Genomic DNA, 72,089 nt, shown 5'->3' with positions numbered 1-72,089 from the left:
TAAATTTTTGAAAGTTAATGTTTTGAAAAAGTGCAAGAAAAACAAGAAAAGACACAAAACAAGAAAAACTTGAGATCAAACAAGAAAAATAAACAGGAACAACTTGAAGATCAATGAAGAACAAAGAACACAAGTCGAAATTTTTTTTTAAAAAAAATATAAAATATGCAATTGACACCAAACTTAGAACAAGACACTAAACTCACGAAAATTAGCAGTTAATTAAGAAAAATAATAAATTTTGAAAAGAAATTTTTGAAAAGAAACTATCCTATCAGATTTTAATGACTCTATAACAATAAAAATAAATTATTCCTAATCTAAGAAATAAAATAAACCTTTAGTTGTTCAAACTCGAATAATCCCCGGCAACGGCGCCAAAAACTTGGTGCACGAAATCTTAATCTCAATATCAAAATCAAAATTTCTTATGATCTCGTACCACTAACCAGCAAGTGCACTGGGTCGTCCAAGTAATACCTTACGTGAGTAAGGGTCGATCCCACGGAGATTATTGGTTTGAAGCAAGCTATATTTATTTTATTAATCTTAGTCAGGATGCCAACAACAGTGTTTTTCAAGTTTAGTGAAGAAAGGGAAAAGGGCATAAAATAAATACTTGTTATGCAGTAATGAAGAATATGTTGGGGTTTTGGAGATGCTTTGTCCTTTGAACTTCAACTCTTCCTTGAAATCCTTCAACACACGCAAGGTTACTTCCCATCCTCTCAGTGAAAATGGTCCAAATGCTCTGTCACAGCATGGCTAATCATCTGTCGGTTCTCAATCAGGTTGGAATAGAATCCATTGATTCTTTTGCGTCTGCCACTAACGCCCAGCCTTCAGGAGTTTGAAGCTCGTCACGGTCATTCAATCCCAGAATCCTACTCGGAATACCACAGACAAGGTTTAGACTTTCCGGATTCTCATGAATGCCGCCATCAATCCGGCTTATACCACGAAGATTCTGATTAAGGAATCTAAGAGATACTCATTCAATCTGATGTAGAACGGAGGTGGTTGTCAGGCACACGTTCATGGATTGAGGAAGGTGATGAGTGTCACGAATCATCACCTTCTCCATAATTAAGCGCGAATGAACATCTTAGATGAGAACAAGCGTGTTTGAATGGAAAATAAAGGAATTATATTAATTCATCGAGACGCTGCAGAGCTCCTCACCCCCAACAATGGAGTTTAGAGACTCATGCCATCAAAAAGTATGTAATTCAGATCTGAAAATGTCATGAGGTACAAAATAATTCTCTAAAAGTTGTTTAAATAGTAAACTAGTAACCTAGGTTTGCAGAATATGAGTAAACTAAGATAATTGGTGCAGAAATCCACTTCTGGGGCCCACTTGGTGTGTGCTGGGGCTGAGACTAAAGCTATCCACGAACTGAGGCTTTTCTTGGAGTTGAACTCCAAGTTATAACGTGTTTTGGGCGTTCAACTCCGGATCATGACGTGTTTCTGGCGTTTAACTCCAGACAGCAGCATGTACTTGGCGTTCAACGCCAAGTTACGTCGTCTATCTTCGCGCAAAGTATGGACTATTATATATTCCTGGAAAGCCCTAGATGTCTACTTTCCAACGCCGTTGAGAGCGCGCCAATTGGACTTCTGTAGCTCCAGAAAATCCATTTAGAGTGCAGGGAGGTCAGGATCCAACAGCATCAGCAGTCCTTTTTCAGCCTAACTCAGATTTTTGCTCAGCTCCCTCAATTTCAGCCAGAAAATACCTGAAATCACAGAAAAACACAAAAACTCATAGTAAAGTCCAGAAATATGATTTTTGCCTAAAAACTAATAATATTCTACTAAAAACTAATTAAAACATACTAAAATCTACATGAAATTACTCCCAAAAAGCGTATAAAATATCCGCTCATCACTCGTCACAGTCATTCAATCCTTGAATCCTACTCAGAATACCACAGACAAGGTTTAGACCTTCCGAATTTTCTTGAATGCCGCCATCAATTCTAGCTTATACCACGAAGATTCTGATTAAGGAATCTAAGAGATAAACATTCAAGCCTTGTTTGCTTGTAGAACGGAAGTGGTTGTCAGGCACGCATTCATAAGTGAGAATGATGATGAGCGTCACATAATCATAACATTCATCATGTTCTTGGGTGCAAATGAATATCTTAGAACAAGAATAAGCTGAATTGAATAGAAGAACAATAGTAATTGCATTAATACTCGAGGTACAGCAGAGCTCCACACCTTAATCTATGGTGTGTAGAAACTCCACCGTTGAAAATACATAAGAACAAGGTCTAAACATGGCCAAATGGCCAGCCTCCCAAAGAGGGTTCAATCATAAAAACATGATCCAAAGACCTAAAATACAATAGCAAAAGGTCCTATTTGTAGAGAACTAGTAGCCTAGGGTTTACAGAAATGAATAAATGACATAAAAATCCACTTCCGGGCCCACTTAGTGTGTGCTTGGGCTGAGCATTGAAGCTTTCATGTGTAGAGACTTTTCTTGGAGTTAAACGCTAGCTTTTGTGCCAGTTTGGGCATTTAACTCCCATTCTTGTGCCAGTTCCGGCGTTTAACGCCGGGCAGTTTTGAGCTGATTTAGAACGCCGGTTTGAGCCATCAAATCTCGGGCAAAGTATAAACTATTATACATTGCTGGAAAGCCCAGGATGTCTACTTTCCAACGCAATTGAGAGCGCGCCAATTGGGCTTCTGTAGATCCAGGAAATTCACTTTGAGTACAGGGAGGTCAGAATCCAATAGCATCTGCAGTCCTTTCAGCCTCTGAATCAGATTTTTGCTCAGGTCCCTCAATTTCAGCCAGAAAATACCTGAAATCACAGAAAAACACACAAACTCATAGTAAAGTCCAGAAAAGTGAATTTTAACTAAAAACATAATAAAAACTAACTAAAACATACTAAAAACATACTAAAAACAATGCCAAAAAGCGTATAAATTATCCGCTCATCAGGTATTACTTGGACGACCCAGTGCACTTGCTGGTTAGTGGTATGAATTGTGAAAAGTGTGATTTACAATTTTGTGCACCACGTTTTTGGCGCCGTTGCCGGGGATTGTTTGAGTTTGAACAACTGATGGTGAATCTTGTTGCTTAGGTTAGGAAAATTTTGTCTTTTGTTTTCTTTTCAAAAATTTTTTTTTAAAATATTATTTTTTTAATTTTTAGTTTTTCTGTGAGTTTAGTGTCATGTTTTAAATTTGGTGTCAATTGCATGCTTTTCTTTGTCTTTCAATTTTCGAATTGCATGTTCTTTGTTCTTCCTTGATCTTCAAATTGTTCTTGTCAATTTTTCTTGTTTGATCTTTGGTTTGTCTTCTTTTTTGTCTCTTCTTGTTTTTCTTGTGTATTTTCAAATTTTTAGTTTTAAAAAAAATTTATTTATTAAATACCTTATTAAAACACGTTAAATTTATAGCTCAGTTGGCTAGAGCGTGGGCTTGTGTTCTTGGCAATTGGGTATCTTCCTTTTAAAACTTTTTCAAAAATAATTTTTCTTTGATTAAATCTTGTGCTAAACTTTAAGTTTGGTATTCTCTTGTTAATTTTCTTTAGTTTTCGAAAATTTTAATTTGGTTTTCTAAAAATTTTAAGTTTGGTGTTCTTTCTTTTGTTCTTAGTGTTCTTGTGAATTTTCAAGGTGTTCTTGAGTCTTCTTTGTGTTTTGATCTTAAAATTTTTAAGTTTGGTGTGCCTTGGTGTTTTCCCTCCAAAATTTTCGAAAACAAGGAGCATTGGATTTAAAAATTTTAAGTCTTGTGTCTTTTGGTGTTTTTCTCTTTCATAATAAAATTCAAAAATAAAAAAAATTATCTTTTCTAACTATTTTTAAGCAATTACTTCGAATTTGTTTCATAAAAATTCAAATTTCAATTTCAAAATTTTTCAAAATCTTATCCTTTTAAGATTTTTTAAAAAAAATCATATCTTTTTCAAAAAATATCCTAACCACTTTATCTCACCTCACTTTTTTGAAAATCTTCATAACATATTTTCAAAATTTTTTTATTTTTATTTTTTATTTTAGTTTTTATTTTATTTTATTTTATTATTTCAAAAATTATTTTTTTATTTCATTAAATAAATAAAATAAATTCACATCATCTCCCTTTCTCCATCATGGACCTAAGTGGAAATGAACAGTTCAGAAGGACTCTGGGATCATATGCTAACCCCACTACTTCTTTATATGGGAGTAGTATCTGTATACCCTCCATCGGAGTCAGTAGTTTTGAGTTGAATCCTCAGCTCATTATCATGGTGTAGCAAAGTTGCCAGTATTTCGGCCTTCCACAGGAAGAACCTACAGAGTTTCTGGCATAGTTTTTACAAATTGCTGACACAGTACATGATAAGGAAGTAGGTCAAGATGTCTACAAATTATTACTGTTTCCATTTGCTGTAAAAGACCAAGCTAAGAGGTGGTTAAATAACCAACCTAAGGCTAGCATAAGGACATGGAAACAGCTGTCAGAAAAATTCTTGAATTAATATTTCCCTCCAAAATAGATGACACAGCTAAGGCTGAACATCCAATGCTTCAAACAAGGAGATAATGAATCTCTTTATGATGCTTGGGAGAGATACATAGAGATGCTAAGAAAATGCCCCTCTGAAATGTTTTCAGAGTGGGTGCAGTTAGACATTTTCTATTATGGGCTTACAGAGAGAGCTCAGATGTCTTTGGACCACTCAGCTAGTGGATTTATAAATATGAGAAAGACAATTGAAGAAGCTCAAGAGCTCATTGATACAGTTGCCAGAAATCAGCATATGTACCTAAGTAGTGAACCTTCCATGAAAGAAGAGGCTTGATAAATCACTAATTTATAGTTTATATTGTGTTTAATTGTGCGGTTTTGTCGTGATCCTTACCCACTTATTCATCAATTTAGCATGCATTTAGATTTCCTTCCTGATTTTATTACATGTTTGAAAATTGCTTCCTAGAGACTTTAATTATTTAATTTCAATTCTCCTTTATTCCATTCGATGTCGTAATCTGTGTGTCGAGTGTTTCAGGCTTCATAGGGTATGAATGAGACGGAGATTGGAGAGGAAGCTAGCAAAAATGGAAGGAACACAAGAATTTGAGAAGATAACCAGCGAAAAGTGACGCGGTCGCATGGCTCACGCGACCGCGCGAAGGAGCGCAAATCGCAGTGACGCGGCCGCATAGCTCGCGCGGCCGCGCGGATTGAAAAGCATAAGCGACACGGTAGCGTGGACGACGCGAACGCGTGAAGAGGAAAAGCGCCAGCGACGCGTCCGCATGGACGACGTGATCGCGTGACATGCGCGATCTGCATAAACTGCAGAATCTGAAACCAGCGACTTTGGACCCTATTTCGGCCTAGTTTTCGGCCTGGAACAGCAGACTAGAGTCAGAGAATATGCAGAAACAAACAGGACACAATTCATTGAGCAGTTTTTAGATCTAGTTTTTCACTCTCTTAGGTTTTTCTCTTTAGTTTTTAGAATTTTAATTTTCAATTGGTCTTAGCATTGGAACATCAAGAAGAGTCATTTCCTTATCAAGACTTCATCATTCTAGTTTGTTCTCTTAACTTGGTTTTATTCTTCCATGTTCCTTGTTATGTTCAATTTTGTCATTCAGATATTTTTATGATTAATTAATGCAAGGATTATTTCTTTTTAATTTAATTTCCATTCCAATAATCATGTCTTCTTTTAATTCCCTTTCATATGCCATGAATTTTTTATTTACAATAAGTGAGTAGTTTCATTACTTGATGGGGAGTTGATTAAAAGGAACTCTTGAGTTGGAAGGATTGGAAGAAAAATTTGTAATTGGGTTGAATGTTGGATTGCTATCCTGTCACCGACGCCAATTGGTGGGCGAAATTGCAATCACACTTTTGTAATCCCGCACAACTAACCAGCAAGTGCACTGGGTCGTCCAAGTAATACCTTACGTGAGTAAGGGTCGATCCCACGGAGATTGTCGGCTTGAAGCAAGCTATGGTTATCTTGTAGATCTTAGTCAGGATATCAGAAATTATCAGGATTGATTGTGAAAAGCAAAAGAACATGAAATAAGTACTTGTTTTGCAGTAATGGAGAATAGGTTGAGGCTTTGGAGATGCTCGGCCTTCTGAATCTCTGCTTTCCTACTGTCTTCTTCCTCAAACACGCAAGACTCCTTCCATGGCAAGCTGTATGCAAGGGTTTCACCGTTGTCAGTGGCTACCTCCCATCCTCTCACTGGAAATGTTCAACGCACCCTGTCACGGCACGGCTATCCATCTGTCGGTTCTCAATCAGGCCGGAATAGAATCCAGTGATTCTTTTGCGTCTGTCACTAACGCCCCGCCCTCAGGAGTTTGAAGCTCGTCACAGTCATTCAATCATTGAATCCTACTCAGAATACCACAGACAAGGTTTAAACCTTCCGGATTCTCTTGAATGCCGCCATCAGTTCTAGCTTATACCACGAAGATTCTGATTAAGGAATCCAAGAGATATCTACTCAATCTAAAGTAGAACGGAGGTGGTTGTCAGGCACGCGTTCATAGTTGAGAATATGATGAGTGTCACGGGTCATCACGTTCATCCGGGTTAAGAACAAGTGATATCTTAGAACGGAAGCAAGCATGATTGAAATAGAAACAGTAGTAATTGCATTAATCCATCAAGACACAACAGAGCTCCTCACCCCCAACCATGGGGTTTAGAGACTCATGCTGTAAGAAGTACACAAAGAAACGTGTAAAGTGTCATCCGGTGCAGATACAATGTCAAAAGATCCTATTAATAGTGAACTAGTAACCTAGGGTATACAGAAATGAGTAAATGACGTAAAAATCCACTTTTGGGTCCACTTAGTGTGTGCTTGGGCTGAGCATTGAAGCTTTCATGTGTAGAGACCTTTTCTGGAGTTAAACGCCAGCTTTCCTGCCAGTTTGGGCGTTTAACTCCAATTTTTATGCCAGTTCCAGCGTTAAACGCTGGAAATTCTGAGGCTGATTTGCAACGCCGGTTTGGGCCATCAAATCTCGGGCAAAGTATAGACTATTATACATTGCTGGAAAGCCCAGGATGTCTACTTTCCAACGCCGTTAAGAGCGCGCCAATTGGGCTTCTGTAGCTCTAAAAAATCCACTTCGAGTGCAGGGAGGTCAGAATCCAGCAGCATCTGCAGTCCTTTTCAGCCTCTGAATCAGATTTCTGCTCAGATCCCTCAATTTCAGCCAGAAAATATCTGAAATCACAGAAAAACACACAAACTCATAGTAAAGTCCAGAAAGGTGAATTTTAACTAAAAATTAATAAAAATATACTAAAAACTAACTAGATCATACTAAAAACATACTAAAAACAATGCTAAAAAGCATATAAATTATCCGCTCATCACAACACCAAACTTAAATTGTTGCTTGTCCCCAAGCAACTGAAAATCAAAGTAGGATAAAAAGAAGAGAATATACTATAGACTCCAAAATATCAAGGAAACTTAGCTCCAATTAGATGAGCGGGACTAGTAGCTTTTTGCTTCCGAACAGTTTTGGCATCTCACTCTATCCTTTGAAGTTCAGAATGATTGGCATCTATAAGAACTCAGAACTCAGATAGTGTTATTGATTCTCCTAGTTAAGTATAATGATTCTTGAGCATAGCTATGTCATGAGTCTTGGCTGTGGCCCAAAGCACTTTGTCTTCCAGTATTACCACCGGATACATATATGCCACAGACACATAATTGGGTGAACCTTTTTAGATTGTGACTCAGCTTTGCTAGAGTCCCCAATTAGAGGTGTCCAGGGTTCTTAAGCACACTCTTTTTGCCTTGGATCACAACTTTATTTCTTTCTCTTTTTTTTTTTTTTGAATTCACTGCTTTTCCTTGCTTCAAGAATCAATTTGATGATTTTTCAGATCCTCAATAACAGTTCTCTTTTTCCCTCATTCTTTCAAGAGCCAACAATTTTAACATTCTCAAAACAACAAATTCAAAAGACATATGCACTGTTCAAGCATTCATTCGGAAAAACAAAAATTATTGTCACCACATCAAACTAATTCAACTAGTTTCAAGGATAAATTCGAAATCCTGTACTTCTTGTTCTTTTGTGATTAAAGCATTTTTCATTTAAGAGAGGTGATGGATTCATAGGACATTCATAGCTTTAAGACATGAATTTTAAATTTTATTAATTATGAATTAAGAACAAGACTCAAAAATAGATATAAGATGAGACTAGAGAAAAAATAGAAAACAAAAAATTTAAATAGGCTCCTAATGATAGAGGTTTTCACAGAGTTAGGACTCAACAACCTTGATTTTGAGAAGTGGATGCTCCCTCAAATTGAGGGGAGAACTTTTGGCGTTTCAATTCTTAAAGTTCACGCCCCTGCTTCTCTTGTTCCTTCAAAAATTTACAGAGCATGCAGTTCTGATTCTGCTGTTCTTCCTTAAGTTGCTCCATAGTCTCTTGCAACTTGGTGATAGATGCTTCTAGGCTGGCCCAGTAGCCAATTTCAGGAAATTCAGGGAGGAACTCCTGCGCCCTCCTTTTGATAGAGTTGTATTGCATTTGTCCTTCCATTGACTTCTTGGTGATTGGATGTTCAATGGGTATGAATTCATCTACTCCCATCTTTACCCCAGCCTCTTTACAGAGCAAGGAGATCAAGCTTGGGTAAGCCAGTTTGGCTTCAGTGGAATTCTTATTTGCAATTGTGTAGATCTCACAAGCAATCACATGAAGAACCTCCACTTCTTTTCCAAGCATAATGCAATGAATCATCACTGCTCTCTTGATAGTGACCTCAGAACGGTTACTAATGGGCAATATGGAACGCCCAATAAAGTCTAGCCAACCTCTTGCAATTGGTTTGAGGTCTCCCCTCTTGAGTTGGTTTGGGACACCCTTTGAATTGGTTATCCACTTAGTTCTAGGGAGGCATATGTCCTCTAGAACTTGATCCAACCCTTTATCTGCTCTCACCATTCTCCTATTAAAGGATTCAGGATCATCTTACAGTTGAGGTAATTTGAAGATCTCTCTTATTTTGTCCAGATGGAAGTACTTAACTTTCCCTCTGACCATGGTTCTGTAGGTATGGTAAGCAGTTCCAGTCATTCTCTGCTTATCTGTTAGCCACATATTTGAGTAGAATTCCTGAACCATATTTCTTCCAACCTTTATCTCAGGATTGGTTAGAACTTCCCATCCTCTGTTTCGAATTTGCTCTTGGATCCCCGGATATTCATCTTCTTTCAGATCGAATTTAACTTCCGGGATCACTGACCTCAGACCCATTATTTTGTGATAATGGTCTTCATGTTCTTTGGTTAAGAACTTCTCTTGATTCCAAAGATTCTTTGGATTATTCTCTTTCTTTCCTCTTAAATTGGTTTGTTTTCCCTTAGGAGCCATGATCTTGATGAATCTTGACTCAGTGATCATGGAAAAGCACACCAAACTTAGAGGTTTGCTTGTCCTCAAGCAAAAGAAAGGAAGGAGGAGAGAGAGGAGAAGAGCAAATTCGAATGGTGTGGGGGAGTGGTGAGGCCGAACGTGTTTTTATAAGGGGGGAAGGAGATTTCGAAAAAATTGAAAGGAGATTTGAGAAGATATGGGGAGAATTTGAGAGAAGGTGAATTTTTTGAATAAGATTTGGGATTGATTTGAGAGAGATTTGAAGAATGATTTTTGATTTTTGAAGATTTGAAAGTGAATGATGAAAGGTTGAGATGTGTTTATGTAGAAAAGTATGGGTAAGAAAAGGAAAGTTTGAAAAAAATTTGATTGGAAAACAAAATCTTGGTCCCCCACCTTTCTGGCGTTAAACGCCCAGAATGGTATCCATTCTGGCGTTTAACGCCCATTTGATGCCCATTGTGGGCGTTTAACGCCCAGCCAGGTGCCCTGGCTGGCGTTAAACGCCAGAATCTCCTTTGTCACTGGGCGTTTTGCTAAACGCCCAGGATGCTGCACACCTGGCGTTAAACGCCAAGAATGGTGCCCATTATGGCGTTTAACACCCAAAATGGCACCTTTACTGGCGTTAAACGCCCAGAATGGTGCCCATTCTGGCGTTTAACGCCCAAAATGCCCCTTACTGGCGTTTTTTCGCCAGTAAGCTCTTTTTCTCTGCTTTTTGCGCTGAATCCTTCTGTAACTCTGTGAATTCCTTCATTTTTGATACTTGCCTTTGTAAAAACAAAACATATAACCTGCTAATGACTGGGTTGCCTCCCAGTAAGCGCTTCTTTACTGTCTTTAGCTGGACCTTTACTGAGAATCACTCAAGTCTCAGTTTTGAGCATTTTTGCTCAAAATTGCCTTCAAGATAATGCTTGATTCTTTGTCCATTAACAATGAACTTTTTGTCAGAATCAATATCCTGAAGCTCAACATATCCATATGGTGACACTCCTGTAATCACATACGGACCCCTCCAGTGGGATTTAAGTTTTCCTGGAAACAATCTGAGCCTAGAGTTGAAGAGCAGAACTTTTTGTCCTGGCTCAAAGACTCTGGTTGACAACTTCTTGTCATGCCACTTCTTTGCCTTTTCTTTATAAATTTTTGCATTTTCAAAGGCATTGAGTCTGAACTCCTCTAGCTCATTTAGCTGGAGCAATCTTTTTTCACCAGCTAACTGAGCATCCATGTTTAGGAATCTGGTTGCCCAGTAGGCTTTATGTTCCAGTTCCACGGGCAGATGACAGGCCTTCCCATACACCAGTTGGTATGGAGAGGTTCCTATAGGAGTCTTGAATGCTGTTCTGTATGCCCACAGAGCATCATCCAAACTCTTTGCCCAATCCTTTCTTCGGGCTATCACAGTCCGTTCTAGGATTCTTTTTAGTTCTCTGTTAGAGACTTCAGTTTGCCCATTTATCTGTGGATGATACGGAGTTGCCACTTTGTGGCTAATTCCATATCTGACCATAGCAGAGTATAGCTGTCTATTGCAGAAATGAGTGCCCCCGTCACTGATTAGTACCCTGGAAACACCAAACCTGCTGAAGATGTGTTTCTGGAGGAATTTCAGCACGGTCTTGGTATCATTAGTGGGTGTAGCAATTGCTTCTACCCACTTAGATACATAGTCCACTGCCGCCAGAATGTAAGTGTTTGAGTATGATGGTGGGAATGGACCCATGAAGTCAATTCCCCATACATCAAATAATTCTATCTCTAATATCCCTTGTTGAGGCATGGCATATCCGTGAGGCAAGTTACCAGCTCTTTGGCAACTGTCACAGTTACGCAAAAACTCTCGGGAGTCTTTATAGAGAGTAGGCCAGTAGAAGCCACATTGGAGGACTTTAGTGGCTGTTCGCTCACTTCCAAAATGTCCTCCATACTGTGATCCATGGCAATGCCATAGGATCCTTTGTGCTTTTTCTCTGGGTACACATCTGCGGATCATTCCGTCTGCACATCTCTTAAAGAGATATGGCTCATCCCATAGGTAGTACTTGGCATCTGAAATTAATTTCTTTCTTTGCACTCTGCTGTACTCCTGGGGTATGAACCTCACAGCTTTATAGTTTGCAATATCTGCAAACCATGGAGCTTCCTGAATGGCAAAGAGTTGCTCATCTGGGAAAGTCTCAGAGATCTCAGTAGAAGGGAGGGACGTCCCAGCTACTGGTTCTATTCGGGACAGATGATCAGCTACTTGGTTTTCTGTCCCTTTTCCGTCTCTTATTTCTATATCAAACTCTTGCAGAAGCAGCACCCATCTTATAAGCCTGGGTTATGAATCCTGCTTTGTGAGTAAGTATTTAAGAGCAGCATGGTCAGTGTACACAATCACCTTTGATCCCACTAGATAAGATCTAAACTTGTCAATGGCATAGACCACTGCAAGTAATTCTTTTTCTGTGGTTGTGTAATTCTTCTGTGCATCATTTAGAACACGGCTGGCATAATAAATGACGTGCAGAAGCTTGTTATGCCTCTGTCCCAACACTGCACCAATGGCATGGTCACTGGCATCACACATTAATTCAAATGGCAATGTCCAATCTGGTGCAGAGATGACTGGTGCTGTGACCAGCTTAGCTTTCAGGGTCTCAAACGCCTGCTGACACTGTGTGTCAAACACAAATGGTGTGTCAGCAGCTAGCAGGTTACTCAAAGGTTTTGCAATTTTCGAAAAATCCTTTATGAACCTTCTGTAGAATCCTGCATGCCCCAGAAAGCTTCTAATTGCCTTAACATTGGCAGGTGGTGGTAATTTTTCAATTACCTCTACCTTTGCCTTATCCACCTCTATTCCCCTGCTTGAAATTTTGTGCCCAAGGACAATTCCTTCAGTCACCATAAAGTGACATTTCTCCCAGTTTAAAACCAGGTTAGTCTCTTGGCACCTTTTCAGGACAAGTTCTAGGTGATTAAGACAGGAGCTGAATGAGTCTCCACATACTGAGAAGTCATCCATGAAGACTTCCAGGAATTTCTCCACCATATCAGAGAAGATGGATAACATGCATCTCTGAAAGGTTGCAGGAGCATTACACAGACCAAAAGGCATCCTCCTGTAGGCAAACACGCCAGAAGGGCAAGTAAATGCTGTTTTCTCTTGGTCCTGAGGATCTACTGCAATTTGGTTGTAACCTGAATAGCCATCCAAAAAGCAGTAATAATCATGACCAGCTAGTCTTTCTAGCATTTGGTCTATGAATGGTAAAGGAAAATGATCCTTTCTGGTGGCTGTATTGAGCCTTCTGTAGTCAATACACATACGCCACCCTGTGACTGTTCTTGTAGGAACCAGTTCATTTTTTTCATTATGAACCACTGTCATGCCTCCCTTTTTGGGGACAACTTGTACAGGGCTCACCCAGGGGCTATCAGAAATAGGATAAATAATCCCAGCCTCTAGTAATTTAGTGACCTCTTTCTGCACCACCTCCTTCATGGCAGGATTTAGCCTCCTCTGTGGTTGGACCACTGGTTTGGCATTATCCTCCAACAGGATCTTGTGCATGCATCTAGCTGGGCTAATGCCCTTAAGATCACTTATGGACCACCCAAGAGCTGTCTTGTGTGTCCTCAGCACTTGAATCAGTGCTTCCTCTTCCTGTGGATTTAAAGCGGAGCTTATAATCACTGGAAAAGTGTCACCTTCTCCCAGAAATGCATACTTCAGGGATGGTGGTAGTGGTTTGAGTTCCGGTTTGGGAGGCTTATCCTCCTCCTGAGGAATTTTCGAAAATTCCTTTGTTTCAGGTTGAGCATCCTTGAAGATGTCCTCAAGCTCTGATTCTAGGCTTTCAGTCATATTGATCTCTTTTACCAGAGAGTCAATAATGTCAGCGCCCATGCAGTCATTTGGTGTGTCTGGATGCTGCATAGCTTTTACAGCATTCAACTTGAACTCATCCTCATTGACTCTCAGGGTTACTTACCCTTTTTGCACATCAATGAGAGTTCGTCCAGTTGCTAGGAAAGGTCTTCCTAGAATGAGAGTTGCACTCTTGTGCTCCTCCATTTCCAGCACCACAAAGTCAGTTGGAAAGGCGAATGGCCCAACCTTGACAATCATGTCCTCTATTATGCCTGATGGATATTTAATGGAGCCATCAGCAAGTTGGAGGCATATCCGGGTTGGTTTGACTTCTTCAGTCAACCCAAGCCTTCTGATAGTGGATGCAGGTATTAGATTGATGCTTGCTCCAAGATCACATAGGGCTGTCTTGGTGCAAGCACCTTCTAATGTGCATGGTATCATAAAGCTTCCTGGATCTTGAAGCTTTTCTGGTAAGCTTTTCAGGATGACTGCACTGCATTCTTCAGTGAGAAATATTTTTTCAGTTTCTCTCCAATCCTTCTTATGACTTAAGATCTCTTTCATGAACTTAGCATAAGAAGGTATTTGCTCAAGTGCCTCTGCAAACGGAATCTTTATTTCAAGAGTCCTTAGATAGTCTGCAAAGCGGGCAAATTGCTTATCCTGTTCCGCTTTGCGGAGTTTCTGAGGATAGGGCATCTTGGCTTGATATTCTTCAACCTTAGATGCTGCAGGTTTATTCCTTACAGAAGTGGTTGACGAAGTCTTTTTAGAGGGATTACTATCAGCACTCTCAGGTGTCTGATCCTCCCTTGGCGTCTGAACGCCAGGATTGGGTGGAAAATGGGCGTTTAACGCCAACTTTTCCCCCTTTTCTGGCGTTTGAACGCCAGAACTGGGCAGGGAATGGGCGTTTAACGCCAGCTTTCCCTCCTTTTCTGGCGTTTGAACGCCAATAGCATTCCTCTCTGGGCTCTTACTGTCCTCAGAGGGATTTTGAACAGTGGTTTGGTTATCCTCTGTCAATTGTTCCTTGTTTGGCTTTTTGCTACTTTGAGCAGTGTTATTCAATGTCTTCCCACTCCTCAGTTGAACTGCTTGACATTCTTCTGTTATCTGTTTAGATATCTACTGTTTTGCTTGATTCAACTGCAGTCCCAGGTTTTTGTTAGCAACTTTAGTTTCATGGAGCATCTCTTTAAATTCTGCTAACTGTTCTGTAATCAGGAGCAATTGTTGATTAAGCTCAATCATCTGTTCTTGAGGATTAGGGTCAGTGGCTACTGCCATGACTTCCTCTTTTGAAGAGAACTCATTGCTAGAGTACAAATATTGGTTTCTGGCAACAATGTCTATAAGTTCTTGAGCCTCTTCAATTGTCTTCCTCATTTGTATAGATCCACCAGCTGAGTGGTCTAAAGACATCTGAAAACATTTCAGAGGGGCATTTTCTTAGCATACCTCTATACCTCTCCCAGGCATTGTAAAGGGATTCATTATCCTCTTGTTTAAAGCCTTGGATGTCCAGCCTTAGCTGTGTCATCCTCTTTGGAGGGTAAAAGTGATTCAGGAATTTGTCTGATAACTGTTTCCATGTCTTTATGCTTGCTGTAGGTTGGTTATTCAACCACCTCTTAGCTTGATCTTTTACAGCAAATGGAAACAGTAATAGTCTGTAGACATCCTGATCCACCTCTTTATCATGTACTGTGTCAGCAATTTGTAAGAATTGTGCCAGAAACTCAGTAGGCTCTTCCTGAGGAAGACCGGAATACTGGCAATTTTGCTGCACTATGATAATGAGTTGAGGGTTTAGCTCAAAGCTGCTTGCTTTGATGGGAGGTGTACTGACAAACCCCAATTTGACGGTTTATCTTGTATTGAATTTAGGGGATTTTATCACCTTTTACCCACATTTATTCAATGAAATAGCATGGTTTTGTATATTCTCCTTTAATTGTGCTTAGGAGTGAAAACATGCTTTTTAGGACTCAAAATAGCTAAATTTAATTCACCTTGATTCTATTAGATGCCTTGATATGTTTGTTAAGTGATTTCAGATTTAGGAGGCAAAGATTGAATCAAGGGAATGAAGAAAAAAAGCATGTAAAGTTGGAGAACTCATGAAGAAATGATGGAACCAAAAAGCTGTCAAGCCTGACCTCTTCGCACTTAATTGACCATAACTTAAGCTACAGAGGTCCAAATGATGCGGTTCCAGTTGGGTTGGAAAGCTAACATCTGGGGCTTCGAAATGATATAAATTTTGCCATATGTTGCTTCGCGTTCAGGGGCGCGCACGCGCACTTTGCGCGCGCGCGCCGATTCTGTCCGTGGCCCACTTTAATGAAATCGTCCCCAGCGGTTTTAGGAGCCTTGTCGGCCCAATCCAACTCATTTCTGATGCTATTTAAGTCAAGTATTGAAGAGGAATCAACATACTTTTAGATACTTTAGATACTTTTGATCATTAGCTTAGTTTTAGGAGTTAGAGTTAGTTTTAGAGAGAGAAGCTCTCACTTCTCTCTAGGATTAGGAATTAGGGTTAGATTAGGATCTCATAGTTCTAGGTTTAATTCAAGTCTCCTTCTACTTCTACCTTCAAGTGGTGATTGCTACACTTTGGTTCTTCTTTCTATCCCTATCCTCTTGTTGTAATTTCTCTTATTTTGTTTCTAGGTTTTGTAATTGAGATACTCTTGTTCTTTTGTTTTCTTTTAATAATGCAATTTGAGATAATTCATGTGATTGTGGTGTTGTTGATTGTTGTTTTGTTAATTCTTTGTAATTGTTGGTTGTTGATTCCTTTTATTCTTACAAATAAAAATGCTTTCTTTCATTACCCTCCAAGTGTTTGATGAAATGCTTGAGAGGATGTTAGAGTAGGATTTTATGTTCTTGGCTTGAGAAGGTAACTCAGGATTTCTTGAGTCACTAGTGTCCAATTGATTGCTAGTTGATAGCCATTAACTCTAGCCTTCATTAATCCAATTAGTGGAAAGCTAGGACTTATGGACTAGGATTGATATAAGTCACTTGACTTTCCTTTGTTAATTGATTTAAGGATGACTAAGTGGGATTAATCCTTGCAACTACCATACTTGTGGCTAGTGATAATGATGAAGACCCTTGACAACCAAATCTTGCCAAGACCATTTTGTTAATAAAGTTTCCTTACCATTTACTATTCATGTTTCTCATCTAAAACCCCAAAATAACTCACAACCAATAACAAGACACTTTATTGTAAATCCTAGGGAGAACGACCCGAGGTTTAAATACTTCGGTTTATAGATTTTAGGGGTTTGTACTTGTGACAAACAAATTTTTGTATGAGAGGATTATTGTTGGTTTAGAGACTATACTTCGACGAGATTTCATTTGTAAAATTCTAAACCGTCAAAAATCCAATCATCAAAATGGCGCCGTTGCCGGGGATTTGCAATGGTGTTGTGTTATTGGTTATTGTACATATGTGAATATTGTGAATATGTTTGTCTTTTGCTTGTTTGTTAGTTTTTGTTAGGTTTAGGACTTCGTTGCTTATCTTTGTTAATTTTTGTTTTCTTTGCTATTATGAATTCTCATCCTCACCTTGGCTATGAGTTTGGCTCAGATTATGTTGTAAGAAATGGGAACTACAATGGTAATATGCATCAAGGATTTGGGCACAACCAAAGATGGGAAGAGCCTCAAGGGATTGATCAACCTTCTTGGCAACAACCTCCAACTCCTTATGGGTATAACTCTTATCCTAATGCATATTAATCTAATGGATGTGGTAACCCCTATTGTGATTGTCAACAACCACTACCACATGCCTATGAACTACCCACTCAACATGATTTTGAACCACCTTGCTCACAAGCCCCATATCACCAAAACCCTCCATATGACCCCAATCCTTATCCACCATACCCACCACCTTATGAGCCATATGAACCATACATGGAACCACCACCATTCCAACACAATTACTCTCAAGAACCACCTCAATGCACACCATCTCCATACCCTTACCAAGAAGAACCACCTTCCTACTATGAACCCTCTTTCCAAAATAATGAACCCTCTTATCCACCCCAAGTCCCAATAGATGACTCTCTCACATTACTACTTCAAGGACAAGCGGATATGCAAAGGAACACCCTAGAGTTTGTGACTAACTTGACCAAGGTAATGTCTACCTTAGCCTACAAATTTTTGAACACTCAAGGTGCTTCCGTGGCCACATGTGAAGAATCCATTGGAAATCATAGCATGAAGGAGAGATTGGAAAACCCGGTGGAAAATGAGGGAGGCTATTTTGTATTAGAGCAATTGGAGGAGCCTATGGTTATTGAAGAAAAGGAAGAAGTGGTTGAAGATTTAGGAGACGTTGAGAGTCCATGGGAATGTAGCATCATGGAAAACTCCTCCAAGAAGCTTGGTATTGATGTTGAGGAGGGTGTGCAACCTCCAAGGCATGTCATCGTTGGAGACTTGGAAGAAGCTTATCAAGAGATGGATTCAATCATGGATGAATTTCTCTCTACAATGGAATCCTCTCCCATTGGACATGAAGTTGATGTTATAGAAGAGTGTGCACAACCTTCCATACCCTTGGGGAGCAATGAGAAAGAGAGCTACCAAGAGGAAAATGTTGGCACGGTGTATGTTGAGATTGCAGAATATGAAGAGGTTGATCAAAAGATGGATTTATTCATCAATGAATTTCTATCCAAAATTGAGTCACCTCCCATTAGGCAAGAAATCAAAGTTCTTGAAGACAACACCAAGCCATGTGACAAAAGGGGAAAGGTTGAAATCGAGGAAGCTCGCAAAGAGGTGGAAATACACAAAGAAGAGCACAAGGAAGTGGACCTTGCATTGTCTAAGTGTGGGGAAGCCTCCCTTCCCAAGTTACCATCCAACACAACATTCAAGTGGGTAAAATTCTTATCCATAAGCCTTGTTTTCTCGCTTGAATATGGTTTGATTGAAACGGATGGACAACTTAGAGCTCTTTATGGAATTAAAAGCAAGAATGAGTTGTGTAGTGGTTGGAAGTTTGGAATTAAGCTCATTGAGGTCAAAGCTTCAAAATGTGGGAACTATGATTGGATGCATGCTACCTTGTGTCGGTCTAGGAGGAAGACTTGGTATACTCAAGAGAATTCTATGTCTCAACCACCCGGATGGAAGAATCATGATAATCAACTAGAAGATGGGTGTGAGAATAAGATATGGGATCCCGGATCGAAGCATGTCAACCAACTATGGGAGCTCATTTCTTGGGTAGAACTTTGCCCAAGGATGGTGAATTTGGTTGGAATTTCTGTCAACCATTTGAAGAACAATGATCCTTGGAGATTCAAGGATGAGTACAAACATAAGCCACCATGACAAAGAGCTTCTCAAAATGTCCAACTTAAGGACTTAAACTAAAAGTGCTAGGTGGGAGACACCCCACCATGGTAAACTCTTTCCATCCTCTTTTAGTTTTGTTTAATAAGTGATTTGAGTTGCCATTGTAGGTAGATTTTCATTTCATATTGATTTGTTTGTAAAGATTGGTTGTTAGTATGTTGTATTCATTAGTAGTAGATGAATAAATTCTAAAATCAAATTGCATTTTTGTGAATTGTTTGATATTTGATTGAATAAAGAAGAGTTTTGGACATTATAGGGAACTCTTGGGCATTTTTTCTGCTTTTTGGGAAAAAAAAAAAAACAGCCATGGGCGCGCAAGCACGCTGTGCGCGCGCGCGCACATTGCACTTCTGCAACTTCTGGTACAAAAACCAGAGAGTTGTGCGCGCGTTGTGCCAGCATTGTGCTGGGAGCACAAGCTCATCCACCCATAAGCGCGCTGTGCGCGCGCGCGCGGATCGTCCCTGCTGCATCCACGCGTGAGCGCGCTGTGCGCGCGCGCGCGGTTTGTCCCAACCTCATCCACGTTTAAGCGCGCTGTGCGCGCGCGCGCGGATTTGCTCCCTGCTTTTCCCCTTCCTCCTTTCTCCTTCTTTCCTCTTCTCTTCTTCTTTCTTTCTCATTTTTTTCTTCTTCCTCTCTTGAAATATTTTTTTTTCTTTTCTCTTTTAATAAAATAAAAAAAAAAATTTTTTAATAATACAAAAAAATATAATAATAAATAAATAAATAAAATACTAAAAAAATAAAAAAAAAATTTAAAATATAAAAAAAAAAATTTTTTTCTCTCTTCCATTTTCTTTTGTCTATTACATTTGCATACTTTTATTCTTTGCATTTTAATTTTGTTTCTATAATTTGTTCTCATTTCTCATTTTATTTTCTAAATTTCTCATTTTAATAATGGTGTTGAATTCTCTCACTCAATTGTTGAGAATTTCCTGCATTTGTTTTGCTGCTTCATGACTTGTGTTACATTAATTGTAATATTTGTCAACACACAAGATTAGTGCTTTAGTCCTTCCTAATTCATTACCCTTTGTTTTTTTTTTCTTGTACCGCTTCACCATTGAATTAGGATAGAATCAAATGCTTTCATGCGTATCACTAATCTTGTTTGTGTCAATCCTTATTTGATCTTGATGCTCAATATGTTTTTCATGCTTTAACTTTACTCTTGCATCAAGTATTAGTTGATATGCCCTTTGCTTAAATTGTTTTCTTACTCACATGTTGTAGCTACCATGTAGTAGAGAACCATACTCTTATTTGGCATTAGCCCCCGCCTATGTTCTAATTGCTTTGATGTCTTTGTTATAGGCTTAATTTTCTTTCTTTTTCTCTCTTTCTAGGTTGGCCACCAAGAAGGAAAGGAATGAGAAAGCTTCTAAATGGGGCAACAAACAAGTTCATCCGCACAACCCTTTGAAGAAACTCATCAATTGTAGCAACCCGTCCACATTGCTCTTCTTTGCATGCACCGAGGACGGTGCAATATTCAAGTGTGGAGAGGTCGTCCGACCGATCTCCATGGGTAACAATTTCCTTTTTCAACATCAATGTTAGCTAGCTATTGCATTGCATGATAGGTTGCATGTTAGTTAGAATTTATACATATTTTTACCACTTCTTTCTTATTAGGACTACTTGGTTAGGGTGATGATTTCCTTTCCAAGAAACTGTTTTAGGGCACCCTACCAATTTGAAAAAGAAAATTTGTGGAACTTGCTTGAAAGAATTTATTTTGGAACATGGTTTTTGAGCTAAGAACACAAGCAGGTGAGATTTAAGCCTAATAGTGTGGTTACATCTTATAACCACTTATTTTTTCCTTCTTGTGTGCATTATTCTCTTCCTATGATTGTGATCTTTGCTTTGTTTGAGTCTATATGTCCATTATTCTTCGTATTCATGCATTTATATGATTGAGGCCATCATTTCATTAGCTCACTTACCCAAATGGCCTTACCTTTTATCTTCCTTTGTTAGCCAACTTTGAGCCTACGCTTAACCCACTTATTCTTATTTTAGCACATTACAAGCCTTAAAGCGGAAAACAATGAATGTCCTTTATTTGGATCTTTGATTGGCTTAGGCTAGTGAGTGTGAGTGTCATCCAAGAGTGGGAACTTTGGGACATTGGTTGGGATAAAAGGGTGTTTGTGTTTTGTATTTTTATATTGGGGAATTGGGTACATGCTCATGTATTGATTAAATGTATAGACCTTATGCATTGATGTTCTTGTATATAGTTTGAAAAAAAAGAAAGAAATAAAAGTTAAAAAGAAAAAAAAGAAAAAAGAAAAGAAAAGAAAAAAAATATAGAAAAAAAAAGAAAGAAAAAAAGAAAAAAAAGAAAAGAAAAGTAATAAAGGGGACAAAATGCCCCAAAGTGAAGCTCAATAAGAATCAATGCATAAGTGTTGTGAAATGAAAAGAAAATGCATGAGTATGTGAAAAAGTGAGGAATGGGTAGTTAGGTTAGTACTTAATTGTATAGGTCATTATATAGGTTAGGTGGGAAATTTTAAGTTAATCAAAGATTCAAATCCTAAGTCCACTAGCCATATATGATCCTACCTTGACCTTAGCCCCATTACAACCTAAGAAAAAGACCTCATGATAATTGTATGTGTGCATTGAATAATTGTTGATTGTTAGATAAAAAACAAATCTTGGAAAGCATGATTAGGGGAGAATTGAGAGAATCAACCCCAAACACCGAGTGACTAGAGTGCAAACACTCCCGGTGAGGGTTCGATGCTCAATTCCTTGATTCCCGGCTTTCATGAGCGTTCTTCTCGCAAGTCTATTTGAACTTCATTTCCACACTTGAATTGGTAGGATTCATGAATCGTCATATGACCTTAGCCCTACCCGTTTATACATGCACTTGGAGGATTGATTTATTTTTAACCAAGTAGGTAAAACCATTTTGCATTTAGTTGCATATAGTTTAGGTTGCATATAGCTCATTTACATAGAATAAATGTTGATGCCCTTTGCTTTCTCTTGGCTTAAGCATGAGGACATGCTTGGTTTAAGTGTGGGGAGGTTGACAAACCCCAATTTGACGGTTTATCTTGTATTGAATTTAGGGGATTTTATCACCTTTTACCCACATTTATGCAATGAAATAGCATGGTTTTGTATATTCTCCTTTAATTGTGCTTAGGAGTGAAAACATGCTTTTTAGGACTCAAAATAGCTAAATTTAATTCACCTTGATTCTATTAGATGCCTTGATATGTTTGTTAAGTGATTTCAGATTTAGGAGGCAAAGATTGAATCAAGGGAATGAAGAAAAAAAGCATGTAAAGTTGGAGAACTCATGAAGAAATGATGGAACCAAAAAGCTGTCAAGCCTGACCTCTTCGCACTTAATTGACCATAACTTGAGCTACAGAGGTCCAAATGATACGGTTCCAGTTGGGTTGGAAAGCTAACATCTGGGGCTTCGAAATGATATAAATTTTGCCATATGTTGCTTCGCGTTCAGGGGCGCGCACGCGCACTTTGCGCGCGCGCGCCGATTCTGTCCGTGGCCCACTTTAATGAAATCGTCCCCAGCGGTTTTAGGAGCCTTGTCGGCCCAATCCAACTCATTTCTGATGCTATTTAAGTCAAGTATTGAAGAGGAATCAACATACTTTTAGATACTTTAGATACTTTTGATCATTAGCTTAGTTTTAGGAGTTAGAGTTAGTTTTAGAGAGAGAAGCTCTCACTTCTCTCTAGGATTAGGAATTAGGGTTAGATTAGGATCTCATAGTTCTAGGTTTAATTCAAGTCTCCTTCTACTTCTACCTTCAAGTGGTGATTGCTACACTTTGGTTCTTCTTTCTATCCCTATCCTCTTGTTGTAATTTCTCTTATTTTGTTTCTAGGTTTTGTAATTGAGATACTCTTGTTCTTTTGTTTTCTTTTAATAATGCAATTTGAGATAATTCATGTGATTGTGGTGTTGTTGATTGTTGTTTTGTTAATTCTTTGTAATTGTTGGTTGTTGATTCCTTTTATTCTTACAAATAAAAATGCTTTCTTTCATTACCCTCCAAGTGTTTGATGAAATGCTTGAGAGGATGTTAGAGTAGGATTTTATGTTCTTGGCTTGAGAAGGTAACTCAGGATTTCTTGAGTCACTAGTGTCCAATTGATTGCTAGTTGATAGCCATTAACTCTAGCCTTCATTAATCCAATTAGTGGAAAGCTAGGACTTATGGACTAGGATTGATATAAGTCACTTGACTTTCCTTTGTTAATTGATTTAAGGATGACTAAGTGGGATTAATCCTTGCAACTACCATACTTGTGGCTAGTGATAATGATGAAGACCCTTGACAACCAAATCTTGCCAAGACCATTTTGTTAATAAAGTTTCCTTACCATTTACTATTCATGTTTCTCATCTAAAACCCCAAAATAACTCACAACCAATAACAAGACACTTTATTGTAAATCCTAGGGAGAACGACCCGAGGTTTAAATACTTCGGTTTATAGATTTTAGGGGTTTGTACTTGTGACAAACAAATTTTGTATGAGAGGATTATTGTTGGTTTAGAGACTATACTTCGACGAGATTTCATTTGTAAAATTCTAAACCGTCAAAAATCCAATCATCAAAATGGCGCCGTTGCCGGGGATTTGCAATGGTGTTGTGTTATTGGTTATTGTACATATGTGAATATTGTGAATATGTTTGTCTTTTGCTTGTTTGTTAGTTTTTGTTAGGTTTAGGACTTCGTTGCTTATCTTTGTTAATTTTTGTTTTCTTTGCTATTATGAATTCTCATCCTCACCTTGGCTATGAGTTTGGCTCAGATTATGTTGTAAGAAATGGGAACTACAATAGTAATATGCATCAAGGATTTGGGCACAACCAAAGATGGGAAGAGCCTCAAAGGATTGATCAACCTTCTTGGCAACAACCTCCAACTCCTTATGGGTATAACTCTTATCCTAATGCATATTAATCTAATGGATGTGGTAACCCCTATTGTGATTGTCAACAACCACTACCACATGCCTATGAACTACCCACTCAACATGATTTTGAACCACCTTGCTCACAAGCCCCATATCACCAAAACCCTCCATATGACCCCAATCCTTATCCACCATACCCACCACCTTATGAGCCATATGAACCATACATGGAACCACCACCATTCCAACACAATTACTCTCAAGAACCACCTCAATGCACACCATCTCCATACCCTTACCAAGAAGAACCACCTTCCTACTATGAACCCTCTTTCCAAAATAATGAACCCTCTTATCCACCCCAAGTCCCAATAGATGACTCTCTCACATTACTACTTCAAGGACAAGCGGATATGCAAAGGAACACCCTAGAGTTTGTGACTAACTTGACCAAGGTAATGTCTACCTTAGCCTACAAATTTTTGAACACTCAAGGTGCTTCCGTGGCCACATGTGAAGAATCCATTGGAAATCATAGCATGAAGGAGAGATTGGAAAACCCGGTGGAAAATGAGGGAGGCTATTTTGTATTAGAGCAATTGGAGGAGCCTATGGTTATTGAAGAAAAGGAAGAAGTGGTCGAAGATTTAGGAGACGTTGAGAGTCCATGGGAATGTAGCATCATGGAAAACTCCTCCAAGAAGCTTGGTATTGATGTTGAGGAGGGTGTGCAACCTCCAAGGCATGTCATCGTTGGAGACTTGGAAGAAGCTTATCAAGAGATGGATTCAATCATGGATGAATTTCTCTCTACAATGGAATCCTCTCCCATTGGACATGAAGTTGATGTTATAGAAGAGTGTGCACAACCTTCCATACCCTTGGGGAGCAATGAGAAAGAGAGCTACCAAGAGGAAAATGTTGGCACAGTGTATGTTGAGATTGCAGAATATGAAGAGGTTGATCAAAAGATGGATTTATTCATCAATGAATTTCTATCCAAAATTGAGTCACCTCCCATTAGGCAAGAAATCAAAGTTCTTGAAGACAACACCAAGCCATGTGACAAAAGGGGAAAGGTTGAAATCGAGGAAGCTCGCAAAGAGGTGGAAATACACAAAGAAGAGCACAAGGAAGTGGACCTTGCATTGTCTAAGTGTGGGGAAGCCTCCCTTCCCAAGTTACCATCCAACACAACATTCAAGTGGGTAAAATTCTTATCCATAAGCTTTATTTTCTCGCTTGAATATGGTTTGATTGAAACGGATGGACAACTTAGAGCTCTTTATGGAATTAAAAGCAAGAATGAGTTGTGTAGTGGTTGGAAGTTTGGAATTAAGCTCATTGAGGTCAAAGCTTCAAAATGTGGGAACTATGATTGGATGCATGCTACCTTGTGTCGGTCTAGGAGGAAGACTTGGTATACTCAAGAGAATTCTATGTCTCAACCACCCGGATGGAAGAATCATGATAATCAACTAGAAGATGGGTGTGAGAATAAGATATGGGATCCCGGATCGAAGCATGTCAACCAACTATGGGAGCTCATTTCTTGGGTAGAACTTTGCCCAAGGATGGTGAATTTGGTTGGAATTTCTGTCAACCATTTGAAGAACAATGATCCTTGGAGATTCAAGGATGAGTACAAACATAAGCCACCATGACAAAGAGCTTCTCAAAATGTCCAACTTAAGGACTTAAACTAAAAGTGCTAGGTGGGAGACACCCCACCATGGTAAACTCTTTCCATCCTCTTTTAGTTTTGTTTAATAAGTGATTTGAGTTGCCATTGTAGGTAGATTTTCATTTCATATTGATTTGTTTGTAAAGATTGGTTGTTAGTATGTTGTATTCATTAGTAGTAGATGAATAAATTCTAAAATCAAATTGCATTTTTGTGAATTGTTTGATATTTGATTGAATAAAGAAGAGTTTTGGACATTATAGGGAACTCTTGGGCATTTTTTCTGCTTTTTGGGCAAAAAAAAAAAAACAGCCATGGGCGCGCAAGCACGCTGTGCGCGCGCGCGCACATTGCACTTCTGCAACTTCTGGTACAAAAACCAGAGAGTTGTGCGCGCGTTGTGCCAGCATTGTGCTGGGAGCACAAGCTCATCCACCCATAAGCGCGCTGTGCGCGCGCGCGCGGATCGTCCCTGCTGCATCCACGCGTGAGCGCGCTGTGCGCGCGCGCGCGGTTTGTCCCAACCTCATCCACGTTTAAGCGCGCTGTGCGCGCGCGCGCGGATTTGCTCCCTGCTTTTCCCCTTCCTCCTTTCTCCTTCTTTCCTCTTCTCTTCTTCTTTCTTTCTCATTTTTTTCTTCTTCCTCTCTTGAAATATTTTTTTTTCTTTTCTCTTTTAATAAAATAAAAAAAAATTTTTTTAATAATACAAAAAAATATAATAATAAATAAATAAATAAAATACTAAAAAAATAAAAAAAAAATATAAAATATAAAAAAAAAATTTTTTTTTCTCTCTTCCATTTTCTTTTGTCTATTACATTTGCATACTTTTATTCTTTGCATTTTAATTTTGTTTCTATAATTTGTTCTCATTTCTCATTTTATTTTCTAAATTTCTCATTTTAATAATGGTGTTGAATTCTCTCACTCAATTGTTGAGAATTTCCTGCATTTGTTTTGCTGCTTCATGACTTGTGTTACATTAATTGTAATATTTGTCAACACACAAGATTAGTGCTTTAGTCCTTCCTAATTCATTACCCTTTGTTTTTTTTTTCTTGTACCGCTTCACCATTGAATTAGGATAGAATCAAATGCTTTCATGCGTATCACTAATCTTGTTTGTGTCAATCCTTATTTGATCTTGATGCTCAATATGTTTTTCATGCTTTAACTTTACTCTTGCATCAAGTATTAGTTGATATGCCCTTTGCTTAAATTGTTTTCTTACTCACATGTTGTAGCTACCATGTAGTAGAGAACCATACTCTTATTTGGCATTAGCCCCCGCCTATGTTCTAATTGCTTTGATGTCTTTGTTATAGGCTTAATTTTCTTTCTTTTTCTCTCTTTCTAGGTTGGCCACCAAGAAGGAAAGGAATGAGAAAGCTTCTAAATGGGGCAACAAACAAGTTCATCCGCACAACCCTTTGAAGAAACTCATCAATTGTAGCAACCCGTCCACATTGCTCTTCTTTGCATGCACCGAGGACGGTGCAATATTCAAGTGTGGAGAGGTCGTCCGACCGATCTCCATGGGTAACAATTTCCTTTTTCAACATCAATGTTAGCTAGCTATTGCATTGCATGATAGGTTGCATGTTAGTTAGAATTTATACATATTTTTACCACTTCTTTCTTATTAGGACTACTTGGTTAGGGTGATGATTTCCTTTCCAAGAAACTGTTTTAGGGCACCCTACCAATTTGAAAAAGAAAATTTGTGGAACTTGCTTGAAAGAATTTATTTTGGAACATGGTTTTTGAGCTAAGAACACAAGCAGGTGAGATTTAAGCCTAATAGTGTGGTTACATCTTATAACCACTTATTTTTTCCTTCTTGTGTGCATTATTCTCTTCCTATGATTGTGATCTTTGCTTTGTTTGAGTCTATATGTCCATTATTCTTCGTATTCATGCATTTATATGATTGAGGCCATCATTCATTAGCTCACTTACCCAAATGGCCTTACCTTTTATCTTCCTTTGTTAGCCAACTTTGAGCCTACGCTTAACCCACTTATTCTTATTTTAGCACATTACAAGCCTTAAAGCGGAAAACAATGAATGTCCTTTATTTGGATCTTTGATTGGCTTAGGCTAGTGAGTGTGAGTGTCATCCAAGAGTGGGAACTTTGGGACATTGGTTGGGATAAAAGGGTGTTTGTGTTTTGTATTTTTATATTGGGGAATTGGGTACATGCTCATGTATTGATTAAATGTATAGACCTTATGCATTGATGTTCTTGTATATAGTTTGAAAAAAAAGAAAGAAATAAAAGTTAAAAAGAAAAAAAAGAAAAAAGAAAAGAAAAAAAAAAATATAGAAAAAAAAGAAAGAAAAAAAAGAAAAAAAAGAAAAGAAAAGTAATAAAGGGGACAAAATGCCCCAAAGTGAAGCTCAATAAGAATCAATGCATAAGTGTTGTGAAATGAAAAGAAAATGCATGAGTATGTGAAAAAGTGAGGAATGGGTAGTTAGGTTAGTACTTAATTGTATAGGTCATTATATAGGTTAGGTGGGAAATTTTAAGTTAATCAAAGATTCAAATCCTAAGTCCACTAGCCATATATGATCCTACCTTGACCTTAGCCCCATTACAACCTAAGGAAAAGACCTCATGATAATTGTATGCGTGCATTGAATAATTGTTGATTGTTAGATGAAAAACAAATCTTGGAAAGCATGATTAGGGGAGAATTGAGAGAATCAACCCCAAACACCGAGTGACTAGAGTGCAAACACTCCCGGTGAGGGTTCGATGCTCAATTCCTTGATTCCCGGCTTTCATGAGCGTTCTTCTCGCAAGTCTATTTGAACTTCATTTCCACACTTGAATTGGTAGGATTCATGAATCGTCATATGACCTTAGCCCTACCCGTTTATACATGCACTTGGAGGATTGATTTATTTTTAACCAAGTAGGTAAAACCATTTTGCATTTAGTTGCATATAGTTTAGGTTGCATATAGCTCATTTACATAGAATAAATGTTGATGCCCTTTGCTTTCTCTTGGCTTAAGCATGAGGACATGCTTGGTTTAAGTGTGGGGAGGTTGACAAACCCCAATTTGACGGTTTATCTTATATTGAATTTAGGGGATTTTATCACCTTTTACCCACATTTATGCAATGAAATAGCATGGTTTTGTATATTCTCCTTTAATTGTGCTTAGGAGTGAAAACATGCTTTTTAGGACTCAAAATAGCTAAATTTAATTCACCTTGATTCTATTAGATGCCTTGATATGTTTGTTAAGTGATTTCAGATTTAGGAGGCAAAGATTGAATCAAGGGAATGAAGAAAAAAAGCATGTAAAGTTGGAGAACTCATGAAGAAATGATGGAACCAAAAAGCTGTCAAGCCTGACCTCTTCGCACTTAATTGACCATAACATGAGCTACAGAGGTCCAAATGATGCGGTTCCAGTTGGGTTGGAAAGCTAACATCCGGGGCTTCGAAATGATATAAATTTTGCCATATGTTGCTTCGCGTTAAGGGGCGCGCACGCGCACTTTGCGCGCGCGCGCCGATTCTGTCCGTGGCCCACTTTAATGAAATCGTCCCCAGCGGTTTTAGGAGCCTTGTGGGCCCAATCCAACTCATTTCTGATGCTATTTAAGTCAAGTATTGAAGAGGAATCAACATACTTTTAGATACTTTAGATACTTTTGATCATTAGCTTAGTTTTAGGAGTTAGAGTTAGTTTTAGAGAGAGAAGCTCTCACTTCTCTCTAGGATTAGGAATTAGGGTTAGATTAGGATCTCATAGTTCTAGGTTTAATTCAAGTCTCCTTCTACTTCTACCTTCAAGTGGTGATTGCTACACTTTGGTTCTTCTTTCTATCCCTATCCTCTTGTTGTAATTTCTCTTATTTTGTTTCTAGGTTTTGTAATTGAGATACTCTTGTTCTTTTGTTTTCTTTTAATAATGCAATTTGAGATAATTCATGTGATTGTGGTGTTGTTGATTGTTGTTTTGTTAATTCTTTGTAATTGTTGGTTGTTGATTCCTTTTATTCTTACAAATAAAAATGCTTTCTTTCATTACCCTCCAAGTGTTTGATGAAATGCTTGAGAGGATGTTAGAGTAGGATTTTATGTTCTTGGCTTGAGAAGGTAACTTAGGATTTCTTGAGTCACTAGTGTCCAATTGATTGCTAGTTGATAGCCATTAACTCTAGCCTTCATTAATCCAATTAGTGGAAAGCTAGGACTTATGGACTAGGATTGATATAACTCACTTGACTTTCCTTTGTTAATTGATTTAAGGATGACTAAGTGGGATTAATCCTTGCAACTACCATACTTGTGGCTAGTGATAATGATGAAGACCCTTGACAACCAAATCTTGCCAAGACCATTTTGTTAATAAAGTTTCCTTACCATTTACTATTCATGTTTCTCATCTAAAACCCCAAAATAACTCACAACCAATAACAAGACACTTTATTGTAAATCCTAGGGAGAACGACCCGAGGTTTAAATACTTCGGTTTATAGATTTTAGGGGTTTGTACTTGTGACAAACAAATTTTTGTATGAGAGGATTATTGTTGGTTTAGAGACTATACTTCGACGAGATTTCATTTGTAAAATTCTAAACCGTCAAAAATCCAATCATCATGTACAGATGCTACTCCCATATGCAGCTGTAATGGGGTTAGCATATGACCCCAGAGTCCTTCTGGACTGATCAATCTCACTTAGGTCCATGATGGATAAAGGGAATGATATGGATTGCAAGTAGATAAATTTTTTTTTTTGACCGAAAATAATAAAATAAAATAAATGGAAAATAAAATCAAATTTCGAAAACTAAAAGAAAATAAGATCAAAGCAAATTGAAAACTGAATCAATTAGTCAATTAAAAAGATTTTCAAAAAGATTTGATTTTTGAAATGAAGAGAGAGAAAAACAACAAAATGACACCAAACTTAAAATTTTTAGAAAATCAAACACTAATTTTCGAAAATTTTTAAGGGAAAAACAGAAAGAGGACACCAAACTTAGAGTTTTTAAAGATCAAAAAGGGACTAGGGACATGCAAATTCAAAAATTAAAAGAAAAGCATGCAATTGACACCAAACTTAAAATATGAAACTAGACTCAACTAAAAGACTCTAAACTAACAAAAATAAAACAGTCCTAATCTAAGCAACAAGATAAGCCGTCAGTTGTCCAAACTCGAACAATCCCCGGCAACGGCGCCAAAAACTTGGTGGGCGAAATTGCAATCACACTTTTGCAATCCCGCACAACTAACCAGCAAGTGCACTGGGTCGTCCAAGTAATACCTTACGTGAGTAAGGGTCGATCCCACGGAGATTGTCGGCTTGAAGCAAGCTATGCTTATCTTGTAGATCTTAGTCAGGATATCAGAAATTATCAGGATTGATTGTGAAAAGCAAAAGAACATGAAATAAGTACTTGTTTTGCAGTAATGGAGAATAGGTTGAGGCTTTGGAGATGCTCGGCCTTCTGAATCTCTGCTTTCCTATTGTCTTCTTCCTCAAACACGCAAGACTACTTCCATGGCAAGCTGTATGCAAGGGTTTCACCGTTGTCAGTGGCTACCTCCCATCCTCTCAGTGGAAATGTTCAACGCACCCTGTCACGGCACGGCTATCCATCTGTCGGTTCTCAATCAGGCCGGAATAGAATCCAGTGATTCTTTTGCGTCTGTCACTAACGCCCCGCCCTCAGGAGTTTGAAGCTCGTCACAGTCATTCAATCATTGAATCCTACTCAGAATACCACAGACAAGGTTTAGACCTTCCGGATTCTCTTGAATGCCGCCATCAGTTCTAGCTTATACCACGAAGATTCTGATTAAGGAATCCAAGAGATATCTACTCAATCTAAAGTAGAACGGAGGTGGTTGTCAGGCACGCGTTCATAGTTGAGAATATGATGAGTGTCACGGGTCATCACATTCATCCGGGTTAAGAACAAGTGATATCTTAGAACGGAAGCAAGCATGATTGAAATAGAAACAGTAGTAATTGCATTAATCCATCAAGACACAGCAGAGCTCCTCACCCCCAACCATGGGGTTTAGAGACTCATGCTGTAACAAGTACACAAAGAAACGTGTAAAGTGTCATCCGGTGCAGATACAATGTCAAAAGATCCTATTAATAGTGAACTAGTAACCTAGGGTATACAGAAATGAGTAAATGACGTAAAAATCCACTTCTGGGTCCACTTAGTGTGTGCTTGGGCTGAGTATTGAAGCTTTCATGTGTAGAGACCTTTTCTGGAGTTAAACGCCAGCTTTCCTGCCAGTTTGGGCGTTTAACTCCAATTTTTATGCCAGTTCCAGCGTTAAACGCTGGAAATTCTGAGGCTGATTTGCAACGCCGATTTGGGCCATCAAATCTCGGGCAAAGTATAGACTATTATACATTGCTGGAAAGCCCAGGATGTCTACTTTCCAACGCCGTTGAGAGCGCGCCAATTAGGCTTCTGTAGCTCCAAAAAATCCACTTCGAGTGCAGGGAGGTCAGAATCCAGCAGCATCTGCAGTCCTTTTCAGCCTCTGAATCAGATTTCTGCTCAGATCCCTCAATTTCAGCCAGAAAATACCTGAAATCACAGAAAAACACACAAACTCATAGTAAAGTCCAGAAAGGTGAATTTTAACTAAAAACTAATAAAAATATACTAAAAACTAACTAGATCATACTAAAAACAATGCCAAAAAGCGTATAAATTATCCGCTCATCACCAATCCTTTTGAACTAAGTGGATTGCAACTTGTGAACAGATCTGGCATTTCCACTTGTTTGACTTTCTCTTACCTAGTAAGGGATAACCAAACGGAACAACTATTAATTATAAATTAATCTTACAATCACACCATCAATGATAGAGATTCTAACCAATCAATTCCCAGTCAAGGCCTTTTATTTTTATTATTTAAAATTCCTCAATTTAATTCCCAATTTACTTAGCTCAACTCTTTTTGGAATATCTGATTAATAAAACAGCACACTTTTCTGCAACTCGTTGGGAGACGACCTGGGACTTAAAACTCCCAGTAATTTTAATTTAAACTTTCAGTGACATATTTCTAAATTGATAGGCAGATTTTCGGTGAGTTAAGAACTATACTTGCAACGTAAACATTTTAATAAATTTTTAATTCACCAGCTTCTGCACCCCATCAATTTTTGGCGCCGTTGCCGGGGAGTTGCAATAGAGTGCTTATTTTATTAATTAGAATTTATTTATTTGCATTTTATTTAATTTTGCTACTATGAGCTGCGTATTTCTTCCGTCAAATGACACGTTCACCTCCTAATCCGTGCTTGCTAATATTCGATCCTGAAATTGAAAGAAAAATTTCACGAATAAGGCGAGAACATCGTAGGTTAGTCCGCTCTGAGGGCGGATCTGAAAGTGAATCTGAGGAAGAAACCAGCCCTCGTTCTACTGATTCGGTTGTTTTAGGTGCAGAAAACATGGCAGCTAGAAGAATCACCATTCAGGAGGAAGGAGCTCCTGATTTTACACTGCAACCGTTTCAAGCGCATCATCCAGCGGTAGCTACGGATTTTGAAATAAAGACCGCACTGCTAAATTTGATGCCGAAGTTTCATGGCCTACCTGCTCAAGAGCCTATCAAGCACTTGAGGGATTTCCAGGCAGCCTGTTCTACTGTCAGGCGTGATGGCGCTGATGAAACTTCAATTCTGCTGAAAGCTTTTCCGTTCTCTCTTGAGGGAAAAGCAAGAGAGTGGTACTACACTCAACCTCTAGCAAACGTATCCAACTGGGATACACTCAGAAAGGAGTTCCTGGAGAAATTCTTCCCATCTGAAGTTACTGATAAACTGAGGAAGGATATCTCTACAATTGTTCAGGATGACAATGAGACTCTCTTTGAATACTGGGAACGCTTCAATAATCTTCTGGAAGCATGCCCCCACCACATGATTGACAAGATCGTGCTACTCAGCTATGTCACACAAGGTATGAGGCCCCAAGATAAGACCACATTGGAAAGTGCCAGCAATGGGTCCATGAAGAAGTACAAGACCACTGATGAAGCTTGGCAATTGATCAGTGATTTAGCTGAATCTACTCGGAACCACAGACAGAAGCAAGGCCGTTCAAGGGCCGTTGCAGAAGTATCTTCTGGCATAGAGACTGCTACTCTAAATCGAAGCATATGTGAAATGACCAACCTGCTTAAGCAAATGCAGTTAAATCAACAAGCTCAGCAAACTCAACCGCAGCAAAACCAACAACTAGTCCCACAAAGAATTTGCGGAATTTGTGCTGATTACAGCCATTACACTGATGAATGCCCGCAGCTCCAACAAGAAGACAACATGGTGGCATCCACTCACAATTTCTATGACCGCCCTAACCACGGGTACAATCAAAGTGGAAATAATAACCATGGATGGCAGGACAATTCAAACAAGAATTGGAGGGACAATAATAATAGGGGAGGCAGAGATAATCAGGGAAATCAGAGGTGGAATAATTACAACAACAGGCAGCAAAATCAACCTTACCGAGCACCTCATCTGAGGCAAAACCAAGGACCACCGAACAATCAGCAGCAAACCTCTCAAATTACTCACTCTTCTGTATCTTCTAATGAAGAATTATTACAAGCTTTTGAGAAAAGACAACTGGCCATAGAAAATACCATCGTGAACAGTATTAACGCCAGTCTGAATGGTTTCACCTCTACTCTGCAAGCTTTTATGACACAACTTGGTTTAGCATAAAATTCCAGTAACCAACCTCAAGCACCACTGGAATCCCCTCTTAACCATTACCCAATCCAAAGGGAGGCATTAATGCCATCACCCTGAGGTCCGGAACCACACTGCAGGAGAGGAATCAAGAGGAACCAAGCTCACCAGAATACGCCTCAGCTGAAGAGGTGGTAGAAATCGAAGATGTTGAAGAGGAAGAGGATATACAGGACACAATTAAAGAAGAAATAGCTCAACCACAGGAAGAAGCACAAAAAGGTGCAGGCACCACAGAAAACACTACTCCCATTCCATTCCCACAACTTGCAAGTAAGCCTAGGAAGCAATTGGAACCTGATCCTAAAATGGTAGAAATATTCAAAAAGGTTGAGGTAACTGTTTCCCTTTTTGATGTTATTCAGCAAGTACCTAAATATGCAAAGTTTCTAAAAGACTTATGTATCCATAAAGATAAAATTAATGAATTAGAAACTATTCTTTTAGGTAGTTCTATATCTGCTTTAATGGGAGGATTACCTGAGAAATGTAGTGATCCAGGTCCTTGCATAGTTAGTTGTACTATTGGTGGTGTAGTAATTTATATTTGCATGTGTGATTTAGGAGCATGTATCAGTATAATGCCTTTGTCTATATATGATGTTTTAAGGCTCCCTCCTTTAAAAAGGTCGGCAGCTCGTTTTGTGTTAGCAGATAAAAGCATTATTACAGTGGCTGGAGTTGCTGAAGATGTTTTGGTGAACATTAAAGGGCTCACATTTTCCACTGATTTTTATATCTTGGAGATGCCCCATAATGATTCAGATAAGCCATCATCAATCCTACTTGGAAGACCATTCCTGAAGACATCAAAATTCAAATTAGATGCTTTTTCAGGAACATACTCCTTTGAAATAGATGGCCGCATAGTAATCTTCAATCTGAATGGAATCATTGACAACCCCCCAGAAGATCATTCCATCTTCCAGTGTGATGTCATAGACGAAAGTGTGGCTGAAGTTCAAAAGGAAGAGTTTGAAGGGAGGCATACGGGACAAGATCCAAGTGTGGGGACCCTCTTAACTGACAATGAGGACACTTCGCCATTTTCACAAGCCCCAGATAACCCAGAGCCTACCCATGATCAAAAGTTAGAATTGAAACCTCTCCCTCCACATCTCAAATATGCTTACCTTGAGGATGAGGGGAAGTTTCCGGTTATTACTGCAAGAGGACTGACTTCTCAACAAGAAGAACAGCTACTTGATGTGTTGAGGAAGCATAAGAAGGCAATAGGGTGGAGTTTGGCAGACATAGTGAGAATCAACCCTCAAATATGCGAGCACAGAATATTTTTATAAGAGGGAGCAAGACCTGTCCGTCAACCACAAAGAAGATTGAATCCTACCATCTTGGAAGTTGTCAAAAAGGAAGTGACCAGACTATTGGAGGCCGGTATCATATATCCCATTTCAGACAGTGAATGGGTGAGCCCAGTGCAAGTGGTGCCCAAGAAGTCCGGAGTCACTACAGTGAAAAATGAGCATGGAGAGCTTATAGCAACTAGAGTTCAGAATGCTTGGAGAGTCTGCATTGATTACAGACGTCTCAACCAAGCTACTCGTAAGGATCACTATCCACTTCCATTCATTGATCAAATGCTGGATCGCCTGTCAGGTAAATCGCATTATTGCTTTTTAGATGGTTATACAGGTTATTTCCAGATTCATATAGCTCCTGAGGATCAAGAAAAGACTACTTTTACATGTCCTTTTGGGACCTATGCTTATAAGAGAATGCCCTTTGGCTTGTGCAATGCACCAGCTACTTTTCAAAGGTGCATGATGAGTCTTTTCTCTGATCTTATTGAGGACTGTATGGAAGTTTTTATGGACGATTTTAGCGTTTATGGTGATTCTTTTAACCTTTGCTTAGATGGATTATCTAGAGTATTAGATAGATGTATTAATACAAATCTTGTATTGAATTTCGAAAAATGCCACTTTATGGTAAAGCAAGGGATTGTATTGGGACATGTGGTATCTAATAATGGCATTTCTGTAGACCCAGCAAAGGTGAATGTTATTTCTAGTTTACCTTACCCCTCTTCTATGAGGGAAGTCCGTTCGTTCCTTGGCCATGCAGGTTTCTACAGGAGATTTATTAAGGACTTTAGTAAGGTGGCACTTCCCTTATCCAGATTACTACAAAAGAATATTGAGTTCGAGTTCAGTGAGGATTGCAAACAAGCATTTGATAAGCTAAAGACTGCTCCAACTCAAGCTCCAATTGTGAGAGGACCCGATTGGAACCAGCCATTTGAAATCATGTGCGATGCTTCCAACCATGCAGTAGGAGCAGCACTGGCTCAGCGTGAAGGTAAGGATCCTTTTGTTATTGCCTATGCGTCTAAGACTTTAGACACTGCCCAGTCCAATTATACTACTATTGAGAAAGAGCTACTTGCTATTGTTTTTGCTCTGGATAAATTCTGAGCTTATTTACTTGGTATTAGAGTAGTAGTGTATTCGGACCATGCAGCTCTAAAGTATCTATTGGCTAAAAAGGAATCCAAACCAAGATTTATACGTTGGATACTGTTGTTACAAGAATTTGATTTAGAAATCAAGGATAGGAGTGGTAATCAAAATTTAGTTGCAAACCACTTGAGTCGCCTTGAACATATTAAGGATGATTCTACTCCTATAGATGATAATTTTCCTTTTGACAACCTGCAAGCAGTATCTGAGGTAGTCCCTTGGTATGCACCTGTTGCTAATTATTTAGTTAGCCGCACATTTCCTCCATATTTTTCTAAACATCAAAGAGACAAGCTGAAAAGCGAGTCTAAATATTATATATGGGATGACCCATATTTATGGAGATGTGGCGCAGACCAGATAATTAGACGTTGTGTACCTCAATCAGAATTCCAGTCCATTTTAGAGGCCTGCCACTCATCTGAGAGTGGAGGACATTTTGGTCCTCAATGAACAGCTAGAAAGATCCTAGACTGTGGATTCTGGTGGCCTACTCTTTTTAGAAATTCTGCTGAGTTTTGTAAATCTTGTCACCCATACCAGAAATTTGGTAACATATCCAAGAGGGATGAGATGCCTCAACAATATATGCTTTTCTGTGAAATTTTTTATGTTTGGGGCATTGACTTCATGGGTCCATTTCCAAATTCTAGTGGATATTTTTATATATTGTTAGCTGTATATTATGTTTCCAAATGGGTGGAAGCAATTCCTACCCGCACTGATGATGCTAACACTGTTGTTTCCTTTGTGAGAAACCATATTATATGCCGCTTTGGATCACCACGAGCGATCGTGAGCGATCAAGGCACCCATTTTTGTAACAGGAGACTAACAGGATTGATGAAGAAGCATGGGATAATCCATAAAGTTGCAACAGCTTACCATCCCCAAACTAATGGGCAAGCCGAGGTGTCAAACAGAGAAATTAAATGTATCTTTCAAAAGATAGTAAAGCCTCACAGAAAAGACTGGAGCACCAGACTACAAGATATACTGTGGGCATATAGAACAGCATACAAGACACCCATTGGGATGAGCCCCTTCCGCTTAGTTTATGGAAAAGCTTGTCATCTCCCAGTTGAAATCGAACACAGAGCCTTCTGGGCAGTTAAAGAGTGCAACATGGGAATTGAGGATGCTGGAGCTGAAAGAAAGTTGCAACTGCAGGAACTGGAGAACCTTCGCCTAGAAGCTTATGAGAACTCCAGAATATACAAGGAAAAGATGAAAGCTGTGCATGATCAAAACATCAAGAAGAGAGAGTTCCAACCTGGAGATTTTGTTCTCCTTTACAAATCTCGACTGAGGCTCATGCCCGGTAAGTTGAGATCCAAATGGGAAGGTCCATACAGAATAGAGAAGGCTGAACCGTACGGAGTTTATCACCTAAGCCATCCTTCCAGTTCTGAACTTATTAAGGTTAATGGACACCGCCTGAAGCTATACCATGGTGAGAAGGTGCAGAAAAGCAAGGAGCTTGAGATCTTCCGCCTGGAAGATCCCTACATAGCAACAGATTGAGCTAGTGGAGCGTCCAACTTACGGACGTTAAAGCAAAGTGCTTGGTGGGAGACAACCCACCGTGGTATGATCGTTCTTTTCTTCACTTTTAGTTTTCCTTCTTTAAATAACTCTTCTCTTTATTAATGCTTTCGTGTTCTTTCAATTACATGTCTTTGTCTTTCTTAAAAAATATATATATATATTTTTCGCCGCGTGACGCGATCGCATAAGCGACACGTCTGCATGGCAGGTGGAGTGAAGAAAAATAAAATGAACAGAAAGTTACGCAGGAGCAGTGCTGGAATCGTGCCAAAGGCACAATTTACTCCACGCGGCCGCATCAACGTCGCTTGGAAATCGTGGCCTCCCACGCGACCGCGTGCTCCACGCGGCCGCGTGCCCTGCATTTTCGACGTAAAAGGGTGCACAATGCTATATTGTGCGAGAATGGTGCTGGATTGGTGCTCGAAGCACAATCCTTGTCACGCAACCGCGTCGCCAACGCGGCCGCGTCACATACTTTCTGATGCACAATCACGCGATCGCTTGACCGACGCGATCGCGTCACCTTAATTTGGCAATTGAATTATATTGAATAGAGAGTTGTGCTGGAGCGAGGCTGCACTCGCGCCAGCAGCACACCGTAGGTCACACGACCGCGTGACCGACGCGATCGCATCCCCCTTCCTGGCGCGCATCTACGCGAACGCGTGCCGTCCGCGGCCGCGTCGTATGCGCCGCACAGCTCAACCCAGTAAGCCACATTATCTTATCTTTTTCTCCTCCAAACCCTACTTTTTCTTTTCCCCCCTTCTTCCTTCTTTCTCCCTTTCCCCTTCTACCTCACCTTTCACTCTCTTTCTCTCTCACCACCATTAACAAGGTTTTACCTTCTTCTTCCTTTTTCTCTTTTCTATCATTCTTATTATATTATTTATATATATTATTATTTTCTTTTTCTTTTCTTTTTCTTTTCAAATCTTTATTTTTTTCCTTCTTCTTCTTTTACATGGTGTTAGAAACCTTTTGAATCATCATTCCTCATTATATGCTTGTGGATTATTGCAAATTGTTTGACAATTATTTTTTCTCCTATTTAAGGGATTGCTTGCATGTTTAATTTCATACTTTTTATATCTTGTTTACCATGCATGCCATGTGTTTGTGAAAAAGCCCATATAGCACTAAGCACTTTTCTACATTACTTTACTCTACTCTGCAATGCTTGCTTTTCACAAATTCCCTTTCATATTTTATTAATTAAATTTCATTGTCAATACAAACGTGATAGTTAGTTTGTTACGAATGGTAACCTAACTTGGACATTGAATGTTTGATACATGCTACTCATGCCTTTGCCTGCATGCAAATAAACCTCTTGCATTCCATTGTCCTACATGCACTTGCTATATTTCCATTGATGAGCTTTCTACATGTAATCCGGACCATGTGTTAATGCCATTTATCTTTATTGTGCATTGACTATCACTTACACTACCCTCTTCCTTGCTCTCTCTCTTTGAATTTAATTTTCTTTCTCTTCCCCTCTTTCAGAATGGCCACCAAGAAAGGAAAAGAGAAAGCTACTTCCAAACCACCAGCAAGAAGAGGAACTAAAAGAGCATTAGTGGTAGAGCTTTCTTCAACCGCAGTCAAGCCCTCAACAAAAAGAATTAAGAGGATAATAAAGGTCGACGACAAAGAGAAAGCCTTTCCAGCAAAGGACACTGCGCGATTTCCCAATCGCTATTGTGAGCAGATGTTCACTATCCTAGCAGAAAGGAACTATAACAATGAATACCTTCTCATCCTCCCGCCCAATATTTCCACCTTTGTTGAGCCACAAATTGAGCGAAGACAATGGGGTTTTCTACGGAGACAGCCAAGGCAGGTCAATCTTTCTTGGGTAGTTGAGTTCTACTCCAACTTCTACATACCAACCTTGCAGTCTGTTTATGTCCGGCAGAAGCAAGTCCCCATTACAGAAGAGGCCATTCAGCAAGTTCTGAGTCTTCCCCCTATTCCAGCAGGAATGGACGCTTTTCAAGAAGCCACCCTTCAGCGCCAGCGATACCAATTTGACTGGGACTCCGTTCTCAGAGTCATTGCTTTACCTGGCAGCCGTTGGATCTACGGATACCACCGCAACCGCCCTAAGGGAATCTTGGCTTCCGCACTTACTTTGGAGGCTCGCATATGGGCACAGATCATGTCCCATTACGTCTTCCCGAGCACTCATGAGTCCTCCTTCACTGCGGACATGGCTGTTCTACTATGGTGCATCCTTACAGACCAACCTCTGGATCTTTCAAGACACATCCGGCATGCTATGGAGCATGTACAAATCGCGGGCAACTTACCTTTCCCCGCCTTGGTCTCAAATCTTGTCTCAGCAGCTGGAGTCTCCTGCAGAGCTGGGGACACCAAAGCCATGCTTCCACGGGATGATCAATATGTCCCTAACGGGAAATACCTCAGACTTTCAGCAGCCACTACAAGCCAGCCTCCTGCGCCGGTTGAAGATATTCCTTCTTCAACACCACAAGCATCTACCACTGAGAAATTGCTCCAGCAGATACTTGAAAAGTTGGATCGGCATGAATAGAAAGCAAAGATGAGAGAGCGCCGTAACGAGCGCCGATTCAAACACCTCAAGGAGCTACTCAAGGGACGCTACAGAGACTCAGATACCCTGGACTCCATTTCTTTTACCAGCACCGGGAGCCATGATGATCCCGACTGTGGAGATACTACTACCAGCCCACCCCTGTTCCTGACAAACGGCACCGAGGACAGTGCAAAGCCTTAAGTGTGGGGAGGTCGGTCAGTACCTGACTTCCGGAGGTAAATTCTCTTCTCTGACACCAATAATTAGGATATTTTAGTTAGATTTTTCTTTCTTTTATAGAATAGAATAAATTGCATAGGTTAGGATAGTTGCATGCATGTTCTACTTGATTGAAAAGACAATAAGTTTCTTTTAAAAATCTATCTTTGGAACAAAATTTCACTAATTTTTCAAAATTTTCATGATAAATCTGCTTGAGTTGTATTTGGAACATGATGTTTGAGCTAAAGAACACACAACCTGTGAAAGATTTGAGCCTTTATGTATGGTTATATTATTTAACCATAATTATTTTATTCTTGTGTGTTTACTTCTCTATGATTGTAATCTATATTTTGTTTTATCTTATATGTCCAATATTTATTATATTTACATGCTTGAACATGATTGAGGCCATTATTTGTTTAAACTCACTTATCCAAATCAAGCCTACCCTTTTCAATTACCCTTCTTAACCACTTTGAGCTTTTAAAACCCCATTTGTTCTATATTGTACCACATTACTAACCTTAAGCTGAAAAACAATTGCAAATCCCAAATTGAATCTTTGGTTAGCTTAAGATAGAATTGTGTGTGCTAGTTAAGTATGGGAAATTGTGGGAACAAAAGTTGTTAAGGGAATGTGTCATGAACCCGCTCATGTGAAAATATAAGAATGAAAAATCTATGTGCATTGATAAGCTTTATTTATATATATAAAAAAAATCAATAAATAAAGGGACAAAATTACCCCAATGCTAAATTCAGAATTCAAAGATCAATGCACATATGATAGAATTAAAATACAAGGTTGAACATGAGTATGGGTTGGAAAAGGGAATTATGGGTAGCTAGGCATGAATTTAAAAGTATATAGAATATATGTATATTAGGTGAGAGCTTAGGTTAATTAAAGATTCAATTTATAAAGCTCACTTAGCCATACATATATCCTTACCTGCACCTTGGCCCCATTACAACCCTGAAAAGACCTCATGATGTTTGCATTGGTATATTAACTGTTGTTGATTGGTTAAGAGAAAAACAAAAGTTAGAAAGCATGACTAGAGAAGGATAGAGTGATTACCCTATACACTAGAGATTAGAGCATACATACTTTATCAGTGAGGGTTCAATGCTTGAATTTTCATGTTTCCGGCCTTCATAAGCTATCTTCTTGCACTTTTATCGGTTTTATTATATGATGATAGAATTAGTGGAATTTGATTTGTAATTGTTTTGAAGGGCTTATTTACTTTTGATCAAGTGGATAATAATCATATAGTTGCATTTATTTATATATGTAGGATTGCATTGTATTTCATGAGTTTCTGCATGTTCATACTTATTTCCTTGTCTCCTTCAATTTAGCATGAGGACATGCTAATGTTTAAGTGTGGGGAGGTTGATAAATCACTAATTTATAGTTTATATTGTGTTTAATTGTGTGGTTTTGTCGTGATCCTTACCCACTTATTCATCAATTTAGCATGCATTTAGATTTCCTTCCTAATTTTATTACATGTTTGAAAATTGTTTCCTAGAGACTTTAATTATTTAATTTCAATTCTCCTTTATTCCATTCGATGCCGTAATCTGTGTGTCGAGTGTTTCAGGCTTCATAGGGTATGAATGAGACGGAGATTGGAGAGGAAGCTAGCAAAAATGGAAGGAACACAAGAATTTGAGGAGATAACCAGCGAAAAGTGACGCGGTCGCATGGCTCACGCGACCGCGCGAAGGAGCGCAAATCGCAGTGACGCGGCCGCATGGCTCGCGCGGCCTGATGAGCGGATAATTTGTATACTTTTTGGCATTGTTTTTAGTATATTTTTAGTATGATCTAGTTAGTTTTTAGTATATTTTTATTAGTTTTTAGTTAAAATTCACTTTTCTGGACTTTACTATTAGTTTGTGTGTTTTTCTGTGATTTCAGGTATTTTCTGGCTGAAATTGAGGGACCTGAGCAAAAATCTGATCCAGAGACTCAAAAGGACTGCAGATGCTGTTGGATTCTGACCTCCCTGCACTCGAAGTGGATTTTCTGGAGCTACAGAAGCCCAATTGGCGCGCTCTCAACGGCGTTGGAAAGTAGACATCCTGGGCTTTCCAGCAATATATAATAGTCCATACTTTGCCCAAGATTTGATGGCCCAAACCGGCGTTCAAAGTCACCTCAAGAAATTCCAGCGTTAAACGCCGGAACTGGCACCTGATTGGGAGTTAAACGCCCAAACTGGCACTAAAGCTGGCGTTTAACTCCAAGGAGAGTCTCTACACGAAAAAGCTTCATTGCTCAGCCCAAGCACACACCAAGTGGGCCCGGAAGTGGATTTTTATGTCATTTACTCATCTATGTACTAGTTTTCTATAAGTAGGACCTTTTACTATTGTAATAGGAGACTTTGGTAGCTATCTTTGTTTTATGCTATCTTAGACCTTTGGGAGGCTGGCCATTCGGCCATGCCTAGACCTTGTTCTTATGTATTTTCAACGGTGGAGTTTCTACACACCATAGATTAAGGTGTGGAGCTCTGCTGTACCTCGAGTATTAATGCAATTACTATTGTTCTTCCATTCAATTCCGCTTGTTCTTTATCCAAGATATCACTTGTTCTTCAACATGATGAAGGTGATGATTGACGCCCATCACCATTCTCACTCATGAACAAGGTGACTGACAACCATTCTTGTTCTACAAGCATTCGAGGCTTGGTGAATATCTCTTGGATTTCTGATTGCATGATGCATGGTTGATCGCCTGACAACCGAGTGCTCGCCTGACAAACGAGCCAGCCATTCCGTGAGATCAGAGTCTTCGTGGTATAGGCAGGACCTGATGGCAGCATTCAAGAGAATCCGGAAGGTCTAACCTTGTCTGTGGTATTCTGAGTAGGATTCAATGATTGAATGACTGTGACGTGCTTCAAACCTGTAACCTACTGGGCGTTAGTGACAGACGCAAAAGAGTGATTCTATTCCGGTAGGGGAGGGAACCAAACCGGTGATTGGCAGCACTGTGACAGAGTGCGTGCATTAGCTTTCACTGCGCGGATGGGAGGTAGCTGCTGACAACAGTGAAACCCTACACGAGCTTGCCATGGAAAGGAGTAAGAAAGGATTGGATGAAGGCAGTAGGAAAGCAGAGAGACGGAAGGGAAGGCATCTTCATACGCTTGTCTGAAGCTCTTACACCAATGATATACATAAGTATCACTATCTTTATCTTCTATGTTATTTTCGTTCATCATCATATACATTTGAGTTTGCCTGACTAAGATTTACAAGATGACCATAGCTTGCTTCAATGCTAACAATCTCCGTGGGATCGACCCTTACTCACGTAAGGTATTACTTGGACGACCCAGTGCACTTGCTGGTTAGTTGTGCGAAGTTGTGTAATGCCATGGAATTGAACCACCAAGTTTTTGGAGTTCATGACCAGGGATTATGAGAGTTGTGAAAAGTATTGTTCACAATTTTGCGCACCAAGTTTTTGGCGCCGTTGCCGGGGATTGTTCTAGTTTGGACAACTGACGGTTCATCTTGTTGCTTAGATTAGGTATTTATTTTTTTTCGAAATTCTTGAAGATGAATTCTAGAGTTTCATGATGATTTGTTGAAATCTGGCTGGCTGAGAAGCCATGTCTAATCTGATTGGACCGAGGTTTCAACTTATCACCACAAGAGCTTGTTGATTCTCATCAATTTTGCTCTTGGAGCAGTGATCTGCTAAGATTTGGCTGACCTTTGCTCATGTCTAGTGTTTTGGACCGAAGCTTTCCTTGAAGGCTTGGCTGGCTGTGAAGCCATGTCTAATTCCTGGACCGGAGTCTTAGACTAGCATTGCACTGATTCCTGGAATTCTCATCAAGGATTTTGATACCTTTTCCCACTTAATTTTCGAAAAACACAAAAAAAAAATTTACAAAATCATAAAAACCAAAAATATTTGATGTTTCATGCTTAAGTCTAGTGTCTCATCTTAAGTTTAGTGTCAATTGCATGCATTCATTCATGTGTCTTAAGGATCCTCAAGTAATTCTTGATGATTTTTGTGTTCTAATCTTTGAATTTTATTGACTTGAAGCATTTTGTGTGTCTCATATGCATTCTCATATTGTTAGTGTCAATAGTATACAAACTGCTAAGTTTGGTGTCTTGCATGCATTGTTAATTGATTCCTTTTGCATTTTGATTATTAAAAATCCAAAAATATTTTTAATTTGTGTCTTTTCAAGTCAATGATACAAAGAATTGAAGATTCAGAACATACTGCAGAGGAATTATACAGAAAAAGCTGAGCATTCAAAAATGCCCAGTGAAGAAGGCAGACTGGCGTTTAAACGCCAGCCAGGGTACCTGGTTGGGCGTTTAACGCCCAAAGAGGTAGCATTTTGGGCGTTAAACGCCAGAATGTATACCATTCTGGGCGTTTAACGCCAGGATGGTGCTAGGGGGAAGATTTTGTTTTCAAATCAATTTTTTTTCAAGTTTTCAAAGTTTTTTTCAAAATCAAATCTTTTTCAAATCATATCTTTTCAATCAAATGTTTTCAAAATCAATTTCTTTCCTTTTTCAAAGATACTTACTAACAATTAATGATTTGATTGAACATCTCAAATTTGTTGCCTTTTCTGTTGAGAAAGGTTTAATGTTTTGAATCATATCTTTTCTTGTTAGGCAAGTCATTAATTTTTAAAATCAAATCTTTTTAAATTGTTTTCAAATCATATCTTCTCAATCACATCTTTTTAAAACCATAACTTTTCAATCAAATCTTTTTTATCACATCTTTTTCAAATAGTCTTCAATCAAATCTTTTTAAACTTCTAATTTCAAAATCTTTTTCAAAAATCACTTGATTTCTTTTGCACTTTGAATTTTCGAAAATTATCAATCAAATTTTCAAAATGTTTTCAAAATCTTTTAATTGAATTTTCGAAAATTCTCTTCCCTCCTTCCCACATCCTTCTATTTATGGAGTACCACTCCTTCTTAATGCACAATTCGAACTCTAAACTAATCAAGTTCGAATTCTTCTACCTTCTTTTCTTCTATTTTTCTTTTCCTCTGACATTTCAAGGAATCTCTATACTGTGACATAGAGGATTCCACACTTTCTTCTTCTCTTCTCTTTCATATGAGCAGGAGCAGAGACAAAGGCATTCTTGTTGAAGCTGACCCTGAACCCGAGAGAACCTTGAAGAGAAAGCTAAAGAGAAGCCAAGGCACAACTCTCTTTAGAGGACCTGACCGAATTCTTCAAGGAAGAAGAACACATGGCAGCCGAAAACAACAACAATGCCAACAATGCAAGGAAGGTGCTTGGTGACTTCACTGCACCTACTCCTGATTTCTATGGGAGAAGCATCTCTATCCCTGCCATTGGAGCAAACAACTTTGAGCTCAAGCCTCAATTAGTTTCTCTAATGCAACAGAATTGCAAGTTCCATGGACTTCCAATGGAAGATCCTCATCAGTTCTTAGCTGAATTCTTGCAAATCTGTGACACAGTCAAGACTAATGGGGTTAACCCTGAGGTCTATAGACTGATGCTATTCCCTTTTGCTGTAAGAGACAGAGCTAGAATATGGTTGGATTCTCAACCTAAAGAAAGCCTGGACTCTTGGGAAAAGCTAGTCAATGCCTTCTTGGCAAAGTTCTTTCCACCACAAAGATGGAGTAAGCTTAGAGTGGAAGTCCAAACCTTCAGACAGAAGGATGGAGAATCCCTCTATGAAGCTTGGGAAAGATACAAACACTTAATCAGAAGATGTCCTTCAGACATGCTTTCTGAATGGAGCATCATAGGTATTTTCTATGATGGTCTCTCTGAACTATCCAAGATGTCTTTGGATAGCTCTGCTGGAGGATCTCTTCATCTGAAGAAGACGCCTACAGAGGCTTAAGAGCTAATTGAAATGGTTGCAAATAACCAATTCATGTACACTTCTGAAAGGAATCCTGTGAACAATGGGACTAGTCAGAAGAAAGGAGTTCTTGAGATTGACACTCTGAATGCCATATTGGCTCAGAACAAGATATTGACTCAACAAGTCAATTTGATTTCTCAAAGTCTGTCTGGAATGCAAAATGCACCAAGCAGTACTAAGGAAGCTTCATCAGAGGAAGAAGCCTATGATCCTGAGAACCCTTCAATGGAAGAGGTGAATTACCTAGGAGAACCCTATGGAAACACCTACAATTCTTCATGGAGAAATCACCCCAATTTCTCGTGGAAGAATCAAGAGAGACCTCAACAAGGTTTCAATAACAATAATGGTGGAAGAAACAGGTTTAGCAATGGCAAGCCTTTTCCATCATCTTCTCAGCAACAGACAGAGAGTTCTAAGCAGAATACTTCTGACTTAGCAACAATGGTCTCTGATCTAATAAAGACCACTCAAAGTTTCATGAATGAAACAAGGTCCTCCATCAGAAATTTGGAAGGACAAGTGGGTCAGCTGAGCAAGAAAGTTACTGAACTCCCTCCTAGCACTCTCCCAAGTAATACAGAAGAAAATCCAAAAGGAGAGTGCAAAGCCATAGACATGGCCGAATATGGAGAAGAAAGAGAGGAGGAGGACGCCACTGAGGAAGACCTCAGTGGGCGTGCACCAATCTCCTCTGAGTTCCTCAATGAGGAACAATGGGAATCTGAGGCTCAAAATGAGACCATAGAGATTCCATTGGACTTACTTCTGCCATTCATGAGCTCTGATGAGTATTCTTCCTCTGAAGAGGATGAGTATGTCACTGAAGAGCAAGTTGCTAAATACCTTGGAGCAATCATGAAACTGAATGACAAGTTATTTGGAAATGAGACTTGGGAGGAAGAACCACCTTTGCTCACCAAAGAACTGGATGACTTGTCTAGGCAGAAACTGCCCCAAAAGAGGCAGGATCCTGGGAAGTTTTCTATACCTTGTACCATAGGCACCATGACCTTCAAGAAGGCCTTGTGTGACTTAGGGTCAAGTGTAAACCTCATACCCCTCTCTGTAATGGAGAAATTAGGGATCTTTGAGGTGCAAGCTGCAAGAATCTCATTAGAGATGGCAGACAATTCAAGAAAACAAGCTCATGGACTTGTAGAGAATGTTTTGGTGAAGATTAAAGACCATTACATCCCTACTGACTTCATAGTCCTAGAGACTGGGAAGTGCATGGATGAATCCATCATCCTTGGCAGACCCTTCCTAGTCACAGCAAAGGCTGTGATTGATGTTGATAGAGGAGAGTTGATCATTCAAGTGAATGAAGAATCCTTGGTGTTTAAGGCCCAAGGACATCCTTCTATCATCATGGAGAGGAAGCATGAAGAGCTTCTCTCAAAATAGAGCCAATCAGAGCCCCCACAGTCAAACTCTAAGTTTGGTGTTGGGAGGCCACAACCAAACTCTAAGTTTGGTGTTGAACCCCCACATTCAAACTCTAAGTTTGGTGTTGGGAGGTTCCAACACGGTTCTGAGTATCTATGAGGCTCCATGAGAGCCCTCTGTCAAGCTACTGACATTAAAGAAGCGCTTGTTGGGAGGCAACCCAATGTTTTATAGTTAACTATTTTCTTTTGTTATTTTATTTTTTTTGTAGGTTGATGATCATAAGAAGTCACAAAAACAATGAAAAAAGCAAAAACAGAATGAAAAACAGGAAGAAAAACAGCACACCCTGGAGAAGAAGAAGCTGGCGTTCAAACGCCAGTAATGCTAGCTGTTGGGCGTTTAACGCCCAGTCTGGCACCATTCTGGGCGTTTAACGCCAGAAAGGGGCACCAGACTGGCGTTAAACGCCAGTAAAGGGCAACAACCTGGCGTTAAACGCCAGGAATGGGCACCAGCCCGGCGTTTAACGCCAGAAATAGCTCAAAACGTGATTTTGAGCAACATTTGGTGCAGGGATGACTTTTCCTTGACACCACAGGATCTGTGGACCCCACAGGACCCCACCATCACTCTCTCTCTTCTTCCCCCATTCACCAATCACCTCAATACCTCTTCCCCAAAAAAACCATTCACCTATCAAATCCCATCTTCCTCTTCACCACTCACATCCATCCTTCATAAATCCCCACCAACCTCACCCTTCAAATTCAAACCACTTTCCCTCCCAAACCCACCCTCCATGGCCGAACCATTACCCCCTCTCTCCTATAAATACCCTTCTCCAACCCTTCATTTTCACACAACCTAAACACCCTTTCTTACCCTTCTTGGCCGAACACACCACCTTCCCCCTCTTCCTCATTTCTTCTTCTTCTACTCTCTTCTTTCTTCTTTTGCTCGAGGACGAGCAAACATTTTAAGTTTGGTGTGGTAAAAGCGTTGCTTTTTCATAACCATTTATGGCATCCAAGGCCGGAGAAACCTCTAAAAAGAGGAAAGGGAAGGCAAAAGCTTCCACCTCCGAGTCATGGGAGATGGATAGATTCCTCTCAAGGGTGCATCAAGTCCACTTCTATGAAGTTGTGGCCTTGAAGAAGGTGATCCCTGAAGTCCCCTTTTCACTCAAAAAGGGCGAATATCCGGAGATCCGCCATGAGATCCGAAGAAGAGGTTGGGAAGTTCTTACCAACCCCATTCAACAAGTCGGAATCTTGATGGTTCAAGAGTTCTATGCCAATGCATGGATCACCAAGAACCATGACCAAAGTGTGAACCCGAATCCAAGGAATTATCTCACTATGGTTCGGGGGAAATACTTGGATTTTAGTCCGGAGAGTGTGAGGGTGGCGTTCAACTTGCCTATGATGCAAGGAGATGAGCATCCTTACACTAGAAGGGTCAACTTTGATCAAAGGTTGGACCAAGTCCTCACAACCATATGTGAAGAGGGCGCACAATGGAAGCAAGATTCAAGAGGAAAGCCGGTTCAATTGAGAAGGCATGACCTCAAGCCCGTGGCTAGAGGATGGTTAGAGTTCATACAACGCTCAATCATTCCCACTAGCAACCGGTCCGAAGTTACCATAGACCGGGCCATCATGATCTATAGCATCATGATTGGAGAAGAAATAGAAGTTCATGAGGTTATAGCCCAAGAACTCTACAAGGTGGCGGACAAGACCTCCACTTTGGCAAGGTTAGCCTTTCCTCACCTCATTTGTCACCTCTGTTATTCAGTTGGAGTTGACATAGAGGGAGACATCACCATTGATGAGGATAAGCCCATTACCAAGAAAAGGATGGAGCACACAAGAGACCCCTCTCATCATGAGATCCCTGAGATGCCTCAAGGGATGCACTTTCCTCCACAAAACTATTGGGAGCAACTAAACACCTCCCTAGGAGAATTGAGTTCCAACATGGGACAACTAAGGGTGGAGCATCAAGAACACTCCATTCTCCTCCATGAAATTAGAGAAGACCAAAGAATCATGAGGGAGGAGCAACAAAGACAAGGAAGAGACATTGAGGAGCTCAAGCACTCCATAGGATCTTCAAGAGCAAGAAAGAGCCGCCATCACTAAGGTGGACCCGTTCCTTGATTTCCTTGTTCTTTATTCTTCTGTTTTTCGATTTTTTATGCTTTATGTTATCCATGTTTGTGTCTTGTGATCATTAGTGTCTTAGTGTCTATGCCTTAAAGTTATGAATGTCCTATGAATCCATCACCTTTCTTGAATAAAAACGTGCTTAATTGAAAAGGAAAGAATTGCATGAATTCTGAATTTTATAATAGTTTAATTATTTTGATGTGGTGGCAACACTTTTGTTCTCTGAATGTATGCTTGAATAGTGCATATGTCTTTTGAATTTGTGGTTCATGAATGTTGGCTCTTGAAAGAATGATGAAAAAGGAGACATGTTACTGAGGATCTGAAAAATCATTAAAAATGATTCTTGAAGCAAGAAAAAGCAAAAAAAAAAAATTTCGAAAAAAAAAAAAGAGAAAAAGAAAGAAATAAAGTTGTGATCCAAGGCAAATAAGAGTGTGCTTAAGAACCCTGGACACCTCTAATTGGGGACTTTAGCAAAGCTGAGTCACAATCTGAAAAGGTTCACCCAATTATGTGTCTGTGGCATGTATGTATCCGGTGGTAATACTGGAAGACAGAGTGCTTTGGGCCACAGCCAAGACTCAATAAATAGCTATGTTCAAGAATCATCATACTTTACTAGGAGAATCATTAACACTATCTGGATTCTAAGTTCCTAAGGAAGCCAATCATTCTGAATTACAAGGGATAGAGTGAGATGCCAAAACTATTCAGAAGCAAAAAGATAAAAGCCCCGCTCATCTAATTAATACTGATCTTCATAGATGTTTTTGGAGTTCATTGCATATTCTCTTCTTTTTATCTTATTTGATCTTCAGTTGCTTGGGGACAAGCAACAATTTAAGTTTGGTGTTGTGATGAGCGGATAATTTGTATACTTTTTGGCATTGTTTTTAGTATATTTTTAGTATGATCTAGTTAGTTTTTAGTATATTTTTATTAGTTTTTAGTTAAAATTCACTTTTCTGGACTTTACTATTAGTTTGTGTGTTTTTCTGTGATTTCAGGTATTTTCTGGCTGAAATTGAGGGACCTGAGCAAAAATCTGATCCAGAGACTCAAAAGGACTGCAGATGCTGTTGGATTCTGACCTCCCTGCACTCGAAGTGGATTTTCTAGAGCTACAGAAGCCCAATTGGCGCGCTCTCAACGGCGTTGGAAAGTAGACATCCTGGGCTTTCCATCAATATATAATAGTCCATACTTTGTCCAAGATTTGATGGCCCAAACCGGCGTTCAAAGTCACCTCAAGAAATTCCAGCGTTAAACGCCGGAACTGGCACCTGATTGGGAGTTAAACGCCCAAACTGGCACTAAAGCTGGCGTTTAACTCCAAGGAGAGTCTCTACACGAAAAAGCTTCATTGCTCAGCCCAAGCACACACCAAGTGGGCCCGGAAGTGGATTTTTATGTCATTTACTCATCTATGTACTAGTTTTCTATAAGTAGGACCTTTTACTATTGTAATAGGAGACTTTGGTAGCTATCTTTGTTTTATGCTATCTTAGACCTTTGGGAGGCAGGCCATTCGGCCATGCCTAGACCTTGTTCTTATGTATTTTCAACGGTGGAGTTTCTACACACCATAGATTAAGGTGTGGAGCTCTGCTGTACCTCGAGTATTAATGCAATTACTATTGTTCTTCCATTCAATTCCGCTTGTTCTTTATCCAAGATATCACTTGTTCTTCAACATGATGAAGGTGATGATTGACGCCCATCACCATTCTCACTCATGAACAAGGTGACTGACAACCATTCTTGTTCTACAAGCATTCGAGGCTTGGTGAATATCTCTTGGATTTCTGATTGCATGATGCATGGTTGATCGCCTGACAACCGAGTGCTCGCCTGACAAACGAGCCAGCCATTCCGTGAGATCAGAGTCTTCGTGGTATAGGCAGGACCTGATGGCAGCATTCAAGAGAATCCGGAAGGTCTAACCTTGTCTGTGGTATTCTGAGTAGGATTCAATGATTGAATGACTGTGACGTGCTTCAAACCTGTAACCTACTGGGCATTAGTGACAGACGCAAAAGAGTGATTCTATTCCGGTAGGGGAGGGAACCAAACCGGTGATTGGCAGCACTGTGACAGAGTGCGTGCATTAGCTTTCACTGCGCGGATGGGAGGTAGCTGCTGACAACAGTGAAACCCTACACGAGCTTGCCATGGAAAGGAGTAAGAAAGGATTGGATGAAGGCAGTAGGAAAGCAGAGAGACGGAAGGGAAGGCATCTTCATACGCTTGTCTGAAGCTCTTACACCAATGATATACATAAGTATCACTATCTTTATCTTCTATGTTATTTTCGTTCATCATCATATACATTTGAGTTTGCCTGACTAAGATTTACAAGATGACCATAGCTTGCTTCAATGCTAACAATCTCCGTGGGATCGACCCTTACTCACGTAAGGTATTACTTGGACGACCCAGTGCACTTGCTGGTTAGTTGTGCGAAGTTGTGTAATGCCATGGAATTGAACCACCAAGTTTTTGGAGTTCATGACCAGGGATTATGAGAGTTGTGAAAAGTATTGTTCACAATTTCGCGCACCACGGCCGCACGGATTGAAAAGCATAAGCGACGCGGTAGCGTGGACGACGCGAACGCGTGAAGAGGAAAAGTGCCAGCGACGCGTCCGCATGGACGACGCGATCGCGTGACATGCGCGATCTGCATAAACTGCAGAATCTGAAACCAGCGACTTTGGACCCTATTTCGGCCCAGTTTTCGGCCCGAAACAGCAGTCTAGAGTCAGAGAATATGCAGAAACAAACAGGACACAATTCATTGAGCAGTTTTTAGATCTAGTTTTTCACTCTCTTAGGTTTTTCTCTCTAGTTTTCAGAATTTTAATTTTCAATTGGTCTTAGCATTGGAACATCAAAAAGAGTCATTTTCTTATCAAGACTTCATCATTCTAGTTTGTTCTCTTAACTTGGTTTTATTCTTCTATGTTTCTTGTTATGTTCAATTTTGTCATTCAGATATTTTTATGATTAATTAATGCAAGGATTATTTCTTTTTAATTTAATTTCCATTCCAATAATCATGTCTTCTTTTAATTCCCTTTCATATGCCATGAATTTTTTATTTACAATGAGTGAGTAGTTTCATTACTTGATGGGGAGTTGATTAAAAGGAACTCTTGAGTTGGAAGGATTGGAAGAAAAATTTGTAATTGGGTTGAATGTTGGATTGCTATCCTGTCACCGACGCCAATCCCTTTGAACTAAGTGGATTGCAACTTGTGAAAAGATCTGGCATTTCCACTTGTTTGACTTTCTCTTACCTAGTAAGGGACAACCAAACGGAACAACTATTAATTATAAATTAATCTTACAATCACACCATCAATGATAGAGATTCTAACCAATCAATTCCCAGTCAAGGCCTTTTATTTTTATTATTTAAAATTCCTCAATTTAATTCCCAATTTACTTAGCTCAACTCTTTTTGGAATATCTGATTAATAAAACAGCACACTTTTCTGCAACTCGTTGGGAGACGACCTGGGACTTAAAACTCCCAGTAATTTTAATTTAAACTTTCAGTGACATATTTCTAAATTGATAGGCAGATTTTCGGTGAGTTAAGAACTATACTTGCAACGTAAATATTTTAATAAATTTTTAATTCACCAGCTTCTGCACCCCATCAAGGCTAAAACAGTAACTGCAAAACTCAATCCTACAGAACAAGTTACTAAATTCAATCAGCAATTAGATTTTCTAACAAAACAGCTAGCCAAATTCAAGGAGATACTACAAGACACAAGAATGGCTAATATGAACATGGAAGTACAGCTGAAGCAAACAGAACAGCAGTTATCAAAACAAATAACAGAAGAGTGTCAAGCAGTTCAATTAAGAAGTGGGAAGACATTAAATACCTCACTTCAAGGTAGTAGAAAATCAAGAAATGAACAAATTGCTACCAAAAATCCCTCTGAGGACAGTAAGAGCCTAGAGAGGAATAATTCTGGCATTCAAACGCTAGAAAAGGGTGAAGAGCTGGCGTTAAACGCCCAACCCATGCTCAGTTTTGGCATTCAAACGCCACAAACAGGCAAGGAAGTGGCGTTAAACGCCCAAAGAAAGCTCAGTTCCGGCATTCAACGCATATCCAACTTCCAAACCTGGCATTCAAACGCCAGTGGGAGATCAGACACATACAAGTGCTGATAGCAACCCCTCTAAGAAGGCTTTCCCAACCACCTCTGTAGGAAATAAACCTGCAGCAACTAAGGTTGAGGAATACAAAGCCAAGATGCCTTATCCTCATAAACTCCGCCAAGCAGAACAGGATAAGAAATTTGCCCGCTTTGCAGACTATCTCAAGACTCTTGAAATAAAGATTCTGTTTGCAGAGGCACTTGAGCAAATACCCTCTTATGCTAAGTTCATGAAAGATATCTTAAGTCATAAGAAGAATTGTAGATAAATTGAAAAAGTTTACCTCACTGAAGAATGCAGTGCAGTCATTCTGAAAAGCTTACCAGAAAAGCTTAAAGATCCTGAAAGCTTTATGATACCATGCACATTAGCGGGTACTTGTACCAAGCAAGCTTTATGTGATCTTGGGGCAAGTATCAACCTAATACCTGCATCTACTATCAGAAAGCTTAATTTGACTGAAGAAGTCAAACCAACCCGGATATGTCTCCAACTTGCTGATGGCTCCATTAAATACCCATGAGGCGTGATTGAAGATATGATTGTTAAGGTTGGGCCATTTGCCTTTCCTACTGACTTTGTGGTGCTGGAAATGGAAGAGCACAAGAGTGCAACTCTTATTCTAGGAAGACCTTTTCTAGCAACTGGACAAACCCTCATTGACATCTATAAAGTGGAATTAACCCTGAGAGTCAATGAGGACGAGTTTAAGTTGAATGTTGTCAAAGCTATGCAGCATCTAGACACCCCAAACGACTGCATGAGCATTGATATTATTGACTCTCTGGTGAAAAAGGTCAATATGACTGAGAGTCTCGAATTAGAGCTAGATGATATCTTTAAAGATGCTCAGCCTGATCTGGAGGAACCAGAGAGAATAATAGAACCTCTGAAAATCTCTCAGGAAGGAGAGAAACCTCCTAAACCCGAGCTCAAACCATTACCACCATCCCTGAAATATGCATTTCTGGGAGAAGGTGACACTTTTCCTGCAATCATAAGCTCTACCTTAGAGCCACAGGAAGAGGAAGCACTAATTCAAGTGCTAAGGACACACAATACAGCTCTTGGGTGATCCATAAGTGATTTTAAGGGCATTAGCCCAGCCAGATGCATGCACAAGATCCTATTGGAGGATAATGCTAAACCAGGGATTCAACCACAAAAGCGGCTAAATCCGGCCATGAAGGAAGTGATGCAGAAGGAGGTCACTAAATTACTAGAGGCTGGGATCATTTATCCTATTTCTGATTGCCCCTGGGTAAGCCCTGTCCAAGTCGTCCCTAAGAAGGGTGGCATGACAGTGGTTCATAATTAAAAGAATGAACTGGTTCCTACAAGAACAGTTACAGGGTGGCGTATGTGTATTGATTACAGAAGGCTCAATACAGCCACCAAAAATGATCATTTTCCTTTACCATTCATAGACCAGATGCTAGAAAGACTAGCAGGTCATGATTACTGCTGCTTCATGGATGGATATTCAGGATATAATCAAATTGCAGTAGATCCCCAGGATCAAGAGAAAACAGCATTCACATGTCCATCTGGAGTATTTGCATACAGAAGGATTCCATTTGGGCTGTGTGATGAGCGGATATTTTATACGCTTTTTGGGGTAATTTCATGTAGATTTTAGTATGTTTTAGTTAGTTTTTAGTATATTTCTATTAGTTTTTAGGCAAAATTCATATTTCTTGACTTTACTATGAGTTTGTGTGTTTTTCTGTGATTTAAGATATTTTCTGGCTGAAATTGAGGGAGCTGAGCAAAAATCTAATTTAGGCTGAAAAAGAACTGCTGATGCTGTTGGATTCTGACCTCCCTGCACTCGGAATGGTTTTTTTGGAGCTACAGGAGCCCATTGGTGCGCTCTCAACTGGGTTGGAAAGTAGACATCCAGGGCTTTCCATCAATATATAATAGTCCATACTTTGCGCAAAGATAAACAACGTAAACTAGCGTTTAATGCCAATTCCATGTTGCATTCTGGCGTTGAACGCTAGAAACAGGTTGCAAGTTGGAGTTTAACGCCAGAAACAGGTTACACCCTGACGTTTAACTCCAGAAACAGCCCAGACACGTGAGAAGCTCAAGTCTTAGCCCCAGCACACACCAAGTGGGCCCTAGAAGTGGATTTCTATACTATCTATCTGAGTTCATTCATTTTCTGTAACCCTAGGTTACTAGTTTAGTATTTAAACAACTTTTAGAGACTTATTTTGTATCTCATGACATTTTTAGATCTGAACTTTGTACTTTTTGACGGCATGAGTCTCTAAACTCCATTGTTGGGGGTGAGGAGCTCTGCAGCGTCTCGATGAATTAATGCAATTATTTCTGTTTTCTATTCAAACACGCTTGTTTCTCTTTAAGATGTTCATTCGTACTTAATCATGATGAAGGTGATGATCCGTGACACTCATCATCATTCTCAATCTATGAACGTGTGCCTGACAACCACCTCCGTTCTACCTTCAATTGAATGAATATCTCTTGGATTCCTTAATCAAAATCTTCGTGGTATAAGCTAGAATCCATTGGCAGCATCCTTGAGAATCCGGAAAGTCTAAACCTTGTCTGTGGTATTTCGAGTAGGATTCATGGATTGGATGACTATGACGAGCTTCAAACTCGCGACTGTTGGGCGTAGTGACAGATGTAAAAGGATCAATGGATCCTATTCCGACATGATCGAGAACTGACAGATGATTAGCCATGCTGTGACAAAGCATTTGGACCATTTTCACTGAGAGGACGGGAGGTAGCCATTGACAACAGTGAAACCCATCATACAGCTTGCCATAGGAGGACTTGCGTGCGTAAAGAAGTTGATAGGGGGAAAGTAGAGATTCAGAAGATAAAGCATCTCTAAAACTCCAACATATTCTCCATTACTACGTAACAATTACTCATTTTACACTTTTTCATCTTTTACAATTGAAACTAAAGAACCCTATCGGTATCCTGACTAAGATTAATAAAAATAACCATAGCTTGCTTCAAGCCAACAATCTCCGTGGGATTCGACCCTTACTCACGAAAGGTATTACTTGGACGACCCAGTGCACTTGCTGGTTAGTTGTGCGGATTGCAAAAGTGTGATTGCAATTTCGTACACCAAGTTTTTGGCGCCGTTGCCAGGGATTGTTCGAGTTTGAACAACTAACGGTTTATCTTGTTACTTAGATTAGGAAAATTTTGTCTTTTTTTATTGTTTAGAGTCACTAGGATTGCATCTTCTATTATTCCTTTTAAAAAAAAATTTCAAAAATATTATTTTTCTTAATTAGTTTTTAATTTTTCTTGGAGTCTTTTGTGTGAGTTTAGTGTCATGTTTTAAGTTTGGTGTCAATTGCATGCTTTTCTTTGTCTTTCAATTTTCGAATTGCATGTTCTTTGTTCTTCCTTGATCTTCAAATTGTTCTTGTCAATTTTTCTTGTTTGATCTTTGATTTGTCTTATTTTGTGTCTTTTCTTATTTTTCTTGTGCATTTTTCAAAAAATATTTTTATTTATTAAAGATACCTCTTTAAAACATGTTACATTTATAGCTCAATTGGCTAGAGCATTGGTTTGTGTTCTTGGTAATTGAGTATCTTCTTTTTAAAACTTTTTCAAAAATAATTTTTCTTTGATTAGAACTTGTGCCAAACTTTAAGTTTGGTGTTTTCTTGTTAATTTTTCTTTAGTTTTCAAAAATTTTAAATTGGTTTTCTAAAAATTTTAAGTTTGGTGTTCTTTCTTTTGTTCTTGGTGTTCTTGTGAGTTTTCAAGGTGTTCTTGAGCCTTCTTTGTGATTTGATCTTAAAATTTTTAAGTTTAGTGTGCCTTGGTGTTTTTCCTCCAAAATTTTTGAAAACAAGGAGCATTGGATTTAAAAATTTTAAGTCTTATGTCTTTTGTGTGTTTTTCTCTTTCATAATAAAATTCAAAAATAAAAAATATCTTTTCTAACTATTTTTAAGCAAATATTTCGAAATTTTTTTCATAAAAATTCAAATTTAAATTTTAAAAATTTTAAAATCATATCTTTTTCAAAAAAATATCCTAACAACTTTCTTTCTCCTCACTTTTTCAAAAATCTTCACAAAATATTTTCAAAATTTTTATTTTTATTCTTTTTATTTTAGTTTTTATTTTATTTTATTATTTCAAAAATTATTTTTCTTATATAATAAAATAAATCCACATCATTTCTCTTTCTCCATCATGGATCTAAGTAGAAATGAACAGTCCAGAAGGACTCTGGGGTCATATGCTAACCCCACTACTGCTTCATATGGGAGTACTATATGTATACCCTCCATCGGAGTCAGTAGTTTTGAGTTGAATCCTCAGCTCATTATCATGGTGCAGCAAAGTTGCCAATATTTCGGTCTTCCACAGGAAGAACCTACAGAGTTTCTGGCACAATTTTTATAAATTGCTAACACAGTACATGATAAGGAAGTAGATCAGGATGTCTACAGATTATTAATATTTCCATTTGTTGTAAAAGACCAAGCTAAGAGGTGGTTAAATAGCCAACCTAAGGCTAGCATAAGGACATGGAAACAGCTGTCAGAAAAATTCTTGAATCAATATTTCCCTCCAAAAAGGATGACACAGCTAAGGTTGAGCATCCAAGGCTTTAAACAAGGAGATAATGAATCCATTTATGATGCCTAGGAGAGATACAGAGAGATGCTAAGAAAATGCCCCTCTGAAATGTTTTCAGAGTGGGTGCAGTTAGACATCTTCTATTATGGGCTTACAGAGAAAGCGCAGATTTCTCTAAACCACTCAGCTGGTGGATCCATACACATGAGAAAGACAATTGAGGAAGCTCAAGAGCTCATTGATATAGTTGTCAGAAATCAGCATCTGTACCTAAGCAGTGAATCTTCCATGAAAGAAGAGGCTAAAACAGTAACTGTTGAACTCAGTCCTGTAGAACAAGTTACTGAATTCAATCAGTAATTAGATTTTCTGACAAAATAGCTAGCCAAATTCAAAGAGATATTGCAAGAAACAAGAATAGCTAATATGAATATGGAAGTGCAGTTGAAGCAAACAGAACAGCAGTAATCAAAACAAATAACAGAAGAATGCCAAGCAGTTCAATTAAGAAGTGGGAAAACATTAAATACCTCACTTCAAGGCAGCAGGAAGCCAAGAAAGGAACCAACTGCTACCCAAAATCCCTCTGAGGACAGTAAGAGCCCAGAGAAGAATAATTCTGGCGCTCAAATGCCAGAAAAGGGTGGAGAACTAGCGTTGAACGCCCAACCCATGCTCAGTTCTGGCATTCAAACGCAAGAAACAAGTAAGGAATTGGCATTGAATGCCCAAAAAAAGCTCAGTTCTGGCGTTCAGACGCTTGAAACAGGTAAGGAGTTGGCGTCTAATGCCACTCAGCCTCCACCCCTGGCATTCAAACGCCAGTGGGAGATCAGACACATACAAGTGCTGATAGCAACCCCTCTAAGAAGGCTTTCCCAACCACCTCTGTAGGAAATAAACCTGCAGCAACTAAGGTTGAAGAATACAAAGCCAAGATGCCTTATCCTCATAAACTCTGCCAAGAAGAACAGGATAAGCAATTTGCCTGCTTTGCAGACTATCTCAGAACTCTTGAAATAAAGATTCCGTTTGTAGAGGCACTTGAGCAAATACCCTCTTATGCTAATTTCATGAAAGAGATCTTAAGTCATAAGAAGAATTTGAGAGAAACTGAAAAATTTACCTCACTGAAGAATACAGTGCAGTCATTCTGAAAAGCTTACCTGAGAAGCTTAAAGATCCCAGAAGCTTCATGATACCATGCACATTAGAGGGTACTTGTACCAAGCAAGCTTTATGTGATATTGGGGCAAGTATCAACCTAATACCTGCATCTACTATCAGAAAGCTTGGTTTGACTGAATAAGTTAAATCAACCCGGATATGTCTCCAACTTGTTGATGGCTCCATTAAATACCCATCAGGCGTGATTGAAGACATGATTGTCAAGGTTGGGCCATTTGCCTTTCCCACTGACTTTGTGGTGCTGGAAATAGAGGAGCACAAGAGTGTAACTCTCATTCTAGGAAGACCTTTCCTAGCAACTGGACAAACCCTCATTGACGTCCAAAAAGGGGAAGTAACCCTGAGAGTCAATAAGGACGAGTTTAAGCTGAATGTTGTCAAAGCTATGCAGCATCCAGACACCCCAAATGACTGCATGAGCATTGATATTATTGACTCTTTGGTAAAAGAGGTTAATATAACTAAGAGTCTTGAATTAGAGCTAGAGAATATCTTTAAAGATGCTTAGCCTGATCTGGAGGAACCAGAGAGAATAATAAAACCTCTGAAAATCCATCAGGAAGAGGAGAAACCTCCCAAACCCGAGCTCAAGCCGTTACCACCATCCCTGAAATATGCATTTCTGGGAGAAGATGATACCTTTCATGTAATCATAAGCTCTATCTTAGAGCCACAGGAAGAGGAAGCACTAATTCAAGTGCTAAGGATACACAAGACAGCTCTTGGGTGGTCCATCAGTGATCTTAAGGGTATTAGTCCAGCCAGATGCATGCACAAGATCCTATTGGAGGATGACACTAAGCCAGTGGTTCAACCACAGAGGCGGCTGAATCCAGCCATGGAGGAGGTGGTGCAGAGGGAGGTCACTAAATTACTAGAGGCTGGAATTATTTATCCAATTACTGATAGCCCCTGGGTAAGCCCTGTCCAAGTCGTCCCTAAGAAGGGTGGCATGACAGTGGTTCATAATGAAAAAAATGAACTGGTTCTTACAAGAACAGTTACAGGGTGGCGTATGTGTATTGATTATAGAAGGCTCAATACAGCTACCAGCAAGGATCATTTTCCTTTACCATTCATAGACCAGATGCTAGAGAGACTAGTAGGTCATGAATACTATTGCTTCCTGGATGGATATTCAGGTTATAATCAAATTGCAGTAGATCCCCAAGATCAAGAGAAAACAGCATTCACATGTCCATCTGGAGTATTTGCATACAGAAGGATGCCATTTGGTCTGTGCAATGCACCTGCAACCTTTCAAAGGTGCATGCTCTCTATTTTCTCTGATATGGTGGAAAAATTTCTGGAAGTCTTCATGGATGACTTTTCAGTATTTGGAGACTCATTTAGCTCCTGTCTTGACCATCTAGCACTTGTTCTAAAGAGGTGCCAAGAGACTAACCTAGTTTTAAACTGGGAGAAATGTCACTTTATGGTGACTGAAAAAATTATCCTTGTGCACAAAATTTCGAACAAGGGAATAGAGGTGGATCAAGCTAAGGTAGAGGTAATTGAAAAATTACCACCACCTGCCAATGTTAAGGCAATCAGAAGCTTTCTGAGGCATGCAGGATTCTATAGGAAGTTTATAAAAGATTTTTCAAAAATCGCCAAACCTCTGAGTAATCTGCTAGCTGCTGACACGCCATTTATCTTTGATAAGGAGTGTCTGTAGGCATTTGAGACTCTGAAAGCTAAGCTGGTCACAGCACCAGTCATCTCTGCACCAGACTGGAGATTACCATTTGAACTAATGTGTGATGCCAATGACCATGCCATTGGTGCAGTGTTGGGACAAAGGCATGACAAGCTTCTGTACGTCATTTACTATGCCAGTCGTATTTTAAATGACGCAAAGAAGAACTATGCAACCACAGAAAAAGAGTTACTTGCAGTGGTTTACGCCATTGACAAGTTCAGATCTTATTTAGTAGGATCAAAAGTGATTGTGTATACTGACCATGCTGCTCTTAAATATCTACTCACAAAGCAGGATTCAAAACCCAGACTCATCAGATGGGTGTTGCTTCTGCAAGAGTTTGATATAGAAATAAGAGACAGAAAAGGGACAGAGAACCAAGTAGCAGATCACCTGTCCCGAATAAAACTAGTAGAAGGGGCGTCCCTCCCTCTTACTGAGATCTCTAAAAACTTTTCGGATGAGCAACTCTTTGCCATCCAGGAAGTACCATGGTTTGCAGACATTGTAAACTACAAGGCTGTGAGATTCATACCCAAAGAGTATAATAGGCAGCAACCAAAGAAATTGATCACAGATGCAAAGTACTATCTTTGGGATGAACCATATCTCTTCAAGAGATGTGCAGACGGCGTAATCCGTAGATGTGTACCTAAAGAAGAAGTACAGAAGATCCTATGGCATTTCCATGGATCGTAATATGGAGGACATTTTGGAAGTGAGCGAACAGCCACAATAGTCCTTCAAAGTGGCTTCTACTGGCCTACTCTCTATAAAGACTCCCGAGTGTTTGTACTTAATTATGACAGTTGCCAAAGATCTGGCAATCTGCCTCACAGTTATGCCATGCCTCAACAAGGGATCTTGGAGATTGAGTTGTTTGATGTATGGGGTATTGACTTCATGGGGCCTTTCCCACCATCATACTCAAACAATTATATTCTGGTGGCAGTGGATTATGTATCCAAGTACGTGAAAGCTATTGCAACACCCACTAATGTACTAAGACATTGTTGAAATTCCTCTAGAAATACATCTTCAGCAGATTTGGTGTCCCTAGAGTACTAATTAGTGATGGGGGCACTCATCCACAGAAAAATGGGCAAGCTGAAGTCTCTAATAGAGAACTTAAAAGAATCCTGGAATGGAGCGTGATTAACCATAGAAAGGATTGGGCAAGAAGCTTGGATGATGCTCTGTGGCATACAGAACAGCATCCAAGACTCCTATAGGGACGTCTCCATACCAGCTTGTGTATGGAAAAGCCTGTCACTTGCCAGTGGAACTGGAACATAAGGCCTACTGGGCAACCAGATTCCTAAACCTTGATGCCAAGTTAGCTGGAGAAAAACGATTACTCCAGTTAAATGAGCTAGAGGAATTCATACTCAATACTTTCGAAAATGCAAAAATTTACAAAGAGAAAGCAAAAAGATGGCATGATAAGAAGCTGTCCTTTAGAGTCTTTGTGCCAGGACAGAAAGTTTTGCTGTTTAATTCTAGGCTCAGATTATTCCCCGAAAAATTGAAATTCCGGTGGAGAGGTCCATATGTGATTACAAGTGTGTCACCATATGGATACGTAGAGCTTCAAGATAATGACTCTGAGAAAAAGTTCATTGTTAATGGACAGAGAATCAAACATTATCTTGAAAGCAATTTTGAGCAAGAATGCTCAAAACTGAGACTTGATTAAAGCTCAATAATAGTCCAGCTAAAGACAATAAAGAAGCACTTGCTGGGAGGCAACCCAGCCATTAACAAAGCTTATTTGTTCATTAAATGATAATTTTACAGGTTCATATTAATTATCTTCAAGGTAAAATAGCAATTGCATGATTGCACAGAGTTACAGAAGGATTCAGAAGAAAAAAAAAATAGCAAAAAGAAGCTCACTGGTGCGAAAATGCCAGTAAAAGCTGTTTTGGGCATTAAACGCCCAAAAGAAGCATCTACTGGGCGTTTAACGCTAGTAGAGATAGCCATCTGGGCGTTAAACGCCAGAGAGAAGTAGCTTCTGGGCATTTAACGCCAGATTTACAGCGTCCTGGGCGTTCGGAAAAACGCCCAGTGATAAAGGAGTTTCTGGCGTTTAACGCCAGCTAGAGGCAACAGCTGGGCGTTAAACGCCCAGACCAAGCACCAACTGGGTGTTAAACACCCAAAACATGCTGCAGTTGGGCGTTTAACGCCAGGATTGTGGGAGGAGGTAATTTCATTTTCACTTCAATTTTTTTTCCATTTTTCATGTTTCAATTTATGATTTTTTGCATAAACATATTACAAATTCTCATCTTTCAACTTCGAAATGCAAAAAAATTCTTAATCCTAAAAATATTTCTTCATTCTTCTTCAATCTCTTTTCAAATCTTTTTCAAAACTCATCATATCTTTTGAATTTTCGAAATTTCCTCTCCTTCTATTCCTCTCCTTTCCTTTCTTTTGCTTGAGGACAAGAAAACCTCTAAGTTTGGTGTATTTTTCCATGATCACTAAGCTAAAACTCATGAAGATCATGGTACCTAAGGGAAAACAAACCACTTCAAGAGGAAAGAAAGAGAATATTCCAAAACCACTTTAGAATCAAGAGAAGTTCTTAACCAAAGAACATGTAGACCATTACCACAAAATAATGGGTCTGAGATCAGTGATCCCGGAAGTTAAATTCGATCTGAAAGAAGACAAATATCCAGAGATACAGGAGCTGAAGCACCAGAAGCTGTCTCTTGAAGGACCAAACACCCCACTGGTTGAAAGAGCACCCATCATCTCCCAAGCTAAAGGTTGTTGAGTCCTAATATTAACCTTAAATCTGTGATAACTTTTATTTTTAGGAACCTGATGAGCGGATAATTTATACGCTTTTTGGCATTGTTTTTAGTATGTTTTTAGTATATTTTAGTTAGTTTTTATTACATTTTTATTAGTTTTTAGTTAAAATTCACTTTTCTGGGCTTTACTATGAGTTTGTGTGTTTTTCTATGATTTCAGGTATTTTCTGGCTAAAATTGAGGGACCTGAGCAAAAATCTGATTCAGAGGCTGAAAAGGACTGCAGATGCTGTTGGATTCTGACCTCCCTGCACTCGAAGTGGATTTTCTGGAGCTACAGAAGCCCAATTGGCGCGCTCTTAATTGCGTTGGAAAGTAGATATCCTGGGCTTTCCAGCAATGTATAATAGTCCATACTTTGTCCGAGATTTGATGGCCAAAACCGGTGTTGCAAATCAGCTTCAGAAATCCCGGCGTTAAACGCCAGAACTGGCACAAAAATTGGAGTTAAATGCCCAAACTGGCATAAAAGCTGGCGTTTAACTCCAGAAAAAGTCTCTACACATGAAAGCTTCAATGCTCAGCCCAAGCACACACCAAGTGGACCCCGGAAGTGGATTTTTACGTCATTTACTCATTTCTGTATACCCTAGGTTACTAGTTCACTATTAATAGGACCTTTTGATATTGTATCTGGACCTCATGACACTTTACACGTTTCATACTGTACCTTCTACGGCATGAGTCTCTAAACCCCATGGTTGGGGATGAGGAGCTCTGCTGTGTCTTGATGGATTAATGCAATTACTACTGTTTTTCATTCAATCACGCTTGCTTCTATTCTAAGATATCACTTGTTCCTAAACTTGATGAATATGATGATCCGTGACACTCATCATTATTCTCACCTATGAACGTGTCCCTGACAACCACCTCCGTTCTACCTTAGATTGAGTAGATATCTCTTGGGTTCCTTAATCAGAATCTTCGTGGTATAAGCTAGAATTGATGGCGGCATTCAAGAGAATCTGGAAGGTCTAAACCTTGTCTGTGGTATTTTGAGTAGGATTCAAAGATTGAATGGCTGTGACGAGCTTCAAACTCCTGAAGGTTGGGCGTTAGTGACAGACGCAAAAGAATCACTGGATTCTATTCCGACATGATTGAGAATCGACAGATGAATAGCCGTGTTGTGACAGAGCGCGTTGAACATTTTCACTGAGAGGATGGGAGGTAGCCATTGACAACGGTGAAACCCTACATACAGCTTGCCATGGAAGGAGCCTTGTGTGCTTGAAGAAGAAGACAGTAGGAAAGCAGAGATTCGGAAGATATAGCATCTCCAAAACCTCAGCCTGTTCTCCATTACTGCAAAACAAGTATTTATTCCATGTTCTTCTACTTTTCACAATTAAACCTGAGAATTATTGATATCCTGACTAAGAGTTACAAGATAACCATAGCTTGCTTCAAGCCGACAATCTCCGTGGGATCGACCCTTACTAACGTAAGGTATTACTTGGACGACCCAGTGCACTTGCTGGTTAGTTGTGTGGAATTGCAAAAGTGTGATTGCAATTTCGTGCACCAAGTTTTTGGCGCCGTTGCCGGGGATTGTTCGAGTTTGGACAACTGACGGTTTATCTTGTTACTTAGATTAGGACTGTTTTATTTTTGTTGGTTTAGAGTCTTTTATTTGAGTTTAGTTTCAAATTCTAAGTTGGGTGTCTTCTTTGTGTTTTCCTTTAAGTTTTCGAAAATTTGTGTCTGATTTTCTAAAAATTCTAAGTTTGGTGTCATTTTGTTGTTTTTCTCTTTCCTCATTTCAAAAATTAAATCTTTTTCAAGATAATTTTCAATCATATCTTTTCAATTTCTAATTCCAAATTTTTTTTAACTAATTGATTTAGTTTTCAATTTGTTTTGATCTTATTGTTTCTAGTTTTCGAAATTTTATTTTATTTTATTTTAAATTTTTCGGTCACCTTTAATAAAAAAAAAATTTACTTTACTTGTGAATCCATATCATATTCCCTTTCTCCATCATGGACCTAAGTGGAATTGAACAGTCCAGAAGGACTCTGTGGTCATATACTAACCCCATTACAGCTGCATATGGGAGTAGCATCTATATACCTCCCATTAAAGCAAGCAGCTTTGAGCTAAATCCTCAATTCATTATCATGGTGCAGCAAAATTGCCAGTATTCCAGTCTTCCACAGGAAGAACCTACTGAGTTTCTGGCACAATTTTTACAACTTGCTGACACAGTACGTGATAAAGAGGTAGATCAGGATGTCTATAGATTATTACTGTTTCCATTTGCTGTAAAAGATCAAGCTAAGAGGAGGTTAAATAACCAACCTACAGCAAGCATAAAGACATGCAAACAGTTATCAGACAAATTCCTGAATCAATTTTACCCTCCAAAAAGGATGACACAGCTAAGGCTGGACATCCAAGGCTTTAAACAAGAGGATAATGAATCCCTTTATAATTCCTGGGAGAGGTATAGAGGTATGCTAAGAAAATGCCTCTCTGAAATGTTTTCAGAGTGGGTACAGTTAGACATCTTCTACTATGGACTTACAGAAAAAGCTCAGATGTCTCTAGACCACTTAGCTGGTGGATCTATACATATGAGGAAGACAATTGAAGAGGCTCAAGAGCTTATAGATACTGTTGCTAGAAATCAACATTTGTACTTTAGCAATGAGTCCTCTGCAAAAGAAGAAGTTATAGCAGTAGCCACTAATCCTAATCCTCAAGAACAGATGGTTGAGCTTAATCAGCAACTACACCTGATGACAAAACAGTTAGCAGAATTTAAAGAGATGCTCCAAGAAACTAAAATTGCTAACAAAAACATAGAATCACAGTTGAATCAGACAAAACAGCAGTTATCTAAATAGATAACAGAAGAATGCCAATCAGTTCAACTGAGGAGTGGAAAGACATTGAATAACACTGCTCAAAGTCGCAAAAAGCCAAGAAAGGAACAGTTGACAGAGGATAACCAAACCACTACTCAAAATCCCTATGAGGACAGTAAGAGCCCAGAGAGGAATACTCCTGGCATTCAAACGCCAGAAAGGGGGGAAAAGCTGGCGTTAAACGCCCATTCCCTGCCCAGTTCTGGCGTTCAAACGCCAGAAAAGGGGGAAAAGTTGGCGTTAAACGCCCATTCTTCACCCAATCCTGGCGTTCAAACGCCAATGAGGAATCAGACACCTGAGAGTGCTGATAGTAACCCCTCTAAAAAAGCTTCTCCAACCGCTTCTGTAAGGAATAAACCTGCAGCAACTAAGGTTGAAGAATATAAAGCCAAGATGCCTTATCCTCAGAAACTCCGCCAAGCGGAATAGGATAAGGAATTTGCCCGCTTTGCAGACTATCTAAGGACTCTTGAAATAAAGATTCCGTTTGCAGAGGCACTTGAGCAAATACCTTCTTATGCTAAGTTCATGAAAGAGATCTTAAGTCATAAGAAGGATTGGAAAGAAACTGAAAAAGTGTTTCTCACTGAAGAATGCAGTGCAGTCATTCTGAAAAGCTTACCAGAAAATCTTCAAGATCCAAGAAGCTTTATGATACCATGCACATTAGAAGGTGCTTGCACCAAGACAGCCCTGTGTGACCTTGGAGCAAGTATTAATCTAATACATACATCCACTATCAGAAAACTTGGGTTGACTGAAAAAGTCAAACCAACCCGGATATGTCTCCAACTTGCTGATGGCTCCATTAAACATCCATCAGGCATAATTGAGGACACGATTGTCAAGGTTGGGCCATTCGCCTTTCCAACTGACTTTGTAGTGCTGGAAATGGAGGAGCACAAGAGTGCAACTCTCATTCTAGGAAGACCTTTCCTAGCAACTGGACGAACTCTTATTGATGTACAAAAAGGGGAAGTAACCCTGAGAATCAATGAGGATGAGTTCAAGTTGAATGCTGTAAAAGCTATGCAGCATCCAGACACACCAGATGACTGCATGAGCGCTGACATTATTGACTCTTTGGTGGAAGAGATCAATATGACTGAAAGTCTAGGATCAGAGCTAGAGGACATCTTCCAGGATGTTCAGCCTGATCAGGAAGAACCAGAGGAAACAAAAGAATTTTTGAAAAGTCCTCAAGAAGAGGATAAGCCTCCCAAACCTGAGCTCAAACCACTACCACCATCCCTGAAGTATGCATTTCTGGGAGAGGGTGACACTTTTTCAGTGATCATAAGCTCTGCTTTAAATCCACAAGAAGAGGAAGCACTGATTGAAGTGCTAAGGACACACAAGACAGCTCTTGGGTGGTCCATAAGTGATCTTAAGGGCATTAGTCCAGCAAGATGCATGCACAAGATCCTATTGGAGGATAATGCCAAACCAGTGGTTCAACCACAAAGGCGGCTAAATCCGGCCATGAAGGAGGTGGTACAGAAAGAGGTCACTAAATTACTAGAGGCTGGGATTATTTATCCTATTTCTGATAGCCCCTGGGTGAGCCCTGTCCAAGTTGTTCCCAAAAAGGGAGGCATGACAGTGGTTCATAATGAAAAAAATGAACTGGTTCCTACAAGAACAGTTACAGGGTGGCGTATGTGTATTGACTACAGAAGGCTCAATACAGCCACCAGAAAGGATCATTTTCCTTTACCATTCTTAGACCAAATGCTAGAAAGACTAGCTGGTCATGATTATTACTGCTTTTTGGATGGCTATTCAGGTTACAACCAAATTGCAGTAGATCCTCAGGACCAAGAGAAAACAGCATTCACTTGCCCGTCTGGCGTGTTTGCCTACAGGAGAATGCCTTTTGGTCTGTGTAATGCTCCTGCAACTTTTCAGAGATGCATGCTATCCATCTTCTCTGATATGGTGGAGAAATTCCTGGAAGTCTTCATGGATGACTTCTCAGTATATGGAGACTCATTCAGCTCCTGTCTTAACCACCTAGCACTTGTCCTGAAAAGGTGCCAAGAGACTAACCTGGTTTTAAACTGGGAGAAATGTCACTTCATGGTGACTGAAGGAATTGTCCTTGGGCACAAAATTTCAAGCAAGGGAATAGAGGTGGATAAGGCAAAGGTAGAGGTAACTGAAAAATTACCACCACCTACCAATGTTAAGGCAATCAGAAGCTTTCTGGGGCATGCAGGATTCTACAGAAGGTTTATAAAGGATTTTTCGAAAATTGCAAAACCTCTAAGCAACCTGCTAGCTGCTGACACACCATTTGTGTTTGACATACAGTGTCTGCAGGCATTTGAGACCCTAAAAGCCAAGCTGGTCACAGCACCAGTCATCTCTGCACCAGACTGGACATTGCCATTCGAACTAATGTGTGATGCCAGTGACCATGCCATTGGTGCAGTGTTGGGACAGAGGCATAACAAGCTTCTGCACGTCATTTATTATGCCAGCCGTGTTCTAAATGATGCACAGAAGAATTACACAACAACAGAAAAAGAGTTACTTGCAGTGGTCTATGCCATTGACAAGTTTAGATCCTATCTAGTAGGATCAAAGGTGATTGTGTACACTAACCATGCTGCTCTTAAGTACTTACTCACAAAGCAGGATTCAAAACCCAGGCTCATAAGATGGGTGTTGCTTCTGCAAGAGTTTGACATAGAAATAAGAGACAGAAAAGGGACAGAGAACCAAGTAGCTGATCATCTATCCCGAATAGAACCAGTAGCCGGGGCGTCCCTCCCTCCTACTGAGATCTCTGAGACCTTCCCAGATGAGCAACTTTTTGCCATTCAGGAAGCTCCATGGTTTGCAGATATTGCAAATTACAAAGCTGTGAGGTTCATACCCCAAGAGTACAGCAGGGTGCAAAGAAAGAAATTAATTTCAGATGCCAAGTACTACCTATGGAATGAGCCATATCTCTTTAAGAGATGTGCAGACGGAATGATCCGCAGATGTGTACCCAGAGAGGAAGCACAAAGGATCCTATGGCACTGCCATAGATCACAGTATGGGGGACGTTTCGGAAGTGAGCGAACAGCCACTAAGATCCTCTAATGTGGCTTCTACTGGCCTACTCTCTATAGAGATGCCCGAGAGTTTGTGCGTAACTGTGACAGTTGCCAAAGAGCTGGTAACTTGCCTCATGGATACGCCATGCCTCAACAAGAGATCTTAGAGATTGAATTGTTTGATGTATGGGGTATTGACTTCATGGGTCCATTCCCACCATCATACTCAAACACTTACATTCTAGTGGCAGTGGACTATGTATCTAAATGGGTAGAAGCAATTGCTACACCCACTAATGATACTAAGACCGTGCTGAAATTCCTCCAGAAACACATCTTCAGCAGGTTTGGTGTTCCCAGAGTACTAATCAGTGATGGGGGCACTCATTTCTGCAATAAACAGCTGTACTCTGCTATGGTCCGATATGGAATTAGCCACAAAATGGCAACCCCATATCATCCACAGACAAATGGGCAAGCTGAAGTCTCTAACAGAGAGCTAAAAAGAATCCTAGAACGACTGTAATTGCCCGTAGAAAGGATTGGGCAAAGAGCTTGGTTGATGCTATGTGGGCATACAGAACAGCATTCAAGACTCCAATAGGAACCTCTCCATACCAACTTGTGTATGGCAAGGCCTGTCATCTGCCCGTGGAACTGGAACATAAAGCCTACTGGGCATCCAGATTCCTAAACCTGGACGCTAAGTTAGCTGGTGAAAAAAGATTACTCCAGCTTAATGAGCTAGATGAATTTAGACTCAGTGCCTTTGAAAATGCAAAAATTTATAAGGAAAAGGCAAAGAAGTGGCATGACAAGAAGTTGTCATCCAGAGTCTTTGAGCCAGGACAAAAAAGTTCTGCTCTTCAACTCTAGGCTCAGACTGTTCCCAGGAAAACTTAAATCCCGCTGGAGGGGTCCGTATGTGATTACAGGAGTATCACCATATGGATATGTTGAGCTTCAGGATACTGATTCTGACAAAAAGTTCATTGTTAATGGACAGAGGATCAAGCATTATCTTGAAGGCAATTTTGAGCTGAAATGCTCAAAATTGAGGCTTGAATGATTCTCAGTGAAGGTCCAGCTAAAGACAATAAAGAAGCGCTTGCTGGGAGGTGGGCCCTCCTATCCATTGATGCTCAAAGCCTTGGATCCTTTTTACCCTTGCCTTTTGGTTTTAAGGGCTCGTGGCTTTTTCTATTGCTCCTTCTTTTTTTTTCTGCTTTTTCTTGCTTCAAGAATCAATTTC

At 39.5% G+C, this 72,089-nt stretch overlaps 1 non-coding gene across 1 annotated transcript; it reads right to left on the bottom strand.

The window, feature by feature from the left end:
• Positions 1–46,594: 46,594 nt before the first annotated feature.
• On the bottom strand, positions 46,595–46,702 carry LOC130959228 (small nucleolar RNA R71). The gene has a single exon (XR_009078321.1). It is a non-coding gene; the product is annotated as a small nucleolar RNA R71 (small nucleolar RNA).
• Positions 46,703–72,089: the final 25,387 nt, after the last annotated feature.

This window comes from Arachis stenosperma, chromosome 10 (assembly GCF_014773155.1).
Source record: "Arachis stenosperma cultivar V10309 chromosome 10, arast.V10309.gnm1.PFL2, whole genome shotgun sequence".
In the NCBI taxonomy this organism is placed as follows: domain Eukaryota; kingdom Viridiplantae; phylum Streptophyta; class Magnoliopsida; order Fabales; family Fabaceae; genus Arachis; species Arachis stenosperma.
The sequence above is the reverse complement of the archived record's forward strand: the minus strand, read 5'-3'. Positions and strand labels throughout refer to the sequence as shown.